Raw genomic sequence first — 60,948 nt, 5'->3', positions numbered from 1 at the left:
CAATGTCAGGATGAGCAAAAACGCTCATGTTCAGCATGACCTGATCTGCTTTCAATGCATTGTTCCAAAATTACCCATAAATACCATTGGTAGGAGAGAGATAGTGCAAATTGTTGTTTCCTAGAAAAAAGCTTTGAAAAGATTCAATTATTACTTGTGCCATATTAAAGCCATAAAGGGCATCCATGTTGGACTCTTCATTCCATGTTGTTTTTTAAGGCCATGCTGGATTGTTAACAACAGCTGTTGATAAATAAATGGAAGGACTATGGGTGTTTTCTAACGACTTACATTATACAATTGCGCTTAGAGTCTGAGTTGCTTTTGTTGAGTCTGATGTAAGCTGCCCGGATCATATGAATCAATACCCCGAAGGGGCAACCTGTATACTTGAACTGTAATAGCCTGCGGGCAAAATTGTGAATGAAGTAAATGCGTTGAGCTTTCTTTTGTTCATCCTCGTTGTGATTGCTTCTTGTGATTGCAATTTTTTTCCCTCAATTCCCCCTTGCTCTCTTGCACTCTGATTACAAGCTTCTGTGATCGGCAAACGAGCTGACAAGTAGGCTTGCGGCGGTGAGGAGGGACTGTCGCACCGCAGTGGCCCATTAAAGAAAATAGGCCCGTGACAAGTGGTACCAGAGCCCATTTTTGTACTAGAAAAGGGACTCCGGAGTCGGTGTCAACAGACACGCCGACAGACTCCAATTTATAAGCAAGACATCATGGTGCCTTATCAAAACTTGCGCAACACCAAAGGCAAGGCAGTTGCCGAAGCTGAGGAGATGGGTTCACCACGGGGCGAAGAAGAGTTGGCTGCAATTGTTAACAAGCTGGTTGAAAAGGTGACTTCGCATGAGGAAGTGATTTCACGCATGTGAATCATTCAATGGACTGAATGATGTGGTGGCGAGCCTGCAAGAGCAGGTAACCTTATTAATGGGGCAGGTCACTTCGTTGACGACTATAGTGGCCGATTTGCATACTGAAGTAAGGGAGCTTCAGTTGAAGAACCGTACGTTGCAGCGGACGGAGACCCTAAATGGCGAAAATGGTGAGAGGCCATCAAGGATTAATGTGTCAAGACCCGCAAAATTCAATGCTTCTCCTGACAGCAAGGCCATTGAGAACTTCTTTTTCCAAGTAAAAGACTACTTGGATATCCAGAATGTGACCCTTGAAGATTTGAAGATTAAGGCTGCAACGACCTTACTTGATGGAGATGCTATCGCTTTGTGGAGGCGGAAGCGCAATGACATGGAGAGGGGTCAATGTGTGATAGACACCTTTGATGACTTTAAAATGGAGTTGTGCAACTACTTAATGCCAAGAAATGCGCAGAGACAGGCATACCGGATGGTTCGTGAGCTCAAACACTCTGGTTCATTGCAAGACTATATCAGAATGTTCCAGAAGCATATGTTGGAGATACCTAACATGCCAGAAGACGACATGCTCAACTGGTTCATTATGGAACTTCAGTCATAGGCACATTCTGAAGTGGAAATGAGCAACCCCCGTATTTTGGAAGATCCATATGTGGCGGCCGAACGCTTAGTTGACACTCAGCGTAAGCCTTTCACTCCATCAACCAAAGTCGAGAAGAAGTTTGACCACAGAGGCAAGAAGGGTGAGCAGCGCAATGATAACGGTGAGGCGTTGACACGCCATTAATCTGAAAAGAAACACAACCTCACAAAGCATAACAACAACAAGGGTGCGGTTGTGACATGCTGGTTCTGCGGCGATAGACATATCGTCAGGCAGTGCCCAAAGCGCCTCGTAAAGGATGACGGGCAAGTCAATGTTGCACAGGAAGAATGCAGTGATACTGAATACAGTGACACTGAAGCGATGCAACCAAGGATGGGGGTCATGCGATCGATTAACGCAGCTAGAAGTTGCGCGGCTAAGAACATGCAAGTCAGTAAGAAATTTATGTACTTGAAAGTCATTATGAATGAAAAGTCTACTACAGCAATGATAGACTCTTGGGTCACACACAACTTTGTCTCGCGGGAAGAGGCAGAACGGTTGGGCTTGAAGCCTGGGCCAAAGCAGAGGACCTTCAAGACGGTAAACTCTGAGGCCAAGCCCATCCTTGGCGAAGCAAGAGACGTGGCTATTCAAGTGGGGAGTTGGGTCGGCAAAGCTAACTTCTCTATAGTGCCCTTGGACGACTTCAAGATGATTTTGGGAATGGAGTTTCTGCGAAGACAAAATGTTATGATGCTGCCAAAATTTAACATGATGAGGATCATGGGGTCAGACCTGTCCCACACATTGCAGTGCTTTACGCAGAAAGGCAAGTCTTCGGTGTTATCGGCAATGCAGCTGAAGAAGGGTGTCAAGCATAGGGAGCAGACATTGTTAGTGGCAGTACGCGCAAAAGAAGAGAAGGTAGAAGCAGCAGTGTCGCCGACCCTAGCCCCACTATTGTAAGAGTTTCGGGAGGTGATGCCTCCAGAATAGCCAAAGTGTCTTCCGCCAAGACGTGAGGTCGACCACAAGATTGAGTTGACCCCAGGAATGAAGCCTCTCGCAATGGTTCTGTACCGTATGGGGTCAGCTGAACCGAAGGAGCTGCGCAGGCAACTAGACGAGATGTTGGACGCAGGCATTGTTCGTCCATCAAAAGCCCCATTTGGTGCCCCAGTCATTTTCCAAATGAAACACAATGGCTCCAAACGGTTATGTGTGGATTATCGTGCTTTGAACAAGGTCACAGTGAAGAACAAGTACTCATTGTCATTGATAGCGGACTTGTTCGATCAGCTAGGCAGTGCCCATATCTTTTTCAAGCTAGATCTGCGATCGGGTTATTGGCTTGTGAGAATTGTTGAAGGTGATGAGCCAAAGACAACTTGCGTCACCCGCTATGATGCTTACGAATTCTTAGTAATGTCATTCGGGCTGACAAATGCTCCAGCCACGTTCACGACTTTAATGAACCAGATCTTCTACCCTTACTTAGACAAGTTTGTGGTAGTCTACCTAGATGATATCGTGGTTTACAACAGCAATATGGAGAAACATGTCGGGTACTTGTGAACAGTGTTTCAGGTGTTGAAGGAGAATGACTTTTGTGTCAAACGAGAGAAGTGTCTCTTCGGGCAGGAGGAGATTAGCTTACTTGGTCACGTTGTGGGGCGTGGTGTGCTACGTATGGATGAGCAGAAGATAAGGGTCATCCAAGAATGGGTTTCGCCAAGCAAAGTGCCAGAATTGCGATAATTCCTCGGTTTGGCAAACTACTATCGAAGTTTCATCGAAGGCTATTCTCTCATTGTTGCGCAACTCATAGTTTTGTTAAAGAAGAATCGGGTATGGCTCTGGACAGGAACGTGCCAAGATGCCTTCGATAGCTTGAAGAAAGCCTTAGTGAGGGAATCAGTGTTGCGACTGTCTGATCATTCGAGACCCTTTGAAGTCCACATGGATGCCTCAGACTTTGCCATTGGCAGAGTTATTATGCAAGATGGTCATCTGATCGCATATGAAAGTCGCAAGCTGAAAGATGCTGAAAGGTGTTACACAGTGCATGAACGTGAGATGACTGCCATTGTGTATTGCCTCAGGACATGGCGACACTACCTCTTGGGTGCTGAGTTCGTCATCAAGACGAACAATGTGGTTATGAGCTATTTTCAGATGCAGAAGAAGTTAACGCCTAAACAAGCTCGATGACAGATATTTTTGGCTGAGTTCGACTTTGCCTTGGAGTACAAGGTTGGAAAGACCAATGTTGTAGCGGATGCCCTGAGCCGTAGGGCTGAACTGGCAGCTGTGTGTGCGGAGCCGAAGTGCACTTGGAGGGCGCATTGCTGAGTCGCATCGGCGAAGGTACGAAACATGAACTGACTGCACAAGACCTTGTTTCTCTGGCACAGGCAGGGAAGACTCGGCGATTTTGGCTACAGGATGGTTTTCTCGTAACAAAAGGGGGACGCATCTTCGTGCCGCAGTAGGGAAGCCTTCGCCGAGAACTACTTAAGGAGTGCCATGATACACTATGGGCCGGCCATCCTGGTCAGGAGCAGACCGTAGCACTCCTTGAGCGCGGCTACTATTGGTCGCAGATGAGAGATGACGTTAAGGGGTATGTGCGGACATGCCTCATCTGCCTACAAGATAAAGGGACAAACCAGAAGGTTGTCGATCTCCTTGAGCCTCTACCAATTCCAGAACGTCCTTGAGATAACATCTCCATGGACTTTATTGTTAATCTGCCAAAGATAGAGGGCCTCAGTTCTATTTTGGTTGTAGTAGAACGTTTCTCAAAGTATGTCACATTCATCCCAGCTTCTAAGGAGTGCCATGTAGAGAAGACTGCAGAGTTGTTCGTAAAGCATGTGATAAAGCACTGGAGCATACCAAAGAGTATTGTGAGTTATCGCGATGTTCGGTTCACGGGCAAGTTCTGGCGTGAAGTATTTCGGCTATTTGGATCTGATTTGTTATTTTCAACAAGCTTTCATCTGCAGACAGTTGGAGACCAAGTGTTGGTGAAGTTATATCCTGGTCGTACAGGCATCTTCTGTGGGCGACAACGCGGAAAGTATGAAGGACCCTTCACTATCACAAAGAAGGTGGGCAAGCTGGCATATAAGCTAGAGTTGCCCCCAGACTTCAACGTGCACTTGGTGGTTCATGTGTGCAACCTCAAGCAGTTCCATCCGGATGATGGAGACCCAAAACGCAGTGTGCCACAGCGCGCTCCCATTATGCAGAGGGCCCCGGCAACACAACGAGCCAAAAAGCACATCAGACAAATCCTTCGCCATAAAGTCAACTACTTGGCAGAGGCAAATAAATACTTGGTGCAATGGGAGGAAACAACAGAACCAACGTGGGAGCCTGCATTCCAAATGAACAGTCGTTACTCGACTGAAGTCAAAGGTTACCACGAAACAGATGGCGCCGAGGACAGCGCATGATTTGAAGGGGAAAGCATATTCCCTTACGACTTACATTGTACAATTGCGCTTAGAGTTTGTTTTGCTTTTGTTGAGTCTGATGTAAGCTGCCCAGTTAAGGTGAATCAATATCCTGAAGGGGCGGCCCGTATCCTTGAACTGTAATATCCTGCGGGCAAAATTGTGAATGAAGTAAATGCATTGAGCTTTCTTTTGTTCACCCTCGTTGTAATTGTTTCTTGTGATTTCAATTTCTCTCCCTCAATTCTCTCTTTCTCTTTTGCACTCTAATTACAAGCTTCCGCGAACAGCAAGTGAGTTGACAAGTAGGCTTGCGGCAATGAGGAGGGACCATCGCGCCGCGTTGGCCCATTGAAGGAAATAGACCTGTCACAATGGGTTTGGAACCACCATATTATCGTGATACAAAACCACCTCATGTCGGAAAGTTGTATGCACTCAATTTGACAGCATATGTTAAAAAATGGTTTGTTTGCTTGGGATCACACCTTAGATCATATTTATTGAATATAGATAGATGATTTTTTCAGTCTTAAACATTGCGACCCCAAACCTGTTTTCGCTATAAAACTATGTAGATCACATATGTAAGGTTAGATCCTAACAAAAAAATTGGAAAAAATGTGAAAATTTAGCAATTTTCTACTAAATGTACAAAAACAGCTGTAACAAACGCATATCCTATACATTAAATTTTTCCAAATTATATCAAGAATTGAAGGCTTATTACTATTATGGATAATCATTCTCAATTAAGACTTCCATTATGAATCGTCAATTGAAGAAACTATGAGAAGTTGCAGATTATTATCGACATGTTCAGTTAGGAAAGATTATCATGGCAATTGAAGAAAAGAATTTAACAAGGCATTTTGGGCTTGTCGATACAAAAAAGAACATAATTTTTCTTTAATATATGTTTTTGTGAACAATTGCATATGCCGCTCAAAAAGCAAAACTGTTGCCAAACTCTAAATTCAGGTCAAAAAAACCGATACGAAGCTTTGCCCATTGTTTAAATTTTAGACAAAGCATGGTGAACTAATACCTACAAGAATGTTGGAGTCACTTCCAGTGATGAAAATACAGGCGACAATTTGGTTTCTAGAAACCTTTTTATGTTTTCAAGAGATGTAGCAGAGGCATTTGGAGGTGCTACAAAGGCACTGACAGCATGGGTTGTGAATTGTAATAGATTCTATGATTATCCTCTCACCAATGGCTACCATGATTGTGTTAACACATGAAGAATCAGTTGGGATGATATCCATGACGATCTACAGATATGGAAGTACTCTTGATGACTGCATAACGGGGCCAGTTTGTGAGACTGTTATTTAGACTGGTGCCTTTGAGAGTTGAGGCCATGACAAGTCTAGCTATGTTACAGCGATACTCCATTCTGGAGGCATATCCCTGGTGACACAAGTCGGACACTCTGACAGCATCGACACAATCCAGACACTGGACATCATTTTAGTATGCCAGACTGGAGGAGAGAGATTAACTGGAGCTTATGGAACAGATGGTCATGGGCTCGCAAGGAGGAACAAACAGCTCACTGCCTAAACCCTTCAAGCCCGTGAAATACACACAGCAGACAGCGAAGGGGGTGGAGAGGGCAGAGCAGCAGCAAGGCAATGCACTGGTGATGGCGGCGTAAGTCATTCCCCAACAGGGGACAGCAAGAAACCCAGTCAACAGGAAACTAGCTTCCCGTTGACTCTGGGCCCCATTGGGAGTGGCTTTGTATCACATTGAGAAAATGCTCTTAATATGAAAATGACACATGACGTGAAACAAACACACCCTTAGAAAAACACACTTTCTACAGACTATGAAAAGGCTCTTTTTGGTGCCCAGGGCCACCGTCACTCAACAAACTCCCAGATGGTAGTTGATTTACGCCTTTCTGCAAGAAACTCTTGTTGTGCAATATAAAGCTAGCAGGGATACGTATGAAACATACCCACCAAAAGAGTTAGAAACCTCACGAACCCAAGTAATATATTAATCAAAAGCTGGCCCTGAGAATGAAGGTGAAGTCAAAATTGAACGCAAAAGAGAACATTTGTCTTCCTGATTAACTCCTGAACTAAGATAGCATTGTTCCTTGTGGTTTATAACTTTGATCTCATGGCTTCTCCGGATACATCACACCACATAGTTTTAATCCGAGTGAGCGGCTGCACTAGACCAACTTCACAGAACAAGACAAAAACTGGGTTCGAAAATGTCAGTCTATTTAACAGTCTTTGGATTGCGGAACTCTGGAAAAGGGAAACAAGAAATTGCATAGAGAACTAAACAAAAAGTAGGAAGAAAGAATCTTAAATATTCACAAATCATATAGAAATTAACATTACATCAACTTAAAGGATGCAGAAACATGATGGGATTGAGACTACTCACTAACTCAGAACAACGCTCATAAACCTATGGACATCTGGGCCCACGAAAATTCAATTAGCTTGTGTGTCCCGGGACTATGTCACATGGACAGTCCACTTATCATGCATGTTTCGTATCAACATGATACGACATCCGAGACAAAACCAAACACAATGACACTTCATGGACGCAGCAACACCATGGGTCTAACTTGATCTATTTCTTTTTATGACCTTTTTGTTTATCTCGTATTTACGTATTTTTCTTTAAAATTTGTTCCGCAATTATATTACTTTTCAAGTTTCAAAATAGATTGATTATTTAACGCTTAATTCATAATGAATTTGAATTTTTGTTCAAGAATTGTACTTAAAGATGGTATTCATGCTTTTATCTTAGAATAAAATTTTGAATGTGCGCGCGCGCACACACACACACACAGGGGGGTGTTTGACTCGCAGGACGCACTCAGGTGGGGCCCGGCCAGTCCCTGCCCAGGTGCTATCCCGTGTTTGATAAACGAAGCAGGGTGCTTCCCAGAAAGGACAAACGGGTGTCCTGCCTGTTTATTTTCAACAGGGCTGTTGGAAGCTGTGAGTTGCACACCAAGGGGTGCGGCTCACGGGTCCTGAACAAGCACTGCCTAGAATGTCTGGGGTGTTTGTTCACTAATTAAAACACACCCATAATGTAATAACCGTACTTTTTTCATTTATTTTTTGGGAATTTTTATGCGTAAATTGGTTGATTTGGGCCTGGGATCCACATTCCGGATCCAGATAGAATCTCTACTTATATAGGTGTAACTTATATATATATATATATATATATAAATGAAAAATATGTACGCGAATGAATATCAAGGGATCCATGATTGGATCCATCCATATCCAATCCGTGGATCCACACCGCTATTGGGACTCAGATCCAACACATGGTTGGATCCCGAAACTCAATCTCGGACCCGGCCCGCACCCTGTTACAACAACAACAACAACAACTACGCCTTCATCCCAAAACAATTGGGGTCGGTGATATGAACCAACAAAGAAAATCATTATGGGTCTTCCACATGAATCATTCTCCATTCATTTTTATCCAATGCCATGTCCTCGATGAGGTTCAAAGCATTCATATCCTTAATTATCACCTCCATCCATGTCTTCCTAGGCCTACCCCAACCTCTTTTAACTAATATGTTTTCCCATTTCTCCATCCTTCTAACTAAAGCATCATTAAGCCTTCGTCGAATATGTTCAAACCACCGTAAATGATTCAAGGCCCGCACCCTGTTAAGTGGAAAAAAAACTTGTAAGTAAAAAAAAGCAGGGCCTCCCCGATAAAGTGAGGAGGTAACCTCGCTGTTAGGGTTCTGAAGGAACCCTAACGTGAGGCAAGCCAAGGGGAGGGGTGTGCGGCCGCCGGGAGGAGGGTGAAAATCCCCTTCCTTTTCGGGGGTCGCCCCTCTTAAAATAGGGTCCGAACTCTTTTTTCTCACTCACCCTCGTTCTCTCTTCCGCTCTGCATCTCATCTCTCGCTCTCTCTTCCCCTCTGCCTCATCTCTCTCCCGTTCTCTCCTTCCCTCTCATTTTCATGCACGACAGCAAGACCGCCGGCGAGCTCCCACTCGTGGCCGACTCCTCCTCATCTCACAGACTTAAGGTAGGTTTTTGTTTTTTTTTTTTTTTTTTGTGTGTGGGGGGGGGGGGTATTTTATGGGTCGAATATGTGTTGTGGGTTACCAAAAATCCTTAGAAAAAGGGCAATTTGGGGTTTGAAATGTGTGGGAAGCCTAAATCGCCAATTTTCGACACTAAGGAAGTTGTGATTTGCTTTTGGGGTGCCGAAAATCCAAAAGCCCCAATTTGGGGTTTCGGAAAATTCGGAGAGAAGGGTGATACTGTAGTGGGTTTCGCAGGAGTTGTAAATCCCTAATAGAAAACAGAAACAAGGAGTTTCCGACTTATGGATTCAGATCATGTTAAGTGTGATATTTTGGCATTAAGGGTTTTGGTCGGCCGTAGGTCCCAAATCGAAACACACTGGGGATTTAGGTTGTTATGAATCTCAATTCATGGATAGAATTCTTGAATGGTTGACGTTGGAATTAAATAAAGTTTTTATTTTAAAACATTCATCGTTAAGTGTCGGGATATTGACAGGTTGGACATCGGTAAGTATATTTTGTAGTTTATATATGTATCATGTTCAGTAATGGCAAGAGATACATTGGATACTTCCTATTGGCTGTTTGCTGAGATCTGAATAAAAAACAAAACACACAAGCTTACAGTAATATATGTGTGACACCATTACCTCTATGGGTTCTTGAATAGCTTTTGCCTGGATTGACAGTCTTGCCAAGTCATTAGAAAATAAACACCTATTGTGAAAGGTTGTGCCAATATCAGGACACTAAAGTGTCCTAGACACGTGTACTCAGATACGCACATGCACACCAGTTACCTCACCTTCTCTTCCTGTGTTCGGCAGACACCTCGACAACCTCCACTTGAGTCGTTCCTCACCATCGGCATCCCTGAGCGTTTTCCAAGCGTTGATTCTGAGGTATGGGTTCTTTCTTTTGAATCATGTGAGAAATCGAATACCGATTCGATTTCCATGCAATATTTAGTGCAAATCCATGGTTAAAGAGTAATTCTATGTTTCTATGTGTTCACTCTAGATTACATCGAGGAGGATCTATAAATCACCTTTTATATGGTTGTTTTCGGTTCTTTACACATAAAAATTATGTGAATGGGGTTTTTATACAAAAACGGACTCATATTGGGTTATGATCGAGATTTATTTATGTTTGTTATGATAAAGATTTATGCTTGTATATATATACTTTAATCTGTGTTTTTTGTTCTTGAATTGAGTTCATGCTGGATATAGTTTGAATGACTTGATCGATGCTTATAAAACTGATTTTTTAAGCCCAATTAAGATCAATGCTTAGGTGGTGATTAAGTTTGCAAAATTGTTTTCGAGTTCACTGACTTAGCATATTGCATATGGCTATATACATATTCTCATATGAAAAGTGTTCATATTATCCCCTAGTTTACATGTGTTGAAGATTTAGTTTTTCTTTCTACGCATGTGAATGTATGGACATGTGCATGTATTGAAAACATGGAACATGAAAGTTTATTGTTATTGCACTTGCATGCTTATATACTTGTATGCATGTTTTGCTAGAGGTGAATCAAGGAAAGAAGGATATTTCTCTTGTGCTTAGAATCGACATGTTATGCTTGATTAAGACATTAGTGTAAGGTTGGTTGCATATGCATGTGCATACATAGAATTGATGTATTTTGGCACGTACCTCATGGCGTGCGTGTTCACATATTTTAATTGAAACTGGTTTATGAATAAAAGTATGCAGTTGACTTGAGTATACATCCGAATTGAACAAAGACATGCTTATGAATATTTTTGTAGCATACACATGATACATGTTTGCATTTTTGAATCTGCATATAAATTTCCAGAACATGTGGTGTGCATGTATTTTGGTTCTCGAGACATGTCAAGATTTGAAATTATTTATATGTTTTGACTTGATGTAACGTGCTTAAACATCATACTATATACAGTTTATTTCAAATGCATGTGTATACATGCATTGATGTGTGTTTCACATGTACATAAATGCATGAGTTGTTCACGTGTCTCAATTGAGATGATTCATGAGTGAATGCATGTAGAATGATTTCGTAAAGGCACATGCACATGAATGGTGAACACATGCATATGAATGTGACATATCATGAACATGATTAAATTGACATATATAAATATAAATTTAAAAACGCGTTGACCTCGTTGCATACATTGCAGGTTGTTATGGTTTTTGCGTATGATGCATCTATTGTCTAAATGAATCATCACAGGCCTGAAGAGCCTTGAGCTTTGGTTATTTTTTCTTTAATTGTTTAAATGCATAGCAAAAATCACATTTATATTATAGTTTTAATTGTGTTGTTATATTGTCGTCATAGGTGGTAGATCATGAAGAGTTGCGCATGTTGATTTGTGAACTTATGATTGCATGTTGATTTGCAAACTTATGTTATTAATTTTGCATGTTGATTTGCAAATGTAAAAGAGATAAATTAATAACAAGATAAAAAAAAGTAAAGAACAATAATTTGTGTTTCATAAATGTCTCTTCTTTAATGTGGGAATCTTGGATATTACGGTTTTAAGGAGATCGTGAGGATACAAAAATTGTGTGCGTTGTTGTTGCCCCTGAACCCGATATTGAGGTTTTTCTCATGGCCACGATTTTAGAAAGAGTCTGTCACTTTACCTAGAGGTGGTATGTAAACGCAGTTGTTGTTTTGGTATACCAAAAAAAATGGCACTTATGGATGCTGATGTTTCAGGTGTCCCCGACATTAAATGTTTTCTAATGTTTCGATGGATAGTGTTGTTTTCTGATATCAATCGAAGGCTAAGTTTGAAACTCAGTAATAAAATATAAATTATGTGTTAAGTTACTGAACCCGACTTGACCTCAAAAATTTTACATGTTTGGTGTATCCGCAGGCAACGGTAATTAAAAAGAGAAACTTAAATTGTATGCATTTAATAATGCATACATATGAAAAAGAAAACTTTAATGAAAGATAATGAAATGTTCATGCATTGCACATAAATCATGCACATTCCTGTTAAAAATTAGAACATGCATATTTTACTTGTTCTCTTAATCGTTACATGATGGTGAATGCATGAAGTTTAATTTCTAATGCATGCTAAATGTCATGCTTAATTAAATTGTGATTGATGCTATTGTTTAATGATTCTTCATGCTTAGAAATTATTTCTCGTTGCATGAATGCTTAATTGAAATTATGAAGTTGTCATAATTGTTTTCCTTTAAATGATTGCATGAAATCTTATTTGTATTCATTATGCTCACTTATTTTATTAGAAGTACTTGTGCTCAGAATTTCGATTCTAGCACTATACTTCTATGATTTGTTGCAGTCGCAGGTGATCAGTGAAGCGACTGGTTTCTGGAAAAGTTATGAGTGTCACGTTCTTCCTGGACGGTTTACAGAGTGTGGCTCAGTTTTTTGTTATTTACTTTTATATCATTTAAATAACTCTGATATGTCTCTTGCAAATATTGTTGAAACATTCTTTCTTTAAAATAAATGAATAATGGTTTGGTTTGGTGTGGATGATAAGTGTAAGCTCTATTGTAATGTGTGTGGTTATCCAATTGAGAGTGAAATTGTTAAGGCCCCGGATCTCTGAGAATATTTTTGCATTTGTTTAAAAAAAATCGCATTTTCAAAAGGTATGAGTTGGGGTCGTTACACATAATGTATGACCATGTCCCCATATCCTAGTTTTATGAAATTCTAGTTTCATGCTTGTGTCCTTTATGACACATATTTCCATATCAAGTTGGAAGTCTTTAAATTTTGCTCCAAGTGCTTCGGCAAGTCAAAGATTACAGTGCAGCCTAGTGAATCACGAGTAACATCAATCTGAAATGCTTACCTACAACATGTCCAATCAACCTGAACAGCTTTGCTTCTTCAAAATTGGTGGCTCTTGTTAAATATTCTGAAAATCATGTCAGCCAAGGAATCGAAAACAGAATAAAGAAAGGTGTGATTTAAAGGGCTTCTAAGCAAGTTATATAGTTTTTTTGATATAGAACATAAATCGAGTTCCCTTGATACTCACCAGATGGCATTACAGTTGCCAGTCAATCGGGAGAAGCCCTGCTCTCTCCAAAATCTGATTTGTTTGAGAAAAGTGTCTATTGGAACACCATCATAAAAGTCATTAAATAAATAAATAAATAAATCATGATACCGGCTCTAACTTTTGGCAGATAAAGAAGGCTACATTTTGTCATATCTTAAACATATAGATAAGCATAACCAAGAAATCGACATAACATGCTCCAAGTCTAGCAAAGTAACATATAAATGTTGAACATCAAGGCCTACATGCCTGAATTTTGCACCATTATTAATGGGAAAGACTGATGGATCTCTAATTTAGCATTTACATTTTAATTCATATCCAATGGCCAGGAAAACATAACTGCATTTGGAAATCCAACGAGAATTCTCATTTCCCATTGGAGAAGAATTTTCAATTTAAGAATCCTGCAGTCAAGGATGAAATGGAGCAGGATGTTGTACCTACTTTACCACCCTCAGGGCTTGGTAAAGCAACATTCCATTTTTTTGTAGAAATTGTGGACCCCAAGGATTCGTAAAAGCGCTGTGTAAAATATGAGGACACAAATGGGTAAAAGCTATAGCATATATCAAATATGGACCAGGTAGGAACAAGTGTGGTCAGGTATAATAAGATTGGGGTCAGAATGAATAAGGCCGGAATCAGGTATAGTGCAACCTGTTTTGATTTTTCACATTAAAAAAATTATATTTTTCCTGTTTTAAGTGGGTCCAAAACCACAGAAACCAAGATCATTACCAGACCCATTCTGTTATGAAATCTGAGATGGATTCATTGCTCACCTTTTATCCATATTTATACTCCAAAAATTTAAGTTGGTCATTATGAGCCTTAGATACGTGCATATGCATATTCCTATTGTTTGTTTCTGGCATGTATGCCATGAACATAAACCTGATACCATGTAGCGGCATATAGAGCACCGTCCATGCCCTTACAGTGTTTAATGATATGTTCTCAAAAAAGACTAATTACTAAATAAGTATCTTGAAACATTGTCACCACCAGGCACTGGCTCTGTTCCATGAGATAAGCTCTATGCATTGTATTTCTCCATGATTTCAGATTATAAAGCACCCATACTCTTTCATGATATCCCTTGTCCAGTTCATCTTACCTGAATCATTTCTGTGTTTGATGTCTTCTATGAACGTGTCCAAACTACAAACCATGGGTACCACATAACAGCAATCTAATGGTGCACAAAGCAATGGACTAAACAGGTAACCCAAACTAAAGGACATGAAAGTACATAATAAGTTACGAAAACAGCCTGGGTGAGCATACTTAAGGTATTTGTAATGCATCTTTTACACATCTTCATTGCGGCAATTTGACAAATTTTTTGTAGGTGTATTAAAGAAAGGACGAGGCATTATCACTATCATGAAGGATAGATTTTGGGAAGCCTGCATCCTTAACACACTACTTTCAGAATAGTGCCATTTTTTGTAAATAGGAGTGCAACAGTAACTTTCCATTTATTCCTATGTCAGCATTGCCCTTAAACTTCTAAGGTATTTATTCCTGATTATGTTATTCACTAATACCAACAACATGCCCTTTGAGTCTATATGAAAGTTGAACAACATGCTATATATCATTTTCCAAATATAACATGCTCTACTTGCCATTAGACTATAATCTGCACCGTCCAAGTATGCAATAGTCTAGCACTTACATGAGAGTAAGTTTACTATGATTAGCTTTGATTATTACACAGTACACCAACATTTTGTCACCATTCTAGTTGTCATATCCTACTAGTGATTTCTTTCTCAATTCTATCATCTTGTGCTAGCTGCCAAGATATCAAAGTTGTGCCATATTTATAAGTTTATACTTCTAAGGTCAAGAAAAAATTATTTACGGTCAAAGAAAAGTCATATATTACAGAAAAAAAGACATGATTTTCATGCATCTAGAAATGGCTTCAATGCAAAAAAAAATATATGAACCCTAAAATGAATACAACGACACCATATAACAAGGTAAAATAGGCAGACTGACGTGTGCAATGAAATGATTAATCCAGATTAGTGATGTATTTTACTAAAGGCCCATCCAAAGCCTATTCTAGTTTTCCTTAAATGCAACCAAAGTGACAATGATGGAAGAAAAGGTGCTACCACCAATGTTTACACAGTACAAAATCGGAATTATGGAGGAAGGCGGAGAAGTAAAGGGATAGAGATGATTAATTAGACAAATAATACATGCATGCATGCATCAACCTACGTTTACATACACCACCACCACCACCCCCTGAAAAAAAATGCATCTATAAAGTTTTGATGGTCCAAGCAATACTAAATTGCAGTATCTGTATGCAAGACAGGATCAGTGTACAGGGGCAACAATACACTGATAAAGTTAGAGCAAGTAATAAATTAATCTGATATGGGAATTGCTCAAAGGCACATAAAATTTACCACTCAGCAGAGGTTTTCAGAACTTATGCAATTGGAGACTAATTGATTTGAAATGATGGCTGCATTAACCAAAATTGATGCCAGAAGATCTTAAACCCAGTATATTCATTAGAACTAACCTACAACCGAAAAAGCCTCGATGTGCAGACAAACCAGAAGGATGAGCAGCTTTGAGGATATGGTGCTTGGACACATCGATCAATCTACATAGAGAATGTAGATTAGAAAGTGTAAAAGAAATATTTTTCTAAAATGAGCACAATGGAACAATGTCCTAAAATGATAGCGATAAACATCACAAATCAGCCAATCAGAAACAGTCCCATGCTATGTCACATTGGTGCGGGTGCGGCACTTTCAAAAAACATGGGTGCGGGGGTGCGGGGGTGCGGCAAAGTATATATATATATAGTCCAAAAGTTGGACATAAATGACCCTGGGTGTGTACCGGGTGCCGCACCCACACGCGCACCCAGTTGGCCGAGTCCCTGTGACATAGGTCCCATGCAATAAAGTGCACAAAATTCTATTAATCGTAAACATACAAAATTCTCTAGTAAATAGACACCAACAGGAGAACGAAAAAAAGAGCACAGTTTCAGTCAAAACCAAACTTGTCTGGGAAGCCACACAAAACAAAAGAGACAGGGACACAGGGTGAATCCAAAAAAATAGGGCAACAGAAAAAGAGAGGAGAGCCTCAACTTTCTGAAAGACAATAATCAAATTTACAAGTCAGAGCTGGAAGATCAAAAATAAATAACACAAGAAACAAAAAATGCCTGCAGCCACAGATAGTTGGAAATGAGGAAAGTTCAAAAGAAGTTCCTCTGGAGAACACCTAATTGGAAAGAGTGAAAACTGAAAAGACAAAAAGGGTTTCAAGAGGAAAAGTAAAAACGAAAATAGACCATTTAAGGAGCATGAATCAACTTTTCGAAAAAAGAAAAATTCACTTGGCAAGACAAATGCTTTAGTGATGCACAACAAGAATTGAAAGAGTAAAAAGAAATTCATCCATAGATCAGAATTGTTTTTGTAATCGCTAAATAGAAGGACTTAAATCTACAATGCCAGCATATTTCCAAGATGCATTGAAAGGTAAACATTATCATCAATATGATTTGCCATACCTTGACTTCTCCTGTGCAGAGTTTCCCCATAGAAGAAACACTACACCACTTCTCTGCTGTGAAATGCTTTGAATTACAGCATCAGTGAAAACCTCCCACCCTCTCTTTGCGTGGGAATTAGCCTGATGTTGTCTCACTAAAACAATGGGAGCAAAAAAAACATTTAGTTTATTCATTCAAAAAACATAGTTAACCTATTCATCTACGCAGCACAATCAGGACAAGTATCAATTGTTAAGAAGTGTGAAACTTTATAGTATTAGTAGTCATACTGCCCTTCTTGTACATTTCATTATTTATGAAGGGTGCTTGTGTACATGCTGTTGGCGAGTGGAACTCGCCGCTAGAAGGAACCGATCTCTTCACCGTTGTCAATCGATTCTTGTTGAACCAGGCACCTTCGCAGGTTGAGCCTGCGCTTGACCCAAAGAAACAATTTAGAGAAGATACTCCTTGGTAGTTGGCTACGGCATGTGGTTGCCGTAAAGAAAGTTGAAGAGTTGTGTCTCGAAACTCGCCATGTTGACAAACCAGTTCCTAAGTTTTCTGGCTGTCATGCCCATTTCAGCGGGCCTCTTTTTTTTCAAGTCCAAAAGTTGGACATAAATGACCCTGGGTGCACGGCCAAGGTCGGGTTGACTGCACCGGGTGCCGCACGCGCACCCGCATCGCGTCGACGCGGGTGCGGTACCTGGTTGGCCGAATCCCTGTGACATAGGTGTCAATAGTTGAGATTTTGTGGGGTTTATCAAGTTTTCAACAGTTCATAGAGGGCGGTGACTAGGTTTTTGGTGTTCGGACCCCTGATTTCTGGTGTTACTGTGGTGTACAGCAACTATTGGCTATAATCTCTGTAGTTTGATTGTTTTGTGTGAATATAGTCACTTGTACTTTTGAGGCTTGGTAGAGTTCTTGGTTGGGACAGCTTCTTGTTCAAAAGTGTGTTGTAGCCACTTTTGTGCAGGAATCTAGTTTGTAGTTAAGGGGTTGGTGGAAATGGAGAAGGAATTGGTTTAAATTGTTCGGGTCAAGTTGGATCGAACAACTACCCATATTGAGCTGAGTACATGAAGACTATAATTAAGGGTTTTGGTTATGGAGGATATTTGGATGGATCAAAAAGGATTGGTTATGGAGGATGATGATGACGATTATGAAATTGCTTTCCCTGGTTGGGATAAGGAGAATTCAAAAGTGAAGTCATGGATCTTGCGAGGGGTGGAGCAAATTGTTGTTCTAAATCATAGTCATAGATATCGACAATATTTTCAATATATCGTGATATCATCGCTGTAAATTCTGCAAACAATAATATAGGTAATATTGAGATATTTGAAAATATCGCCAATTTGATAATATTGTGATATTATCACAATAATATCATGATATTCTCGTGATATTACCATGATATTATCAATTAGTTTTAGTGTCTATTTTTTACATTTTAAATATGGTTTTCTTCTTTCTTTTACATTTTTACTTATTTGTGTATTTTTTGTCTAAACATGATATTTTATTACTTTTTTTTATTTTTTAAGCCCCAAGATTTTCCTGAGATTTATCAACAAACCTATAATATCACGAGAAATAGCATCATCAATATATAGACCATACTGATATTTGTGACTATGATCTAAATATATTGAAGTTCGAAGATACGAAACATGTGTGGAACTACTTGAAGCAAGTTTATGAATATGAACAATCTAATTGGGCTCACAGGTACCAATTGGGGCAAGACTTAAAGGCTTTAAGGCAAAGAAATGAATTTATTCAAACCTTTCACCAAGTACCAGCAGCTATTAAAGTGCAAGGGATGTGACGAGTGTAAGAGGCTTGAAGTAGAGGCTAAGGACCAGCAGCAAGTGATTGGTCTTTTGATAGCACTATGGGCAGAGTTTGATAGTGTTCGCAATCTAAGTTTTGGCAAACCAGGTGCCGCACCCGCGTCAACGCAACACGGATCCGGTACCCGGTGCGGTCAACACACCCAGGGTCATTTTAGTCCAATTTTTGGACTTAAAATAAAAATTTGCACGATCAAAAGGGCTGCAAAGAGAGGATTATGGCAAATTTTTTTGCCCTAATCCTTCCTTCCTCTCCTCCCCGACGCCGATCTCTCCGTCGGACTCCAACACCGCCGACGACCTCGAGCGGACCTCTCCTCTCCTCTCTCGCGCTCCTCTGCTCTCTCGCTCGCCCCCTCTCCTCCCGACGTCTCTCAAGGGAACCCGACTGTATCTTCTGGCAGGGGCAAAGCCCCTACCGACCACCATTTTCCTGGCAGGGGTTTTGCCCCTTCCGATTGTTTTTTCGACAAGGGCAAGACCCCTGTCGACGGGCTTTCTTTGGCATGGCAAGGGCGAGGCCTTTGCCGACAGTCCTCTTTCAGCAGGGACCTTGCCCCTGCCGACCAACTTTCCTCTGCCAAGGGTGAGGCCCCTGCCGGCAATCTTTTTGGCAAAGGAGCCTTGTTGTTCTCAAGCAAGGGCAAAGCCCTATCGAATGTCGATATTTTTTAACAAGGGCCTTGACTGGTCGAATGTCAATATTTTTTGACAGAGGCCTTGCCCTGCCGTCGTTTGGGCTTTCGGATCACCGAAATCTTACCAGTATAGGGTTTTTTTCGTCATAAAATCATATTTTTTCATTAAAAAATCATGATCCAAGAGTCGATTCTCACTAAACCAAGCATGTTAAACACATCTAATGGTTTGGATCTGTCATAACTTATGATAGATCTGAACCATTAGATGTGTTTAGCTTGCTTGATTTAACGAGAACCGACTCTTTGATCACGATTTCATAATGAAAAAATAAGACACTTTAAAACTATAAAATTAGTGATATATCTCGTTGTTTTCGTGAGGGCTTAATTAATCCTATAAAATATATTTTTTATAATCCCATGCTTAGGAGTGTTCACTTTTGTATTAATGATTAATGTTTATATGTTTTTCTCGTACCTTTCGATATTTATTTATACATACTACTATATTTTTTAAACTTATTATATATGTTATTGACTTTGCACTCAATATTCTAAATCTTGATTATGGGCATAATTGATTTTAATATAAATTTTTTGTGTGTTTTCAAGACAAAAATGACAAATAAATGGAAAGGACTTGCATCATCCTCATCCCCACATGTGAGTTTTGCTACTAGTATTGCTGATAGTTGTGGTGGGAGTGATGATGTGAAGCCACTATGGGTACATGCAAAAACTGGAAAATATAGAGAAGCTTGCAAAAACTGGAGAAGGAGGTGGTGGAAACAAGAGATTTCGATGCAAACTCTGTTAAAGAAATTTTGTTGGGTCTTACACACGAGTGAAGGCTCATTTGGTGAAGATACCACGACATAGCATTTCAAGATGCAAAAAAGTTGATGAGGCAATGCGAAGACAATACAAAAAAATACAAGAAGAATATGAATAGAGAAAGACAACGAGTGATTCTTGTGCAATTAGTGTGTCATTTGGAAGCCACCAAGAAGATGCTAAAAGAAAAAAGAAAAGTCAATGTAGAAGGTAGAAGAAAGATACAAGCATCATTAAATACATATATAAGGGAAGATATGGATAGAAAAGTAAGGATGTATTTTTATTCTAGTTCACTTTCATTTAATGCGGCTAGAAATCCTTATTGGAAGGATGTAGTAACATCTTTGGCAAATTGTAATTTTAGTAGTTATGTGTCTCTAAGCTCAGAAAAACTACAAACCACACTTCTTGCAAAAGAGAGGGCAAATGTGGAGAGGTTGGTGGAGATTAAAAAATATTCATAAGAGCGAAATAGAGTTTTTATTGTTTTTTATGGTTGGACAGATATTCAAAGGCGCTCACTAATCAATTTCATTGCTTCTTCACTTAGTATTTTTCAAAGCAATTGATGTATCTGGAGAATATAAAAATGCGGTATTTGAAGGGGTTATTTATAGAACTCATGAAAGAAGTGAGTGATCAGAAAGTAGTGCTAATCATTACAGACAACGCTCGAGTTTGTAAAAGTGCAGCGTTGAGTTTGAAGAGTGAGTACCCTCATATTTTTTGGACTCCCTGTGTAGCACAAAGCTTAAATCTGACCCTAAAGAGCATTTGTAACCTCAAAGAAGAAGAAAAATCACAAGCATATGTTTTATGTTCATGGATTGAAGATTTAAAAAGAAATGTCAAAAGCATTAAGAATTTTGTTGTTAACCACCATCGTGCTAATGTTATATTTAGTAGGCATTCTGACATGAAATTGTTGAAGGTCGCTAAAACACGGTTTGTGTCCAACATTGTGATGGTGAAGAGGATTAAAAAAGTGAAGAATGTTTTGGTTAGCATGGTGACTGATGAAAATTGAACATTCTATCGTGTTGATGATGATATCAAGGCTCAGAAAATTAAGAAATTCATTGTTGATGATGAGTTTTGCGACAGAGTGGTATACTTCCTTCAATTTACCCAACTTATTTGGAAAATGCTGAGAGAAGTTGATAAGGATGAGCTCATGCTTCACAGAGTTTATGAAATATGGGATAATATGATTGAAAAAAATACAAGTTGTAGTTTTCAAGTATGAAAAAAAATCCTACATTAAATGATTCAGAATTTTTTAACCATATTCATTCAATTTTAGTCAAAAGATGGGATAAGAGCAACACTCATTTGCATTGCATGGCTCATTTTCTTAATCTAAAATATTATGCAAAAAAGTGGCAGGCAGGTAATATTGGTCGTGTCCCTCCAAATTTAGACCCAAAGCTATTAAGACATAGAAATATGTATATGACAAGACTTTTTTTCATGAGCATATCTTCTAAATCAAGTCACACAAGAGTTTGAAGATTATATGGACAGACATTACTTGCGAGAAAGGAGGATAATATAGATCTTATCACATAGTAGTCAACATTTGGATCAGAAACACTTCTTCTCCAACGTCTTGCATTAAGATTGCTATCGCAGTCTGCTAGTTCATCTTGTTGTGAAAGAAATTAGAGCACATATTCTCAAATCCACAACATGAAGAGGATTTAGTATATGTTCTCAAATCTTTGACTACTTTCGCGAACCAATGATGAATACAGGTACTAATATGCTCTCTTATCAGTCTTACTTCTTATGATGCATTTGATGATGAAGCAGAAAATTATTAAGATTCATTACTTCATCGGCATATACATTGTAAGATATACTTCTGGTATATAATTTAGTTCTTTTCTGCTTTACTTATTTGATTGATATTTAGGTTGATTTAATTGTGGTATTAGTTTTTGTGATGTAGAATAAAATTGTAGAATTGTTAATTTGATATATTGCATTCATGATGAATGATATTACGACAATGTTAATTGTTAAATTATGACAATGTTAACTGTTAAAACTTCAAAATTATATATATATAATATATATATATAATTTTTTACATTTTTGCCCAGCCACACCCCGCACCCAAGGTTTTTTAAAGTGCCGCATCCCAGCACCCGCACTTGCACCCATGTGACATAGTTCGCAATGGTATTCTTCATCACCCCACACTACCTACTCTTGTGCAGACGCTTGCTGAGCTCAATGTTGAGGAGACCAAGAACAAGTCTCTATGTAGTCAAGCCACTGAGGAGGCAGTGATTGTTGTGACCAGACAGTCAAGGAGTGGAGGAGGTAAATTTGGAAGTCTCAGAGGCAATATGAGTTCCATTAGATGTCACTATTGTAAAGAGATGGAACATATGAAGAACACTTGTCTGGTTCTGAAAAAAAAAAGTTTATGTAGCATCATCAGGAGAGGTTGTAAAGCCTAAGGACTCCTCAGAGTCTAGTAGTAGCTCTCAGCATTCTTCTCCTTTCACAGCAAGATCTTTAGATCCTACGTCTATTGCACACCATGATATCTTGAAGCAGATTCAGCAGTTCCTAGCACAATCTGTTATTTCCACTTTTTCTTCTTTTACTCCTTTCATGTATTGCCTTTGCAAGTACACTTGATATTGCCTCAAGTTAGTTAATAGATTCAAAGACCTTTTGTCATATGACAACTCATGAATCTATTCTCTCATGAATTTATTTTAACCTAAGTCACACAGACTCGGCTAGGGAGGCGCCGCACCCGAGTCGACACGCCCAGACACGGGTGCGGTTTCGGACACGGACCGGACTCGGTCAACGCCGAGTCGGACTCGATCAACGAGTTGAGGCCGAGTCCGTCCTTGTTTTGGACTCGATCAACGTTGAATGAGTCCAAAAATGTCCATTTTTAAGGCAAAAAACAAAAAACATGATCTTTTGATATATTTTAATATATATATATATACATATATATATATATATATATATATTATAGCATGAGTCTACACTCATGTTGGTGCCAAACTTTAGAGGACAATATCCACATATATGCACACACTGGATATATTATTATATATATATATATATTTTAAAAAATATATATACATATATATATAGTTGTGTCCCCGTGTCCAAAATTTTTGAAATTGTGCCGCACCCATGTGACAGATTTTAACCAATTGTCAACCTTTTGTGGTTTCTTTCGAACTACCGATGCCTCTTCTATGCTTGTATCCAAAGTTGGGTCTATCGCTCTCAATTCTTCTCCTAGCAGAAATTTGAATATTTTACATGTATATCATGTACCTTCTCTAGCTATAAACCTCATATTTGTGGGCCAAATTACAAGGCAAAGTTGCAATATTGTTTTTTATCCCATGGATTGTATTGTGCAGGATCAATTATCAAAGAGTAGGATTGAGACTGGCCATAAGAGGGTGACATATACTATTTGGATTGGCTTGAGTTGAGTTCGCAAAAGAAGACAGAAAATGGATTTGTTGAGTCCATGTTATGGCATCAGCAACTTGGTCACATTAGTAGTTTCATACTTCAGCATCTTATGTCTATTGATAGTTTTAAAGAGTCCAAAGTGTTTGTTTCAAATCATGTAAAGGAGTGACAGAGTTGTAGGTTAGCTAACAATCTTGCTTTACCTTCCAAGACTAGAGTAGTTGAGTCAGAGAGAGTCTCTGATCTTGTACATTGATGTATGGAGTCCATCGCCTATTGTATCTAAAGGGGGATCTGCATATTTTATCACTTTTATTGATGATTGTAGGAGATTCACTTGGATCTTCTTTATGAAAAATAAAAATGAACTTTTTGAAATTTCAAGAAATTTTATGCATTGATTGAGGCTCAATTCTCTATTAATATTAAAGTTCTAAATATGGATTTGAGGGAGAATATATTTGCAATGTGTTTCAAAGCTTTTTTTAGGAGGATTGCACATCGGAAATCTTGTTCATATACTATAGAACAAAATGGTGTTGCAAAAAGAAAGAATAGACACATTTTAAAGAAAACTAAAGCACTTTTATTTTTTAGCTATATGACTAAGATATATTGGGTTGAAGTTATTAATATGGCATTAATTGCATTGCATGCCTTGAGGAGTTCTTAAAGGTAGCTCTCCATATGAAAAGTTATATGATACATATCCGAACTACAAGATGATGAATGTTTTTTGTACTTGCTTTGTACTTGTACCCAATGTTGTAAGTATTGTATTGTATCATACGATACAATATGTATCGTAACTATAAAAAATAATTGTAATAACTGCAATTTTTAAATGTTAAATAAATTCATTATAGGAAATTGAACCCTATGGATCTTGAACCAGAACCGGACATGATCTAAAGTCCTGGATATTATCCAAATATATATTTTTAGTGGATCCGAATATTTATCGGGATCCATGTTTCAAGGGCATACTTGTAAATATTTAAATTGACCATGGGCAAAATGGTAAAATTATAGGTGCTTAATATGAAATATTAAAAAATACAAGGTTTACTTTTGAAATTTGTATAAAAACCTAATAAAAATATTAAAATAGGAAAATATGTTATAGCCTCCATTTAAACCTCCTTTTTGAGAAGTGGCAGCCGAGGGGCGACACCCCGTGGGCTTATAAATACCCCCCTTGGGGTGGACTCTCTCTCTCTCTCTCTCTCTCTCTCTCTCTCTCTCTCTCTCTCTCTCTCTCTCTCTCTCTCTCTTGAATTTATTTGAATTATTGTTAGATTTTTAGAATTTCATAATTTTAAACATGCGTATACATGTTTATGCTTAAGTCATGAGTGCTAATTTAGAACTCTGAAATTCTTCTGAGATCCATTCATGAGTGAAAAAACATAGAATGATGCATTGAATTGTGTTGATACAAATGTTGCAACTTTTTTATAATCATTTATGTTTAAATGATTTGAAATGTGTATTGTGATGTATAAAATGTGTGATGAAGTAAATGTATACTTCAATTGTAAATTCATGTTATTCGTATTACAAACATGGTTATTTTTTAAAATGCATATTGCATAACATGAAAATTTTTATGGGTATTGACACAAAAAAGTGCAACTTATTGTAAATTTTGGGAATGTTGCATTTATTGTGAAATGATACACATTGAGAAAATGTTTTCAAAATGGTAAGAAAAGTTGCACTAATGATTTGGAGCTTGTCACATTGAGAAATGGTGGACGAGCAAGTCGGTCAAATATGAACCAACGTCAACACCAATCCTGTGGAATTTTCAGTAGTCTATGTGAGGTAATTCCCAATACCTGAGGATAAAAATCTAAGATCAAGATCCCTGTGAGGATGAAAATCCAAGATTCAGGAAATCTAAAGGACAATGGATTTTTTTCCTCAACCACGATGAATTAGGGGGGATTTTCGGGCTCGGCTAAAAGAAGTCGGTAGTCCAACTACGATCATAGCCAGCCACAAGAATCCTTGGCGAAGGTTCATTGACTCTGATGCCGGTGTCTCTACTAGTCAGGGGTAAAATGTAAAATGAAATGTGTTAATGAACACTCCCTCAAGGTATGAACGCTCACAGTATACCGATATAGCGGTGCTCAGATCGTTGAATCGAGATAGTCATTTAATTCTATGAAATGTTTGCTAGCATGACATTTAATGCAAAAACAATTTAATTTGAAAGATAATAATAGTATTCATTCATATAGGGCAGGCAGGTAAATACAAAATTATATGCTTTGTGTAAACAATTCTTTATTGATTATTTAGATTAAATTATTTTGGTTATATACACAACTCATAAGATCATAGCCAGTTGCAGGAATCCTTCATGAAGGTTCCTTGACTCTGGTATTGGCGTCTCTGCTAGTCAAGGGTAAAATGTAAAATAAAATATGTGAATGAACACTCATTGAAGGTATGAACATCAAAGTGTACCGAGATAGTGGTGTCTCGGGTGTTAAATCGAGATAGTTACTTAATTATGTAACATGTTTGCTAGCCCAAAATTTAATGCAAAAGCAATTCAATTTGAAAGATAATAATATTATTCATGCATGTAGATACATAATTATTTGTAAGGGATTGTTACATGCAAGCAATTTCTTATGATCATTCAATTAATTGCAAGTATTTAGATTTAATTCAGTTAAAGAGATTGCCATATGAAATGAAATAAAAATATGTATTAATTGCATAAGAACACACGAAAGAAATGTGGCTTATATATGAATATTGTGTAATGTCGCATATGAGACGTGTGATATATTTTGTGTACGTGATTTTGTATATATTAGAGACCAGATAGAGATCTACTAGTACATATTTTGATATTAAGTTGTCTCACTTGTTTTTATTTAAAAAAATTCAATATGCTACAATACACGATGACTAAATTGAAATTTTGGTATAGATTAGGTTGATTTGAATTGTCGCTAAGTCTTTGTGTTTTTTGCTTGTATAAACTCAGATATTCATTCAGTGAAATGAAATGATTATTGTGGTTTGGTTGTGACGGGTCCAAAGATCAGACCAGATTCTATCTTTTAAAAATAACTTTTGTTATGCTTTAAAAAAATTGTGAAAATCTTAAGTCTCTAAATTTGTAAGGCATTACAATAACGATATGATACACACTCATAGGGATCGACCCCCAAATCGCTTCTCTCTTCTTTGCTTTCATTTCCTCCTCATGTATGTTAAAGTTAACTAATCTTTGTTCCACCGGATCAGTTTGTATCGAATGAATTTTTTTTCCAAAACATCATGCATATCTAGTAGGATGTCAACGGGTTGGGTTTGGTTCAAACTAAGGTGGAACCAGACTTGGACAAGATTTTCGAGTATGGTATTGTGTCAGGACCCAAGTCTAATTGGGTCTGCTATAAGAAAAACCATATTCAGACCTGATAAGAACTACATGAACAAGACCCGATCCCTACCCAATAAAATAATATTTTTTATCATTTTTGCATTCAAAATTTGTGAGTCATAATCGAAACTGAGGTCGGACCCGAGTCCATGTATTAATCTGACCTTCATGTCCAGACTCAAGTCTTAATTGGGTCTTCTTATTTGTCACCATACTCGAACCCTATAGCGTTTGGTCCAGGCCGGGTCCGGGTAAACCCAACCCGTTGACACCCCCAATATTTAGCATTAATACATTCCTATGTTAAGCCTACTACTTATGTAGGAGTTGCTTTCAAGGAAGAATAGCAACAAGCAATGGTTGAAGAGCTTAATGCATTAGAGAGGATGCAAACTTGAGACTTTGTGAAAGTTCTCGCAGGAAAGAAAGTCATAGGTTGCAAGTGGGTCTTTAAGATAAAGGCCAAGGCAAATGGTTTCATTGAATGATACAAAGAGATATTGGTGGCAAAGGGAAATAGGCAACAGTTTGGGATTGATTATGTGGAGGTCTTTACTTTTGTTACTCACGTAACTACTATAAGAATTTCATTAATTGTGGTAACAATAAAGCAGTGGAATTTATGACAGTTAGATGTGAAAAATGTCTTCTTAAATAGACTTTAATGAGAAAGTATATATAAAACTACCACAAGGGTACTGAGATCGTGAGGGCAAAGTTTGCAAAGTAGACGGGGGCTTCATATAACCTTAAACAAGAACCAAGAGCATGGTTTGAGAAATTCGGCTCCGATTGTGAAAGCATTAGGGTTTCAACAGAGTTTTCATGGTCCAGCTCTAATGGTCTCAACCTCATATCAAGAAAAGTGCACTTGTTATATGTAGATGACATGATCGGTGAGGATTTGCAGAAAATTGAAGATACAAAGAAGAAGAAGAAGCTATCTAGTGCATTTGAGATAAAGACATGGAATACTTGTATTTTCTTAGACTCGAAGTTGCATATTCAAGAAGAGAATTATACTTGTCTCAGCACAAGTATGCAATTGACCTTGTGGTAAGAGCTAGATTGGCAGATGACTCAAAGCATGTGGAGTCACCTATGGAGCCAAATGTGAAGCTAAGATCTATGGATGGAGAAGAGTTGGCTGATCCATTTAGTTGAGAGTTTGATATACTTGACTATTTCTATACCAGACATTGCTTATGCAGTTAATATTGTGAGCCAATTCATGAGCTCTCCTAGGACAGTTCATCTTATTGTTATGAGAATTATTCAATATGTGAGAGACACCATGCATTTTGGTATGTTTTTATCATCTTCATCCTCCACAGAGCTTAGAACATATTGTAATGCTGATTTTGGAGGGTCTACATGTGATAAGACTATCCACCAATATGTTCTGCATGTTCCTTGAAAGCTCTATGAAACCATTGAAGAGTAAGAAGCAACAAAGGGCTGCATTGTCCATTAGGAAGGTAGAATATAGGGTTATGGCACAAGTTGGCTAGGTGTAGGGCCACCGCCTAAGCTTATGGGTCTAGGTGGTAGGGCCCTATTTTTTTTTTTACCTATATCCATGCCTAAGCCTCAAGGAGATAGTTGTCATATTTTTTAAATTTTTTGTCTCTATTCTTTCTTTTTTATTTTTCTTCTTCCTCCCACCCCAAAAGCTTTCTTTTTTATTTTCTCTTTTTCTACTTTTTTTTTAACCTTATTTTTTGTCTTCCTCCTTTCTCCCCTCCGCTTAGTTGTCAAAGGTGGAACCTAGGCACAGCCTAGGCAACCTAGCCAAGGTAGTCTCTTGATCTGATGCACACACATATATATGTTTTCCGTGTAATTGAATATAATTATATATATTACCATATCATAAACATATATTATGTGTTTATATTATATACATAATTATATATATACATATTCGTGTACTTAATTCATATATAATCTATATGCGTATGAGTTATCTATTTGACTGTTTTTATGTAATATAATTGCTTTACAATATTCGACATGTTATTATTTTTCCATTGCTTATGGTTGATTGATTTTGTGTATACATGTTTGTTATTAATTTTAGTAGTTTGTTTACATATTTTGTATTTTTTTGGGGTACTGCCTAGACCTCACCTAGTCTTTTTAGGGGCTCACCCTCTAGCGCCTTTAACAACTAAGGTCACAACAAAACTAATTTGGAATACATGTGCATGGCAAAACTTCTTTGTATTGTGATAACATGAGTGTGATTCATATAACAAATAAAACTGAATTCCATGAACAGATTAAACACATAGAGATTATCACTTTACAAGGCATATGAAGATGGAATTATCTCACTTGAACATGTGCAATATGAAGATCAAATTGCATGTGTTTACTAAAAGCCTTACACCTTACTTCAAAACATTCCTCTCCAAACTTGAAATGATTCCGCTTACACCATCTCAAGTTTGAGAGTGTTAAGAAGTGTAAAACTTTATATTACTAGTACTCATACTGCCCTTCTTGGATATTTCATTATTTATGAAGGGTGCCTTTGTTCATGTTGCAAAAGTCAAAAAAGTCTTGAAGTCTTTTATGTCCAATTCTCATAGTGTATTTAGAAAAGAGAGGCCATCCCTTTATAAGGGTTGTAACAAATTCTTTTTATGTTGAATAAATTTTCTCACCATGCCTCCCTTTGTTCTCTCTCTTCTACTTCAGTTCTTGCTTTGATATCAATGTCAAATGAAATACCAATAAAACAAATACTTCGGAAAAAAAGGAAAAACATTGAAAGATGCCAATAAAACAAAATAACTTGAGTAACCAGAATGACCAAAGTGAGTTGCATACCTGTCAATACAGTGTTGAGCAAAAGCACTCCCTGCAGCAAATCATACAACATAAGAAATCTTGATGTGACTAAATATGAAATTGTGGCATTGAAGCATTGATGCCCCTTTACTGTTTATTTAGAGAAGGCAATCATAAGTCGTTGCCATGAAAAGCAGCAGGTGTTCTTAAGCAAGCATGCATTGAGGTAAAGAAGACCTCTTATTCAGAACTATGAGCTTTAGCTCAACATATTTATAGAAGCTTTGATTTTCATGCTTATCCTAGTTGGTTCAATTTATGCATGGCCAAAAACATTAGATCTCCAGCAATATGCATCTAATTTGAATCATCTTAAGAAAGCTAAAGGAAGCATGAAACAGACTAATTGTGAATGCACATACATAAAACAATAATTGATGTTCCAGAAATTTTACATCAATTAAATAACCTAAATTCCCAAGCTATTGGCAAAGTTTCAAAGGGTTAAATGTTGATACCAATGGGTTTGAAAGGAAATTTCACAAAAGGCATTTATTAGCCATGTTTGTGACAAAAGCAATAAAAACTAAAATCATTATAATCCCAACATATAAATACACATTTTAAGGCTCAATTGTGCTAGAATTTAATTGTACATAGAGAACTACCTGGAAATCCACCATTAGCATGGTTTTACCTTACTAATATGAATCCCAGGCCTGGATAAGGATGAGGGTTTGCATCAGTGGCAACCCGCCATGAAGCAAAAAGTTATATCCTACGAAAAAATTGTCCTAAGCTTATAAATTTGGTCCCATGGGATTGGGATAAGGCTTGATGATTATGATGATGATGACAACAATGTAGATGCTAGAGAGGTACCTGGATAGTCCACTGTTCAAGATTCCCGTGTGATTGGATGGAGCAACCAACATCCTGTCGCAGTTCCTTGAATATATTAACCAGACTTGATGGAATCTTGACTCCTTGTGGAACAGAGAATGCAAGGCCCATAGCCTGACCAGGTCCATGATATGGATCCTTAAGAGAGAAACAATTTCAAGCATTGTCATCAACCCACGGCTTTGGGTAACCAAATAGAGAAGCATAAACAGTGATGTACCAAACAATTTTTAGATACCAAGTGACATTTAATGCAGACTTTCAATGAGGCAATTAGAGGTATATCATATATGTTTCAACAATCTTCACAGACATTTCATTAAGCCAATGTTGCTCGACTTTCAAACCATCAAGGATCGCAGTAACAATACTTAAACCACTGCCAACATATTTCCTTTTGGTCTATATTCTAAACAAAGACGGATCAATAATGGGGAAGAGATTCCATCGTATCATCAGTAACACCAAAAGAGAGTTCAGCAATAAATGTAGCCACCTTTCAACAAGATCACAAATTTCACAAGATCAGACCATCTATTCTAAAATTTAGCAGTTCAACAGTAGAAAAAACACATCAGCAAAACTTCTATACTAATATGTCATATCCTCATTCTACTACTCATCAAAACTTTTAGGCCAACAAGGAGTTGTAGTCATTACATGTTACTTACAGCTCTATGAAACTATAAGAGAGCTAAGAGTATTACTGCTCTATCAGAAATCAAATAGTCATATGATAGGCAAAACCTCTCAACTCAACCCATGATTGAGTGGGTTGATCCAACCTTACTAAACCCAAGTTAGCAGAAGGATCAAAATGTACACCCCTTTACTGTATGGGTTCAGTCTAGTTTTAGGCTATGTCACATGGGTGCGGGTGCGGGGATGCGACACTTACAAAAAACCCGGGTGCGGTGGTGCGGGGGTGCGGCAAATATATATATATATATATATATATATATATATATATATATATATATATATATATATATATATATATATATATATATATATATATATATATATATATATATATATGACTTATAACGGGATAAAATTGTTGTGTACTTTGGCGCAACGGGACAAAATTGATGAACCGAAAGGATTGGCAATCTGATCGACCCAGCCTGCTGCGTTCTGCTGACTATCATGATTCAATCATCTCTGAAACTCCCTGGTCTTCACGAAAAAAAATATAAGTGAAAGGTTTGATGTGGTTTGTTGGAGAGAGAGTCTTCACGAGGCCTACGGCTCCACCGCCACTGCCTAGGGTTCTTCAAATTTTATTTTATATACAGTTGCACCCAGATCTTCGGTCTGGAATCTAGATGACAGCTAAAAGAAATTTATTGGATTTGACATGTGGAAAAGGGAGGTCTACACCAGGCTACGGCTAGAGCACCCATCTCGTCAGGAGAAAAGTGAATACTAATAGCCACCAAGGCTACCACCACCATTATCATTTATTATGGAGAGAGAAAATCCTTGACGAAGAAAGATATGGATGGTTGAAGGATAAAGACTGCAAAAGGCTCTTGGATTTTGGTTTTAATTTTTGAGGAAAATGGATCATCATTTCCAAGTTAAGAGTATGTTTTCCAACGCTGCAAATTCATTGTTTGGAGGCAGGAATAGCATGGGATGCCAACAAAGCTCATCAGATGTTGTGAACACAAGTGCCCCTTTATAAAACAAGAGCAGCAGCAGCAAGCAGGCATCCACGCTTCGGTTGTTCTGTCCTTTCATTCTCTCATCACTACCTGTAGGGATCCAGCAAGGGGTGGGGAGAGGTGAAGAATATGGAAGTCCTCGTCAGGGAATAGGCAACTCTAAAGAGACAGAAGCTATCAAGGCCAAAATCAAAATCAAAATCCAACAAGGGGCGGGCCCCGCTGCGCGGTCAGCTGTCAGCAGATTTTTTTTAAATTCCGCAGCCCATTTAATAGGGCAATTTTAAAAACAAAAAACAAAAAATTGGACCAAAATGACCCTGGGTGCGGTCAACGCACCCAGGGTCGGGTTGACCGCACCCGCATCGCGTCGATGCGGGTGCGGCACCTGTCTGGCCGAATCCCTGTGACATAGGTCTTAGGTAGTTCATGCCCTACACAGGAACCAATAAAAATATACATGATTTTCTTAGTAGATATGTGATTTTCTATACATCGTGTATAAAAGAATAACATTATGAGATAATCACAATAATATATAAGATGCTAAATGGTCTACAATAAGATTGAAATGTAAAAGTTTATTAAAATTTTAGAAAGTTACGCATTCTCTTATCTGTTGAAATGAGAAGTGTCATTACTTATAAAACAATACAATCATATTGCCAGTAAAACAACACATTCCAACCCAACCAGTAAGCCAGAGGACAGCTGGGATGTAGGTCTCCGAAGATTGCTTAAATTCAGTTCAACATGGTGTGACCCGACCCAAGGCATTGTTTGGTTGGCTTCAACGTGACCCGAAACCAAGATATTTCGGGTCATCGCCAGCCCTAGTAGATCAACAGAAAACAAGCATTATTGTATAATAGCCAAATTTCTAAGGCAGCTGAACTAAGCAGAGAGCACACGTTATGCTGCAAGAGGTACAGAATGAATAAGAACAGAGTAGAAAGAGTGAGTTGATAAATAAACAAACATATTTACTTTTAATATGGAACTTGCATCACATAATACAATTGCTTCAAATTTATTTTTCTAGATTTGAATGTTAAAAGTGGGCCACTAGAATATGTTAACTGGAAACAAGTGAAATGGAGTATAAACCGAGATTTCTGTGGGTTTTCTTATTTTTTTTCTTAAATTTCATGGTATGGATATGATAGAGATCAAGGTTGTAAGTATTGTATCGTTACCTTTATCAGTCGAGCCCAAATTAAGACTGTATTGTATCATAAAATATCATAATTTTTTAATAAAAAATTCTAAAATCTAAAAAAATAGCAAAAAAATTTAAAAAATCATATCACATGAAACAACGATGAATTGCAGAAAATACAACCATAAAATCACATATGAAGCATTTGTCTCTTAGTTGCATAAGACATCATCAAACATCAACTATTTCACAAGAACAATGTAAACTATTAAATATCTTGCAATTAAGAACATGCCACAAGACACCTATGTCACACGGACTCGGCTAGGGAGGCACCGCACCCGAGTCGACACGCCCCGACACGGGTACGGCCCGGACTCGGTTAACACCGAGTCGGACTCGGTCAACGAGTCAAGGCCAAGTCCATCCTTGTTTTGGACTTGATCAACGTTGACTGGGTCCAAAAATGTTCATTTTTAGGGCAAAAAACAAAAAAATTATCTTTTTATATATTTTTTTAAAATATATATATATATATAGCATGAGTCTCAAACATAAGCCCCAGAAAAAATTTTATTTTCAAATATTATCATTTAATTCTCTCTCTCAATCTTAAAAGCTAATAAATTCTCATCCACAAGTACCAACACTTTTCATCCACCCAGCTCTCTCTCTTATAAAAGCTAATAAATTCTCATCCACGAGTAGCAACACTTTCTCATCCACCGAGATATCTCTCTCTCTCTCTCTCTCTCTCTCTCTCTCTCTCTCTCTCTCTCTCTCTCTTCCAAATCTAGCTTTGAAAAATTAAAAGCTTTTAATGCTTTTAATTAATGTTATGAATTTTAGCAAAACTGCAAAACATGTTTAATGCATTTACCAGAACATGCTTTCAGTTAATGCTTTTAATTAATACCTTGATGATGTTTTATTCCCATGGTAGCTAAGACACGGCCAAGTCAATGATAAACTAAGCCGAGTTTGGTTCTAACCCAGTTATACTACTATTTTAACTCGGTTAGTTCAGGATTTGAGACAACTCGGAAGAGTCACGAGCCGAGTCCCCGTGTCCAAAATTTATATAGATATATGCACACACTGGATATATATATATATATGTGTGTGTGTGTAGCAGAGTCCCCGTGTCCAAAAATTTTAAAATTGCACCGCGCCCGTGTCGCACCCGCACCCATGTGACATAGCAAGACACATATGAAATGGCAATAGTTACACTCGATTTTCAATCGATTTTTACTCATTACTTGAGTGTCTCACTATGTCACAAGGACTCTAAAAACTAGGTGTCGCACCCGCGTCGCACCCGCACCCAATGCGGTCAACCTAATCCTAGGTGCAGTCAACGCACCCAGGGTCATTTATGTCCAACTTTTGGACTTCATATATATACAATTTTTTATATTTTTGCCGCACCCCCGCACCCAAGTTTTTTGAAAGTGTCGCACACCCACACCCATGTGACATAGGTGTCTCATTACCAGGCCGGATCATCTTAGTTCATCTTTGTTAGAGTGTGGAGCTTAATTTCAACTTTGATGTAAATCTTTAATTTTCGCGAATCCATGATTCTTTACCCTAACCCATTTTCTTGAGTGAAAAAATTATGAAAATGTACTTTTTTTACCTTAACCCAATTACCTGGGTGAAAAAACAGTGAAAATGCACTTCTAATGGCCTCCAGACAAATAAAGAAGTTAGCCCTCAAAAGGTATTTAAAACCCAAAATGAAAAAAAAAAAGAAACTTTCCAGCATTTTAAAGTGCGCCAAAGTTGGATCGTTCGATACACCCTGTATCCTAGGGTCACAAAACCCAAAAGTAACAATATGTATCATACTTTATCATGATGTGGTACGATCTAGATGCTTGGTTTTATAGAAACAGAATCATGAATCATCCAATTGTGATGCATAAGAAGGATCTTTTAAGGCTTGAAAATCAACCACTAAGAATTTTAGTAAATATTCAACCATCCAAAAATCTCATTTTTCATGAAAAAATACATGATCCAACAGATGCTTTTTAGCAAATGGACCACGCCCAATGCATCCACAGGATTGGATTTGCACCAAAAAAAAGTGACAAAATGGCTAGTTCACACACCGGTTCAAACATTTCCAGTTAACATATTCTAGTGGCCCATTAAAAGTGTATCTGGTGGCATACAAATTGTCCCAAACACAAGCCTCTACTTGTTGCATACCCAATCATCTATCTAAACGCTTATTACAGGACTTCAAATGCAGGGTAAGCATAAAGTCCACCGAGAGTCTTCAGTTCTCTTATTATATTTTTCAGTTCTGTTATGATTATACCGAATAACAAGGAAGCTTGATTATAAAAAAGATCGTATGGAATTCAAATCTACCAACCTTTAGTTGTCTACCTGTCCATACATAACTCATAACATCTATGTGAATAAACACAAGTAAATTTGTGAATGAAACAAAATGGTTCTGAAGGTACAAACATAGGAAAAGAGTTCACCTGACCGATGATCACCACCTTCACCCTGTCAAACGGGGTTGAATTCAGGGCATTAAAGATCAAAAATGGCGGTGGATAAATCGCAAAGGATCCACCCACCTCACACTCGATAAATCTGCACAGATTCTTCATGTAGGGCTTCTGAAACTCTCCAGGCAGAGCCTCCAACCACGTCTCCTCCACGAGAAGCTCTTCCAGCTTGAAAGAACCCAATCCTTCAGCTGAAAAATGAAAAAGAATTAGGGCGCTCTATCATTAATTCTAATTCCTACGCAAAGACAGAGTAGCACCAAGCAAAGAATAGAGTTTCGTGAAGATCTGACTTAGTCTCTCACGAACTACCTCGAGCTTTAGAGACTCGTTCGGTGCAGACCCTTAGATTCCGCTTCGCTCTCGCAAACGACCTGTTGATCTCTATCCTTTTCCTCTGGTCGTCCGAAATCAATACAGAAATCTCCACCGCAGAACCAGAACCACCGTCACTTTCTCTAAAAGAATCAGAGCTAGGGTTCTGAATTAGGGTTTCATCCAAAGGCGGGCCTCCCTTCTGATGGTCAGAAACATATACTGAACTTCCGACCCTAGAATCGCAACCACCGCTACCAACGAAGGAATCGGCACCACGAATCTGAATCAGAACTTCATCCAAACTCGAACCTCCGTTCCGATCATCAGAAACCGTTGAAGAAAACACAACAGAAGAATCAGAACCGAGATTACCCCTAGAGTTCCGAACTAGGGCTTCGACCACACATGGATCTCCGCACCCAGCATCAGAAACCGACGAAGAACCCCCACCCGCAGAACCCAAACCGCCACCATCAACAAAGGACCCAGAGCTAGGGTTTCCCAACAGGGGGTCCTCCGAACATAAACACCCACCATCACCAGACGACAACGATCCGAGAACATGAGCAGCACTAAGATTCGGAATTACAGTTCCATCGGTACGCCCCTCGTCATTCCGGGCTGCAGAAAGACAACCATACGAGAAATTAGGGCTGTGGAATGATGTTCCAGCAGAATGCGGGCCGCCGACATCAGCGATCACGAAACTGCAGGGAGAAGAGAAGCTGATGGAGGATGAAGTAGGGTTAGGATTTACGGAGAGGGTTTCGGAAGGGAGGGGATCGCCGGAGTGGGGTTCCCATGGGAGCGAGGGCTTCGACGCTAGGGTTTGGAGGGAAGACGAGGGTTTAGACCTCTTGCGAGGGCGCAGGAGGTCGGCTAGTGTTCTCGGGGAAGCCATTCTGCGGGGACTCCCCGAGAGGAAGACGTTGGTCGCAGAGGGACGGATGAAGAAGGACGCCATCTTCAGTACGGATCACCTTTTATAGTTTACACGGCGGAAGGACTGAAAACGTGACTGGGTTTTGGCGGGAAGAAAGGGATAAAGTTTTTATGGAGCGGACTCCATGGGTCGGGTATGACCCGATTCAGATCTGTACTGGATCCAGTGTATTCAGAGTTTGGTAACAAAGGAAAGGGGTCCATTAACTATCCGGGTTGAACCTGTAAAGTCTGGTTAGCATACGAAACCGGGTATGGTTTGTGAAATTTCCAAACAAACCCGAATCTGACTCGCGTTCTGATTAAGATTCACATTTTTAAAATGTGAAAAGAATAAAACTTATTATTTTATGGGGTATGGTTCAAGTTTGACTCGCGTATGGTTTTTCTGTAGAAGATCCAGTTGAACTCATATCCAAACCTGTTACCAACACGTCTTAATTGGATCCCAGTTCAAACCCACCAAATTTTTTACAGAGGTCAGTCACGTTAGCGCTAATGCAGACTATGGAGTGCATCATGAGCCTTGGATAGGGTTGGACTTGAAGGGTCCGAGTTCATTTTGCATAGGTGTAGAATGGATCCTGATCAGATTCGAAATTACAGATCTTGTTGTCCAGTATCCTTTCAGGCTGGATCTGTGACTGTAGAAACGATGTGACGTCACAGATATCATTCCTGTGCAATTTCTTCTCAGGGAGAACAAAATAAACAAAAATTAACAACTAATAAAAATACAAAATTGTAAATATATATATATATAATAACTAGTATAATAGGATCCTTCACATAATTCGTCTGTGGTGGGATATATAGTTATATAATATAACATTTTTAATAATTTGCAAAATAGTTTCCACAAATTTGCAGATGTTTATGTGTGTGTTATTTGCTTATTCACTGTGATAAGAAAAAGCTAGGAAGTTGCTGCTAGGGCTGGTGAACAAACCGAAGGAACTAAGCTCATGACCAGCCTGAGCTAAATGAGTAGAGCTTAAGCTGGCTCATTTACCAAAAAGTCAAGGATCAAGATAATAGAATTTTGAATATAAACCTACTCAACCAAACTCAAACTAACTCATTTACAAAATAAATACATAAGTTTGAAGACGTAGGTTGTTTAAAATATATCAATTACCAGTTAACGAGCTTATAAGAGCCCAAGTTAAGACAAGGAAAAAACTTATTATTATTGTTTCTTGCCAAGCTAAACACGAGCCTTGCCGCTAGTGGTTCATCTTATTTTTCATATGTAGTTACTTAGGGCAGGTTTGGAAGCGAGAAAGATGTAGGAAAAGTGATGCAAAATTAAAAGCCCCGTACGGATTTTCTGACCCTTTCGAATGAGAGATTTTTTTACTGAGAGAGGTTTTTCTAAAAGATACACATTTTAATAGGAAACATTCTTCCATGAGAGGTATTGGAGGAATATTTAATACCAAGAGAAATTTTATTTTTACACTCCCCACCACCAGTCTCACCACCACAACAACCATCCACCCTTCTCCTTCTCTCCCTTTTTTTTTTCATTTTCCCACTTTGTTTTTATCATGCTACACAAACAATCAAAAAAGTTTTTTTTGAAGAGCTTCTCATATTATAAGAGTTTTTCTCTCTTTCAAACGTGCCCTTAGGCCTCATTTTTTTCCCTTTACCTGGGAATGGACACAATTTAAAAAAAATATATTATTTCAACTCAGCACATGTGAAAGATTTCATAAATGAAAAGTATGAATATATTTACCCATGAAAAGCGATAGGTGATTGGAAAAAACTGGAACCGCTTGTACGAGAATGGCATTTGATTTGACGTTTGTTTGATTCTTGTCGATAAAAAATTACATTAGGGTTGTCAACTCAGCATTTTTCGTATGTAAGTTGCATGCATGAAGCAAACAAAACCTCTAAATAATAAGTGGGCACATAAAACAATGTGTGAAGCCTGGAGTGAAATTGTGACTTTAAGAATTTGTTCATGCTTGAAGCACAAATGAGGGACCTTAAACCAGAGATCCCCATATGCGAAAAACAAACAAAACCAGAGGGTCCTTTTATGACTGGTAAACGAGCCCAGCTCGGGCTGTTTGGGCTCGGCTCTTTAAGAGCATACCGCTGCTCGGGTTTGGTTCACGAGCTTGTTCAAAGTTGAGATCTATTGGTTTGCTAGCTTTCAAAAAAGATTGCTTTTCAATGAATTTTAAAGCTTGATAATGTACAAAATATATATATAATACATGTATTATAGTATATGTATAATACATGCATACTATGTATATAATATATAGAATATATGTATACAATATATAATATGTAAAACGAGCTTATATGAATGGAGCCGAACGGTGAGCTGCGCAACTCATTTCCAAGCCCTAACTCCCTCCACCATGTGCACTCCTCCTGCCCACTGAACTAGAGATTTATAGATTTAGGGGTCTTTTAGGGATGACAACAGATCGGATCAACATCTTAGCCGAATCCCATTAATAATTGGATCCAAATTTGGTATTGAGTATTGCATCTGAGTTTAAATATGAATCTATTACATGTAAATATCGGATTTTTAAGCTAGTTGGATCCAGATTTGGTTTTGTTTGACCCCAACCAAATCCAATTCTGATTTTGTCAGATCCGTTTAGGTCTGACTTGGTAATGGTTAAAACTGACACGATTCGCCCCGTTTACATCCCTACCTGCAATCTGTAAAATGGGGCATTGCCCTCCACAAACAACTAAAGTAGTATGGACTCATGATACTTACTTTTGAAGCGATAATATTCCCAAAGTTGTAAGATCCCGCGATATATAAAACATTTAAAAAGGTAGCAAAATATCGTTTTTTCACTATATTTTGAAAATTACCGCAGCCTTGTGGACAGCTGGAAAGGGCTGATTGTTTTTTATGGGGAAGTGCCGAATGGGAAAAAATAAAGCCGCTGGACAAAGCTTCAAGTGGGTCACGTTGGATTGGATTGAATGCCTATTTAGACGAGATCTGATCAAAAAGTGATTTGGCACCCTCACCGTCCACAATGTACACAAGGACCATGAGGTCCTTTAGGGGATAAGCAATGGGAGGTCATGATGTTAAAGTGATCTGCGCTCGATCCAAAATTTCAGGCCCATTTTTGGGAGCTGAACCCTGAAGTTGACTGGTCACCAAGCTCAGACAGGGTCAGGAGTTTGAAGGGCTCAGGAATCTCATCTTGATGTGAAAAGTAAACGATGAAAATGCCGTGGAGCTTATAGTGACTTGCACATTGCTAAGTGGAAGAAAAATGTGGATTAGCAACAAACGACGGATTTTTTTCACTTTAAATGTGCGATGTATTAACGAGAGAAAACTATTTGTCGCTAACATTCAAAATATTTGCAAAATTAGCACCGAAAATATTTTTCTCGTAATTTTGTCGCTAATGAGCGATAGATTAACGATGAATTTTTTCATCACCAAACACTACAAGAAAAATGCTAATTAGCAAGAGAATTAGCAAGAAAAATATTATGTAGCTAATCTGTTGTTAATTAGCGACGGATTGGCGAGAAAATTTTTTCCTCACTAATCTGTCACTAATTTTAGATTTAAACTGTCTCATCTAAGGTGTGAAATTTTCTTTCGCTCCCTATTCAAAATTTAAATTGATGACTTCTCAAACGATGACGACTTCGTGGCGGAGGAATGCGAGAAAAAAGAGGAGTTGGAGTCGTCCGCCGGCACTGGAGGACCAAGTCGGCCCGACCTCTCCGGTCTGGTAAGTCGTTTTCTTTTCCGAGCGTGGCTTTACGTTCCTGGCCTAATGATTCTGTTAGGGGTTATGGTTTGAGGTCGACGGACAAGCGAGGGAACTAGGTTGGGAATGCGTCGAAGAGCGCACCGGCTCAGAGGTGCAACCACTGCGTTGTGCAGAACACCCCACAGTTGGAAGGCCTAACTAGAAGAACCCATGTGGAGCGCCGCCAACAAAACATGGAGCCCATCCTTGATGCCAACGAGCATCTCGTGGCTACCCTCCTCAGCAATCGCTTTGTTCTTCACCACGACGATCATGTCGGCACCCCTGATTGTGGAGACGCAGTGGGTGATGGCGACGGTCAACATGTTCACCATCACTCTGTCTAGTGCTTCCTGAACTACGCCCTCCGACTCTGCATCGAGTGCGGAGGTGGCCTCGTCGAGGAGGAGGATCTTGGGGTCCCTGATGATGGCTATGGCGATGGCGATCCTCTGCTTCTGTCCGTCGGAGAGTTAGACGTCGCGCTCGCCCACGTGGGTGTCATAGCCCCGTGGAAGCACTGATATCAACCGGTGAACGTTCGCCGCCTCCGCGGCGGCGATGATCTCGTCTTCGAAGATGGGGTTGTGCTTGCGGTAGGCGAAGTTGGCGCAGATGGTGTCGTTGAGGAGGACGGGCTCCTGGCTTACCAGCCACTACGTTGTGCAAAACCGGAGAATGCACCGGTTCAGAGCGCGTAAGAGAGTGCGTTGGTTCAGAGCGCGCCAGAGAGTGCGTCAGAGAGCCTGCTAGAGAGCGCACTGGAGAGCATGTCGGTTATGTGCAAAAGACCCCGCAGTGGCGGGCCGGGCTGCTCTGGTGCAACGCATGTGTGGTGCGGTACAAGTCTAGCATATTGCTGCTGGAATATTGCCCGATAGGGAGCAAATTTTTTTTATTTTATTTTTTAATTTAGCGACGGATAATATTCGTCGCTAATTTAAAACAATGATGGACTCGCGATAAATATTATTCATCGCTAATATAAAATAGCGACGTACTCGCAATGGATCATATATGTCGCTAATCTGTCACAATCTAACGTCGGAACTAGCGACGAATAAGTTTTATTGCTAATTAGTGACCAGGATTATGCGACGAACGCTATCCATCGTTAATCTGTCGTCAATCCGTCACTAAGCTGTTTAGCAATGGATTATAGACGGATTAGCGATGGATAGCGTTCGTCGCTAATCCATGTTTTTCTTGTAGTGTTCGTTATGACATGTGATGGTGGCACGAGACAACGCTACACTTCTCATAAACAGTACAATAAGTAAACTTAAAGTGTGCCCACTACTTCTTAAGTACATCTGCTCAGCTTCATGCCACAGGGTCTCTCTGACCACCTGCGGCTATGTACCATGTTACGTGGGTGTTACGCCATCAGTAGCTTATCTCAACTTTAAGCCCGCAAATGAAATACATCAATGTGGAATTCATGTACTACGATCAAGTATTTTCTGCATAATCGTATGCGGGGAACATGTTCATGAAGTCATATCACAGAAAGGAAGAACTTCATTCGTTGGTGCCACGTCAGTGCCATGCGGGTCCTCCTGAACTTCAGAGCTGCACATCTCCTTGCACATTTAGAATTGTCCAGCCAAGATCAAAATCTTGCCAACACATTCATATGTGACAAAGACTCTGGTGTGATTTTTTCAGCAAAATACAAAGTTTGTGTTTGGGAATTCCATTAAAAAAGTGATGTGTTTTCAAGGGATATTAGGGTTCTTCCTATTTGTGGGGTTAGCGGCCATAACACCTATATAGGGGACCTTCTTCTTCACTTGCATTGGTGCACCACCGTGCAGACCGGAGTAGGCAACCCCTATATCTCGTGAGTAGCACATCGAAGTTCACGAGTATGCAAATTCTCTATGGGTATCAAGAGGCATACGCGGGGCTCACTCTAGTCGTTCGCCTTGTTGCCTAACCTCGCACCCTTATGAGGGGCTCGATGAGTGCATGTTGAGCAATGATGATTCCTCTTGATTATGGAGTTTCACTATGTCAAACTAACAACTAGCTTAGGCTGGGGGTCGAAATATCTTCTCCATCGTAGTGGAGGGTTACCTGCAGGGCGCACGCTAAGGTCTATGAGGCCCATAAGTGTCAAAATACAATATACCCCTCGTACGATGCGTCTTTGGAACTCGATGCTTACTCTAAGGTTCGTGATGCTTATTCGGACGCGTAGCTAGCTATATCGACCCTCAACTCCTTATGCATTCATCATAGGAAGGCGACACAACCATCCCTCATAGGAATGAAGGCTCTTTGCACTGACAATTGATATTGCATCACTCTATTGACCTGTTTGACTCTGTCACTTCTGATATCCTGTTGGGTTATGCGTGCATGAGATATGTACGACTCTAATCTTGCTTTCGCTAGGCTTACATAGCTTCTCTCCTAAAGCAAGCTGCATGTCGCATGACACAGACAACCTGTCAATCTTCCTCTTCGCGCGAGTCAAGAAGACGCAGAGAAAAATGGTAGTGACAACTAGTATCATAGCCTACAACACTGGTATAAAAGTGCATCAAATTGGTCTAAGAGTTGCCCCAAGTTGTTATTGGTTTCTGCTTATCGGTTTTGATCATTCTTATATTCACTCATACTTCTATCAGAATAGAAACTGCTTTTATTTGCATCTTCTATGTTGGCTATTTGGCCTTTGTTGGTATCATTTATGTAGATTTTTCAAGTTCTCTGCATCGTCCCTTACTAATCAGTTCATGGCAGACTGATTGAGACACAACACACCGTAAGTGTGAGTTGTGGTAGAGTTTACACTCAGATATCTATTTTCTTCAGTGAGGGTACTTGCAACATTGTTGGAGGCAAATTGTTGCATGATCGAGTTTTCAAATACATAAGTGACTCCAACACTTCCTTCACTCCCTACTGCCTGTTGTTGCAACGAAGTGACCCGTGTCTGCTACTTGGCTTCTTCTTCTATCGACGAATGTTGCTACCTTGTTTAGCGAGGCGGTTATGAGAAACTTTGTAAGTCTTCGTAGTAATGTTTGTCTCTACAGTTGCTCAGTTTTGCATGAGATATTGTTCATCGGTTGGGCACTTTGTTGTAGTGACCCTTCCTTCTTCAAGCGCATTAAGGGGATAAATTCTACGTCAGTTCGATCTCTCAAGAGTAAGTATCGCAGGTGAAACTTGCTTGCTTTTAATGCTCACGTGATAATGCAGTCAAAGAGTCGCATAGAGCAATCAACTGATTCTATATACCTTCTCAGTGGGAGAGACTCGTCAAAATGCCTCTCTTCTCCACACACACTTGGTCCATTCACTCGACACCTTGCCTTCGTGCTGTTTGTGCTCATTGACAGTTGGGTTATGTAGGCTTATGATCGCCAACACCACCTACTTGGTTCATCTTTATCTACCTTGTGCTAGGTAACAAATGGCATCGTCAGGATTGGTAGCTCTTGGCATTTCATCTTTGCAGCGGGACTTAATGACACACATCGACGTCCATCTTGGGATATTAACCTTTAATAGGATGATGTGAGGACCCTCACACTCCATCACTCCTCTTGTGTTTATAGAGCAAACACTTCAGACACTTCGTGCTATACCCTTCAGAGGCCAAACCTTCGCTCTTTGGTGTATGAGAGCAAATTGTGAAGATAATCCATGCCCAACCTGTTAAGTGTGCTTTGTTGGGAGAAGTCAACGCTCTGCAGCCCCTCTTCGAAGGACCATTAGTTGTCGAAGGATCATCTCATCTCTACGGAAAACTGCATTTCTGCCTTGTCCCACGTTGCTACGATCTTTGGGCCATGAGTTGCTCGTGGTCATGTTTATCTGCCTAACAGACCACTCGCAGGTGCCAAACACTGGCCTTGTTAGGAAGACCGAACCACCTCTAGCTTCAGAATTTTATGGTGGCTTGCCTACGCCACATATCTTCGTGGGTGATGATTGCCACACTACATAGTGGTCTTGTCTTATCAAAAACTTCATGGCAGCTTCAATCTCCGATCAATTTGGGAAGTATCAACAAGGACATTGTTTTGTTCTAGTAGGAGAAAATATGCCATGTGGCTGCATTGTTGGGTCACGACTGCTCATGGTCGTATTGCCTTGCTCAATGGACTACCTCAGGTGCCGAACACCCATTCTGTTAGGAGGACCAAACCACTTCCAATTCCGGAGCTTCATGGCGGCTTGTCCATTCCATGCATATTCATTAGTGACGATTCCCACACTCTACAAAGTGACCTATCTTGACTATTATCAGAAACTTCATAGCAGCTTCAGAATATGCCATGTTGTTGCATTGTTGGGTCACATCTGCTCGTGGTAGTGTTGTGTTGCTTAATGAACCATGTTGGGTGTCAAACACTCACTCTACTTAGAAGGATTGGATAACCTTCAACTTTGAAACTCCTTAGGCAGCTTCGCTAGGTCGCGTATCTTAGTTGGTGATGATTCTCACATTACGCATCATTGGTGGCTTCTAGATGCCACATTTGAAGGGACTGACGTTGAGATCCATCTCAAAACCCAACTCTGCTCTGTAACCTTGCATATGGACTTGTTCATATTCAGTCCATATCTTGCACGTGTGGTTCAGATTCAGTTCATAGCTTGCACTACACCATATCATGCGGTTTAGATTCATTCGCCTCTCAATTGGAGAAGTATTAATAAGAACGTTGATTTGTTCTAGTTGGGGAGAATATATCAAACTTTATTCATCACCAGCCAAAAGTGGTGCACATGTGTGTGCAGTGTGGTGAGACTTATGGTGACATGCGCATTGCTAAGTGAAAATCCCATGCCTTGGCTATGGCATGCAGCAGTGGCACGAGACAATACTATACTTCTCGTAAGCAGCTCATCAAGAAAGTCTAAAGTGTGCACACTACTTCTTAAGTACATTTTCTCAGCTCCATGCTTCATGCCATGGGGTCTCTTCGGCCACCCGCAGCCATGTACCATGCTATGTCACTCACGACCTGTCTCAACTTCAAGCTCCCAAACGAAACACGTCCATGCAAAATTCATGCATCACGGTAAAGTATTCTTCTGCATAATCATATATGGGAAACACATCCGTGAAGTGAGATCATGTAACGCACCAAATAATTAACTTAAATTTTTTGGAATAATTTTTTTTTCTAAACATCAGCGAAAATATTTTATTTAAATTCTTAGTCAATTTATTTGGGCGGGTTACAAGTAATAGTACAGAAGCAATAACAGTAAACTCTTACATTGAAATATTACAAGTCATAAATTGCATTTTAATAAATTATTACAAGTCAAAGTTCCTTAGGACATTTGCAGAAGATAAGCGACGACCGCAATTGCTCGCCTTAATCTGTTTCCTGAAAATATGAATTCAGAAGGGGTCAGACTACCCTGTCTAAGTAAAAAGCATAATATCTAGATGCATGTGCTGAGTATCATGTGTACAAGTATATGTGCTACACAATTATATAAGTAGTAACAAACTTTTGAACCAATATGGATGTACCATTCACTTAATTAAAGCATTTCATGATATATTGCATAAAGTATATACATCAATGTACAACATATCATATCATATCTTATGACTCATATTTAAGCTATCATATTTTTCATGTAAAGGAAAACCGATTTGGGTTAAGCACCACATGAATCACACTTAGGTTATTACTATTTGCATGTAAAGAAAACCAGATATAAGTTAGGCATCACATGAATGAATCACAAATATACTCTAAACAGTTGCAACATCAAGCATTATGCAACTACTTGAAGACTTTCATAAATACACTAACTTTATGTTTTCTCTTGATACCTACCATGTGGGTACGCACAGGAATTTGACATCGTAGCAGATCACGACCACACGGGGGTCTATTGTTTTATACCCGTGTGACTAGCCATACAGATATCCAAAGGTGACGGTTCGCAACCGATGGAGTACTCTCCAATGGCTAGAACTGGAATCATGGTGCATCTTGTAACTTCTGCAGAAGACTTGGATCTATCACCTATGACGCATTGGTAGTCTTGCCCCCCTAACTTCGAAGATTGGGGACCGAGTGAGACGTCTCGCTCTCACAAAACTAGAATGTCCCACGGAGTTTGTACCATCTACCCTCTCCAAGGTAGACCTTGGGTCCAGTAACATACACCATCTTTCAGGTGTACCCACAGCCCTGGAAAACCAGTAACATATACAATTTTCAGGTATACCTAGTATCCCGAGAAACCATTAACATATACTGTTTTCAGTTATACCCAAAATCCCTTATTTATTTTATATATGCATATTTTTCATTCTTGTTTGTTTGGGTCCAGTAACATACACCATCTTTCAGGTGTACCCAAAATCCCTCAGTTAGGTTATATGTGCATATATTATATTTTGTTTATTTTTTTTGCGAGTCATTGCACCACAGTGGATTTCTAAAATCCCAAACTCACACTCGGGGTGATCAAGTCTATGCACATTACCAAAATAGTGCACATTATGCACCAACAAAAATTCTCAGAATCATAAGCTCATATATGAGTTGAGCATATGTGCATGAAATATTCAATTTTATAAGTATGAGTGTATGTATCGTACCCCATTGGTCTTTTCGACCGCATGCCCAGTCATGGGTAAAATACATAGGTATATGTATCACATCATAGCACATGCATAGCGTACCACACATAGAAATCTCATAAGTGCTCAAGTGATACTACAAAGGTTCTGTGAAACCACATGCTTAATTTTGACCGTTAGTATACTCATGACCCTTTTTTTTATACTATGCAAATATCAATTATATGTATTTGACAATAGTCATATACCGTAAACATGGTCATGACATTCATATGTGAATTACATACCAATTTTATATGTAAAACAAATAGCATCATCATATCTTCTTTCGCAAGGTCTGGTAAATAGCATAACATTTTGTTCATGTGCATGCGATAAAATTTGCGTTTGCGAAAACATATACCGGCACAACCATTCTAGTTGGGTAAGCAAGACCCTCTTTTAACGACCCAATCCTATAACCCATTTTTTTTTACGCTTAATGAACGGTTTATATCTAGAACCATGGTCATGCCCATCATATGTGGAAGATTCATACTTTCATGCTTTTGATGGATGAGAGTCCGTGAGACTCGATCCTGCTTGATAAAATTTTCATGTAAATGCATTTGAACTAATCGTCAAAATCTTTTTATTACCATTCAAGGAAATGATTTATTCTCTTGAGCGTAAATTAGTAGATGAAATCAATGTTTGCGAAACTACTCTAATATTTATTATTTAGCATTAAATGATGGCCAAAACTATTACTTTTCCACCTTTCATTGTGTCCCTGTCAAGCACAAGCATATCTAATATGTATTTAGTCGAATCTATGCTTATTAAATCATTAAGCATTTATATTCGACAAACTAACATCATTGTTTGTGTTAATTTGAAACTTGTCGTTTAAGACATATATATATATAATTCATTTTAAATATCTATATAAACATCCTATATTATGTATTTAATTTTCATATCTAGATATATATGTATATATATTTACATGCAAGTCGAGTTTAGGGAAACACTTACCAGTTATATGTTTATATCGTCATAATTGGAACTTAGGTGGTGTACTAACTGCTGCTACAGACAACGATGCTCGACACAATCAGTCATAATGACTGTGCTCAGCAGGGTGCCACACCTGCTCAACAACAAGGGGAGTGCAACCCGCTAGGATGACTCGCGGCAGCAAAGCCACAATACCTAACCATAGATACAGTCATCCGACCAGTCACGCTATACTTGATCCCAAAGTTATTAAGTTGGCCATGTAATGGTTCGATGTTGGCTGTGACGTGCCACTGTTGAGTACGCAGTGATCGATATACAGGGTCAACCGACCCACATCTCCAGTTGAGCCCAAGCTGTCACGACGCCATATGACGTTGGCTGGGATCTAGTCACCCAAAACCTATCTCTGATTTCCCTTGCACGTGTATGAACCAAGGGAAAAGTCCCCTTTGTTTTTTTTTTTTTTAAACAATAAGCACTTGTTGTATAATAAGATTACGATTAAGCCAATCATACATGTTTACAGATCTAAAATAATCCACATGATAATACATATTAAAAAAAACTGACCATATGCTTTTGTTTTCGATTTACAACAATCTAAATTTTTTCTCATAATAATATGATGATGCCTATACTACAACACTACCAAACAAATCTAATCCAACATTTTTTTTTTCAGATTCATAGATCTAAACTTATTCACATCTTAATAATATGATACCACACATATTATAACCTGATGAGATAGGACCATGCATTTCTATATAAACCCATTTCAGAAATTGATTATGCTAAAATACTTAATCGTGTGTTTACATTTTTTTTTGTATGGCTTCAAGTATCGTGTGCAAGAGAAGCCTCAACATAGGCTTCAGGTCGACACGTACAGTTGTGCGAGAACATTACAACATTGGTTGCAAACCAACCTTCGTTGTTATGCAAAAGCGTCACCGCACTGGCTGTAGACCGAGTAGGATATCCAGGCTGGTCAATAGGCTTGACCACTGTCTTTCGAGGTCAACGAACAACCTCGACCCTAACCTATATGCAAACCAGAAATCAAGACAGTGGTTACTAAAGTATACCACCAGCATGATTCAGATTCATGCTCAGATTACTGTCTGAAATCTTTTATATCCTACTAGCAAGAAATGAAAATCTCCGCAACTTACCACATGAGAAAATTGGCAAACACCGAGTAAATGTTTTCTATCAAACAATGATATGATAGTCCAAAATAAAAATTCCAAGAGTTTCATAATAGAGGGAAAATCAACAAACACATTTTTTTTGTTGTATAGGCACATTTCAGAAGGAAAGGAAGATGCGGAAACACTAAGATTTCATGTGGATACATGAATTTAGAAATACATCTATAGAGATATGTAGATTCCTTTATTTTCATGGCTACTTACTGGATTATATGTATCACAGTACGTATAATCGCATGTCCAAATGCATGTACATGCCTCACGGCACTGTGCATATGCATAGAGAAGTTATGCTCTTACCTCTCGATAAATAAAAAATCTGAATAAAATTGATAGGCTGGTCTTGAGGTATTGTCTGTCCCAATGCTTCCCTTCAACATCAGTTGGTGGTTTTTGGCACTATCGAACCTTCCTCCTCGCCATAATCAATGGTGGAAGGCGCAACGAAGTTGAATCACACGACTGGGCTGAGAGAGGTTAGGCGTGAAAGAGAAAGGAAGTTGGTGAGGGAAAAGGGAGTGCACAGTGATAAAGAGAGGGAGGAGCAAAAATTCAAGAGAGAGAAGAGGGCAAGTTTCAAGAGGATCCAGCTTTGTAACCCTCCAAAATCATTCATTTTTTCCCCTCCACTTCCCCATGTATCCTTCTCATAAAAACCAATCTTGTAACTCCCACCCCACCATTTGAATTCCAAGAGTCTCTCTTTTTTTTTCAATGCTCTTGGTTGGGCTTCCCATTTTGGGAAAAACGCCCAACCCACCTTACTTGTGCGCCACCCCATTCCCCATTTAAACCGTCTTAAATGAGAAGGTGTAACGTTCTTTATTTTCAAATTTCCCAAAAAATATATATTATTTTTTTATAAAAATATACTTCATTGTTGGCGCACAAGGGGATTTAAACTAGGGACTCCTCTCTAAGGGGTAACGAGCCCCACCAATGCACCAAGATTGATTTCGTTGTAAATTCTTGCAACACCATTGTATTTAACCTTTATAAGTAAAATGATTTCTTTAATAAAAAAGTTATGTTGCCCAAGGGATTTGAACCTAAGTCCTCCTCCCTGAGAGTCCACCATCCTGACCACTACACCAAATCCTCTTTAGTTGCACCTTATTGCAACTAAAATTGTTTTATCCTCTTATGACAATCCGTCTAAATCCCTAGAATGGACGTTTTCACATACTTTTTCTGCGGATGGGGGTTTCGAACTTGAGACGTCTCTTCTTGTCTTGCCTCTTGACTCAATATCCTTTAAGCATGGATTGTGTCTCATCGTCCTCTTACTTGATTAGAACATCATTCTCCTAGAAATTTTGAACTCTTATTTACTGTATTTTCGGAACTTGATTGCGATTCAACCATTTTTGGATCTTGATTGCAATTCGACCATATTTGGATCCATTAAGATCCAATTAGATTTTAGTTGGGTTTCGGATCCATCCAAGATCTGAATCCATACATCATATATGAATCCAAATACTGGATCTATTTGATCCAGTTTGGATACAAGAACCATTTGGATCAACTCTATATCACTTTACCGTATCTATTTTCAAGAATAGTAAATTTTTTTTTTTATAATTAGCGAAATTTTGTGGGTTTTACAGATCACAAAAAGAAGCAACTTCATCCGGAGGTGCCACACGGGCTCACCAGAACTTCGGGGTTGTGCATCTCTTTGCACATTGAGAATTACTGGGCCAAGATCGAAATCTTGCTGACACATTTATATGTGACGAAGACTCCAGTGTGATCGTTTCGGTGAACTACGAAGTTTATGCTCAAGAACTCCATTGAGAACAAAAATGATGCATTTTTAAGAGATATTAGGGTTCCTCATATTAGTGAGTGCTCAACGCCCATAACAACTATATACGAGACCTTTCTCTTGACTTGCATTGGTGCACCACTGTGCAATCTAGAGTGGATAACCCCTATATCTTCTGAGTAGCACATAAAAGTGCACAAAGGTGCTCATGAGTATGCAAATTTCCCATGGGCATCAGCAAGCATGCACGGGGCCCGCTCTAGCTGCCCAACCTTGCACCCTTACGAGGGGCTTGACGAGTGCATGTCGAGCGACGATGATTCCTTTTGGTTGGGGTACTTCACTACGTCAAATAGCAACTGACTTAGGCAAAGGGGCAAAAGTTCTTCTCCATTGTAGCGGGGGGTTCTCCACAAGGCGCATGCTGTACTCCGCGAGGCCTGCAGGTGCCAAAATGCAATATACCCCTTCGATGGTGCATCATTGGAATTCAATGCTTACTTTAAGGTCCACGATGCTTATTCGAATGCGTAACTGACTATATCGACCCTCGACTGCTTGTGCGCTCATCACAGGAAGGTGATGCATCCATTTCTCGTAGGCTTAAAGGCTCTTCCCACTGATAATTGGCATTGCCTCGCTCTATTGACCCATTCAACTCTGTCACTTCCGATATTCCTTTGTGCTAAGCGTGCATGGAATATGCATGACTCTAATATCTCTTTCGCTAGGCTTATGTAGCTTCTCGCCTAAGGCAAGTTGTGTGTCGCACGACCTAGACGACCCGTCAATCTCCCTTTCTACACGAATCAGGAACACCTTGAGAAAAAAGGTCATGATAGCACGTCATAGGTGACACAGTTTGGGACACACTGTGACATGATATTGTCGTTGACATTATTTTAATATTTTAACAGAAACAGTTTTTATTATATTATAATAAAAATATATTTTATGTATCAGATTATACAAAACAATTCTTACTATTTTAAAAAACAAGTATTTTTAAGCTCATAGAGTTTTACGCTGTCAGGGCAAGAGACCTAATATTGGGAGAGTTTTTTCCGTGTAAATATAAAAAAAGAAGAAGCTCGCATGACAAATTCAAACCGTTTGGCACTTTTCAAATGTGTCATCCGAACAACCTGAAAAGGAAAATTGTATTACTGATTACCGAGGAACATAGCAAACAAGCACCGAAAGGTGCATACCACCAATCCAAAATATTACGATAACACCATCAGACACACTCTTGATTTGATCCACTCTCGTGACCTGCATTGTCCTTAAAATTATCGAGTCCAAAATGCTTTAGGCACAATAAAGCTGACAACAAAATGTGTTACTTTTGGAAAGGTAGAGAAGTATGTATTTGGTTGAGAGTGAGAGAGAAATCAGAAGATATCTCTTTTTTTATAATTTCACTATGAGACATGAGAGATAAAGATGGTAGTTTTGTTCGATTTGATGGTTCTCCGTTGCTTAGGACATTTCTTAGATTTTGAAAGAAGTGTAATAGATAATGTGATGATTTATTTTTTGAGAGTAATGAAGTTTTAGCCTTTTCGTCGGTCAATCGACAAATGTGATTATTTTCGTTGGTAGCTTTGGTTAAGTGATTGATTATATTAATAAAGGTTCTTAGAATTATTTTCGTGAATGTAGGTGACTTTATCAAATCAAGTATAATTTTTTTGTTTTTGTATTGTGATTGTCTACATTTCCTAATTACATCAATATCAAATTTTGGCTTAGTGTGATCCCGTGCACACGCCTCAAAATCACAACACAACGAACATTTATGAAAAAAGTGGCAAAGTATGCCGACGAGGTTCAACTTTAAAGAAGCAAAAGCAATTCTAAACCAAAACACACCAACAGGAGCTCGGCTTGTATGGTAGAAGTAGATAGTGCACATCACCTTGTGTTGGGACTTTGTAAGTTAGAGTCCCAATGGTATAGTTGTATAACTGGTAGGGGTCTGCCCAACACGAGCTTTCTCTGTCGAAAAAAAATTCTAAAACAAAACACCGATATCTAGATATGATTGCTGAAGGTGAGTTTCAATGCATTGAGAAGCTAGTCTGGGCGATCTGGTGTAAACGAGATCCAGGGTTTGCTTACCTGAATGCTGTAATGTGAATGGCCTGTGTCACATAGACGGGGCAATGAACCCGCTAACCATCTGGAACCCTCACGGTGTACCAGACAGATGATAGACAGTCAAGGGAGTGGATCAGGTCTCTGATCCCTCCGAGTGCCGCTCATGCTTCGTGATAAGTAGTATCAGACCACGGTTGGAGTGCTTTATTGTTCTGATGGGGCCCACAAAAGTTTTCAATGAACAGGAGAGAGCAAAGGGTCCAGCCTCTCATGTTAAGGTGTCGTTCATTTACTGGATAAATGGCACCAAAGGGACTCTTGACTATGGGCGGCGCCGGGTTGGTCCAAGCCGACCTGGCCCACCATAGGCAGGGTTTGGGTCAAGGTTTTAAGCTCAGGACTGTTGGCTACTAAGCTGAAACCTGGCATGTTATATTTGTGTGGGCCGGTCCGAGTCTGCCGATGGGCTGCCAGAAAGGTGCCGATGGGCTTTAGCTATTTATTATTTTTTTAATAATATAAAATTTTAAAAATAATTAATTGTATTATTTTTATGAAAATTTAAAAGATAAATTAGTTTAGTCCATGAAAACTTGCTAATTATTTATTGTTTACCTAATTAGTTACACTCTAAAGGCTACGATCAAGGTTGAAATATTGGACATAGTACAAAGAAACACAACAAAAGTGTCAAACACCAACCACTTAAGAACGCACATTACAAAGCCCCTTTGGATTCTGATATACGTCATACACATCTAGCCAAAGGCAAGCCTTGTACCTACCAAGGCACCAAACCCAGGCTACCCAGCAGATCATCTACAAACATACACAGCATTTGCCAGAACAGAACCCCGTTGCCCTCTCACCAGACCAGATGCCAGATAGGCTCAAATGACAAACTTGCCCTCCAGCTCGCTGCACCTGCTGGACGACGCGAACCCGCAGACGAAGAACCTAACCCTCTTGGCCCGCTCGACCCATCTCGCCAGCGCCGACGACGACGTCGACGCCACTGACGGCTCCCTCCACCCCAGCGCCTCCTTCAGCCGGAAGTTCTCCCTCCTCAGCCTCTCCATCTCCACCCGGTACCCGCCCGCCACCGCCTCGCCTCCCACCTTACCCTCACCACCACCGACGGTCATCCTGCCCAGGCACTCCCTGTTCCGCTTCTCCAGGCCGTACACCTGCGCCTGCAGGTCCTCCACCCGCCGGCTGAGCACGCACACCCGGTGGTCGTCTCTCAGCTTCAGCAGGCACCGCCCCAGCTCCCCAACCTTCCTCTTCAGGAACATCACGTCCACCACCAACCTTTTTTTCTCCTCTGTCACCGCCGCCACCCGGTACGAGAGCCGCCCGTTCTCCGCCAGCAGGATCAACCGCTCCGACTCCAGCACCTCCAGCAGGCTCCGCTGCAGCTCGATCTTCCTCCCCGAGTCCCGCCCTGAATTCCGCTCGCACTCGAGCTCGTGCCGGAGGAGCTCCGCCTCCACCAGGCTCATCACCGCCTCGACGACCAGCGGGTCCAGCCCATCAGCAGCGGTGCTGCGCCCCTCTTCCACAGTATGACAGGAGATGATGGTGCTGCTGCCGCTGCTGCTCGCGTTCTCCTCGTCCGAGTGGGGATCGGCGGGGCCCGAGGAGCACGTGGAGGGATGGGGTTGGCTGCGGAGGTGGGTGTACCGGTCGGCGAGGGAGAGGTACCGGCGGTAGACGTCGTGGAGGAGGGTGAGGAGCTGGGGTCGCTTCCGATAGTAAATCTCCGCCCTCTCCGCGAAGGAGTCCCCGCCGATGTCGTCCGTCAGGTCCAACGACGCCTCCTGCACCCTCTGCTCCAGCTCTGCATCCCAAAGGGTGTCTCAGCCAGCATAAAGGGGCAGAATCGGAAAACAAAAAAAATCAGTTTGGGAACACCCACTATAACGACTCCATGGATCGGGCGGGGGGATCCAGATTGAGTCACAAAAAAACTCCAAGGGAAAATAAATATTGGATACTCTGTAGAGTACGGTACTCTGTAGAAGAATTTCCAAGGTGCGGGATTTATTCGACTAATTTGACCACACGATTATATGAACGCGTCCAGCATGATATTCTTATTAAGAAACCACTTTTGTGTTGTTTATAATAAAAACTTCAAACATAAAAGACCGCTGAGTTTTTAGAGCCATTAGAAAAAACAGCCAAGTACACATAGAAAAACATATTTTTGACTAAAGAACCCATATCCATCATATCCGCAGGGCAACAAAAACAAAAAAAAAATATTGAAGAAAATATGAATCGATGATTTCTACTTAAAGGTACGGTACACACGACGGTAGCAAATACTTCTTTCTGAACACATGATCAAGATGAACACTTATACAACATGATCGAAGGATTCAAAACATTTTTTGCCTGCACGAGCCATATCGATCGTATATGCACAGATCTTTCTTCCATAAAAATAATATTAAGAAAATGTAAACGAGTGTTTTCTACTAAAAGGTACGGTGCAGTCGAGGGTAGTTTTTGCTAATGGGTATTTTTGTCCTCTTTTAAAGACTACGTGATACTACTACTTTGTCTAAACCTTGTAAAAAAGAAAAGAAAAGGCAGATAAATTATGAAGCATCATCAAACCGTGTTTGGGTGTACGTTTTGGTCCATTTGAGTATTAGCAAAGTGACCGTTGCTACTCTCTCAGGAAAACAGGGAGCAAACATGACCACCATGACATCAACAGGACAGAGAGCAGGGGTTCGTCCCTACCCTTTCAGCAGCAGGACGGCGAATCTCAGGTAAAAGTATGGTGGGTTCAACGCGGTAAAAAAAGGTTAGAGAAGACAATCACGGGAAATTGACAAACCCGAGAATTTCCGACGCACCTATTTCTTAGAATAAACTTAACAAAGTGCTACAGTCAATGGGGCCCGAGTCGCATTAAACAGAAATGATGAATTCAGGGGACACGTGACGTGAGAAAGTAAAAGAGCCCCAACAGTAAAGAATCAGAACGAGAGGTCAAATCATTACTAACAGTGATGATTAAATGCCTACGAGCACAAAATCCAGCACCTCAGAGAAAGTAACAAGGTAAAAAAAAAAGGTTTGTAGGGGCACAAAAAGAAGGGCACGATTGCCAACTACAAGGTAACAAGGATAACTTTACGTGAGGTAATTTAGGATTTTCACGTGATGGTGAAATGATTGCAATACCACCGGATAAATTAAATTCAACAATCACATATAGGAAACCAGTACCCTTCTGCGGGATTCCGGTTACCTAATCACATAAGATTAAGTGGTGGAATCACCCTGTTTGGTTCATTTGATCTCATCAGTTTGGGCTTTGGACTGCGGAGTTTAGTTCAGGTCTAGCAAAAACAGATCAGTCCAAATTAGATACAGCACTCTTAGGAATTAGGATCCCAAGGATAAGAGAGAGAGAGAGGACAGCGTCGTCCCACCCTAGTAGTCATTTTGGATCAGATTAAATCCGAGAGAGAGCGATGGTTGCGTGTTCCACAGTGCTGCCACACTGTCGAGAAAACGTCGTCACGCGGACAGTCTTGGGGGTGGAAGAGGACAAACACAGCACGAAAGGGGCACATGATGGGACTTCTAACATGAGGAGGACGCCTCCTAGCCACGACAACGATGGACACCTTCCTAACTAAAAACAATGCTCCACCAACGTACGCCCCACTCGGGATTGTTCCCCGAGGCTGCTGCCCCCCCCCCCACGCCTTGCCAACCAGGCTGTGAGCGAGCCAAACACAGCCAAAAGAATTAGGCCTGAGACCAGACCAGACCAGACAAGCCCAATTTTGTAAGTCCAGAACTAAAGCTTAAACATGAACTTGTTTGACTTACAGCTACTTATAAGCTCGTGAGCTTTGATGGGCCCACTGGCCACAATGAATAGAAGGAACCACTTGGGGGAGAGAACCAACAAAGAGACTTGAATGAGCCAGCCCAGTACTTGCAAGTTGGAACTTGCGACCAGACTCGACGATCTCAACTTTTTGTGCGAGTCGGACAACGGTGCATCTGATGGGCCCAACCGAGCCCATAGTGGTAGGGAGCAAGTGGATCAGAATCCGACGGATTATTCTCGGATACGGATTTTAAAATAAGATCCCAATGTACATTCTTAACGGATACAGACTTACACCATCGGACACTTCAGACCTCGATTTGACGTGAAGCCTGCCCTTCTTCACAAGGTCACCTCAGAGCTTAGTGTTGGAACTCGGAAGTTACCGATTTATCCAAACATGGGAGGTTTCATGAATGAACATCAATGTCCTAAATTTGTTTGGATAGAGGAGCTGTAACGTCCGGCATTGCAACTCCAAGTCTCCAAAGTACAGAAGAAATCCCAGGATACTCCCTAGTCCCTAGTCCCTACGGTGCTCAGCAGAACAAAAAAGGTCACCTTTTCTGCAGCTGAAAGAAACACAAGGCAAAGCTGTAACTCAAGGGGAACAGCGGTAGGCCGAGCTCCGGTCAGCCTCGCCAATTCTCCGCCAACCCAAACAAGAAAGCGGATTTCTAAAGAGGGAAAACGCCAGTGAAAGATGGCAAAGGGGGGGGGGGCATTCCAATCCGGAAGCAGCAAAGGAAACCCTACTAGAGAACGGCCTCACTTAGTGATTACATACTACTGGATCGAAATGCCCCACGAAAGAAGAAAAGGAACGCCTCTCATCCGAGGACATTTCCGCCTTTTCACGACTTCCATTGCTAAAAGCCTAAAGCCTGGCCTACTGAGTTCAGAAACATGAGCTTCTAAAATACGCAAATAGTAAAGAAGAAGATGGAAAATAGAAGAAAAACTGACCGTTGATGGAGGATTGGAGCCACAATGGCTTGGAGGAAATATGGGAGTTCCGTCGCCGGCGCATCTGGAAGAAGTCGACGCTCATCTCGCTCGCCGATGACCGTGAGAGGAAAAGATGAGAGAGAGTGGGGAGGGGGGACGCGGAATTCGAAAGCCGAGGAGAAAACCCAAAACATTAAGGAGGAGGAGGAGCTAAGACTATAAAAGGGGGAACGGGGAAGAAAGAAAACGAGGACAAAAGGGATGCCAGGCAAAATCCCTAGAAGCGCCATCGTACGGTAAATAATGAACCCGGGGCCCGAGATTCGAAATTCGTATTATATTGAAAACGATCCGTCGCTTAATATGACCAAACTATCCTCCAACTGTGTCGGCCACCTGCCATGTTGAGATTTAAAAGCCCATGCAATGTAGGGGTATTTATGGTATTGACTATGACAACATGCAAAGTTTTTTTTTTTTTCGACAGAGAAAGCTGGAGTTAAACAGACCCCCTATAGGTTATACAACTATACCATAAGGATTCGAACTTGCAACACAAAGTGACGTGCACTAACTGTTCCTGCCACACAAGCGGAGCCCAGGTTGGTGACGATGAGCAAAGCTACGTAGAGAGTACTCGGTTACCGCAATTCGGGAATCGTCCGAGTCGTTTTAAGACACTCTAGGCATCAGACTCGCTGACGTTCTTCAACTTGAATGCCTTGAGACTACTTAATTATGGAGCTTCTACTGGCCGTAATTGCCCTAAGTCAACATGAGAACTGGAGACTGGTGAGTCCGAACCGGCACGAATGATCTCAAACCCACTTACGATTCGTTTCAGTATCTGTTCCAACCGTACTGCTAATGCGATTTGAAATAACGTCCAGTGACTCATAATTGCGAGTCTGTACGCAATAATTCTCACCGGCCTGGCGTAGGTGGGTGCCACAAAGGGAGCGGGGCTTCGTCTATTGGAATTTTCTTTCTTTAGCCCTTCCCTGAGCTAACGTACACCGTCGGATCAAGTTTTAGTGGGGAAGATGCCACTACATGAAAGACGGGAATTAGGTCTGCTACAGTGCTGCACGCTGAACAAAAATGTCGAAATCGCCCGCCCTCTCTCGTTCAGATGGACGGTAGAGAGAGAGAGTTTAGCATATCTCCGACTTGCAACGCTGCCTTATCAGGATGGTACGACTTCCAAGTCGCGTAACAGAATCTAAAAATCAAGGTGGTCACTAGGCTCGGGTAATGCCTGGTGTGCCAAAACGGGGAACTCTTTTAGAGAAGGGAAACCTAAGCTGCAGTTTAGAGTACAAATCCCAAATATTAATTTTTTTTTAATAATAACGAATATTTAGGGGGCCGTACCTGGAGAAAAAATAGATTATAGGACTATCCATATATCGGGTTGGCTAGGGTGTGAACCAACCGATCTAATTAAGCAAAACTTTCATATTCGATTATAGCTTTTTTACATCCCAAATTTGGGTTTAAATCCAATAAAGATTTGTATCGGACTGCATAAGCTTGTCAAGTTATTAATTAAAAATGTGGTTTCGGTAGTGGATTTCTGAACGCATTTCTTTTTTTTTATAGGAAAGTCGGGGGCCGGGGCTAGGCATGCGGATCCCCTGTCGGTTCTGAACGCATTTCTAGACCTCATTAGGCCAGATCCAATTATATCGTGTTCACTAATATTTTCAGCAGAATCGAATCTGTTCCGTCTGTATCCCTATCTATCAAAATGTGCAGGTTCAGCATGTTCCAAAGGTCTAGGACAGCGGCATCCACGGGCTGCTGCTGTCCACACCCCACCTGCCCGCCACAAACAACGAAGGTCTGGGAGACTGGAGCACGGCATCCCATGCATTTAGCGGGACACCATTTAGGTGTCCTGCAGTGTTCCACCCATTTCCCTAGCAATGGTGTTTGGGACATCCGATACAACAATAAAAATAAATAAATGAGCGGAACACTTGGGACATTCATTCATTCAGGACACCTCTATGCCTAGCCAGCACAATGTCCAGACAAGCCTGATCTACAGAGTCCTGTTCGCACAAAACAAATACTCGAATTAGTCCGAGTCAACATTCGATCCTAGGGTCTTAGATACAAGGATATCTGGCCTGTCAAATCTTACAAACCAGGTTACTTTTTATTTTGGGGGCTTTTAGGTTAGGGTTGTGAATGGGTCAGGTTTGTGCTGGACACCTGACCAGACGGTTCGGTGTCCAAATCCGACTGGTGGTTATTTTTTGGACAAACACTGAATTGACACAAACCCGACCTTTTGACAGCCCTAGTTTAGGGCACCCTTATAGATGAGATACCCAACCTGTTTGCAGCCCTTTACCAATCATCTCATGTTCAAAAATGGACTCCTAACATGGCGATTGAACCAAGTTGGGCACAAAGGTTAAGATGTCCTGATGAACCAAGTTGGCCCCAGCCGAGCTCGCCCACATCAATGAGCCAATTCTGACCGACTAGTCCCAATTCTGACAGACAACCTACAAGACCCAATTCCAT

The 60,948-nt window shown here is 40.0% G+C and overlaps 2 protein-coding genes across 3 annotated transcripts; both read right to left on the bottom strand.

The window, feature by feature from the left end:
* Nucleotides 1–6,815: 6,815 nt before the first annotated feature.
* Nucleotides 6,816–37,201, bottom strand: UNG (uracil dna glycosylase). 2 transcript variants are annotated; one of them, XM_090012475.1, is made up of 9 exons: nt 36,216–37,201; nt 35,874–36,094; nt 30,520–30,678; nt 29,677–29,707; nt 16,640–16,775; nt 15,626–15,709; nt 13,048–13,123; nt 12,859–12,924; nt 6,816–7,207 (listed from the first exon to the last, which is right to left on the bottom strand). In XM_090012475.1, the coding sequence occupies exons 1-7, from the start codon at nt 37,183–37,185 to the stop codon at nt 13,057–13,059; spliced, it is 1,668 nt and encodes a 555-aa protein (XP_089868601.1). In that variant the 5' UTR covers nt 37,186–37,201; the 3' UTR covers nt 6,816–7,207; nt 12,859–12,924; nt 13,048–13,056. The 2 variants fall into 2 exon arrangements, with proteins under 2 accessions (XP_089868601.1, XP_089868602.1); XM_090012476.1 differs by having other exon boundaries at nt 6,816–7,158.
* A 16,976-nt stretch (nt 37,202–54,177) lies between these two features.
* LOC149832486 (kinase-interacting family protein-like) lies at nt 54,178–58,598 on the bottom strand. Its single transcript, XM_090014527.1, has 2 exons — nt 58,429–58,598; nt 54,178–55,440 (listed from the first exon to the last, which is right to left on the bottom strand). Exons 1-2 carry the CDS (start codon nt 58,511–58,513, stop codon nt 54,491–54,493), a joined length of 1,035 nt encoding a protein of 344 aa, XP_089870653.1. The 5' UTR covers nt 58,514–58,598; the 3' UTR covers nt 54,178–54,490.
* Between the last annotated feature and the right edge of the window lie 2,350 nt (nt 58,599–60,948).

Source organism: Nuphar pumila, chromosome 7 (genome assembly GCF_984573655.1).
Source record: "Nuphar pumila chromosome 7, dmNupPumi1.hap1.1, whole genome shotgun sequence".
NCBI classification, from domain to species: Eukaryota; Viridiplantae; Streptophyta; class Magnoliopsida; order Nymphaeales; family Nymphaeaceae; genus Nuphar; species Nuphar pumila.
Note: the sequence above shows the minus strand (reverse complement) of the source record. Positions and strands in the feature narration are given on the sequence as shown.

What these genes read in the sequence shown, in the direction of transcription:
- LOC149832486 (XM_090014527.1), bottom strand. Translation starts at nt 58,513, where the DNA reads ATGAGCGTCGACTTCTTCCAGATGCGCCGGCGACGGAACTCCCATATT. An exon ending in GCTCCAATCCTCCATCAACG is followed by an intron (nt 55,441 to 58,428) that starts GTCAGTTTTTCT and finishes TTTGGGATGCAG; the next exon opens with AGCTGGAGCAGAGGGTGCAG.
- UNG (XM_090012475.1), bottom strand. Translation starts at nt 37,185, where the DNA reads ATGGCGTCCTTCTTCATCCGTCCCTCTGCGACCAACGTCTTCCTCTCG. An exon ending in ACGAGTCTCTAAAGCTCGAG is followed by an intron (nt 36,095 to 36,215) that starts GTAGTTCGTGAG and finishes TTCATTTTTCAG; the next exon opens with CTGAAGGATTGGGTTCTTTC. An exon ending in TTGAACAGTGGACTATCCAG is followed by an intron (nt 29,708 to 30,519) that starts GTACCTCTCTAG and finishes GATTTGCTGCAG; the next exon opens with GGAGTGCTTTTGCTCAACAC.